At 50.5% G+C, this 70,127-nt stretch overlaps 2 protein-coding genes across 4 annotated transcripts; both read left to right on the forward strand.

The window, feature by feature from the left end:
* The first annotated feature begins 5,055 nt into the window (after positions 1–5,055).
* On the forward strand, positions 5,056–27,922 carry Nt5c1a (5'-nucleotidase, cytosolic IA). Its single transcript, XM_006992247.4, has 6 exons — positions 5,056–5,459; positions 11,837–12,004; positions 12,387–12,516; positions 16,235–16,357; positions 18,175–18,359; positions 19,699–27,922. Exons 1-6 carry the CDS (start codon positions 5,334–5,336, stop codon positions 20,071–20,073), a joined length of 1,107 nt encoding a protein of 368 aa, XP_006992309.1. The 5' UTR covers positions 5,056–5,333; the 3' UTR covers positions 20,074–27,922.
* A 16,460-nt stretch (positions 27,923–44,382) lies between these two features.
* Heyl (hes related family bHLH transcription factor with YRPW motif like) lies at positions 44,383–60,451 on the forward strand. Of its 3 annotated transcripts, none has more exons than XM_006992246.4 (5): positions 44,383–44,573; positions 50,919–50,985; positions 52,190–52,273; positions 54,076–54,157; positions 57,652–60,451. In XM_006992246.4, exons 1-5 carry the CDS (start codon positions 44,494–44,496, stop codon positions 58,323–58,325), a joined length of 987 nt encoding a protein of 328 aa, XP_006992308.3. In that variant the 5' UTR covers positions 44,383–44,493; the 3' UTR covers positions 58,326–60,451. The 3 variants fall into 3 exon arrangements, with proteins under 3 accessions (XP_006992308.3, XP_076421097.1, XP_076421096.1); XM_076564982.1 differs by lacking the exon at positions 44,383–44,573 and adding an exon at positions 44,588–45,734; XM_076564981.1 differs by lacking the exon at positions 44,383–44,573 and adding an exon at positions 45,809–48,381.
* Positions 60,452–70,127: the final 9,676 nt, after the last annotated feature.

Consider the following 70,127-nt stretch of genomic DNA (forward strand, 5'->3'; position numbering starts at 1 on the left):
ACCACCTATAATAGGATCTGATGCCCTCTTCTGTCATGCAAATATACATGCAAATAGAACACTCATATGCATAAAATATATAAATAAATAAATCTTTAAAAAAAAAAAAAGTCTTGGCCTCCAGACTAGAACTAGTAACTGTGGCAACTGTGCCTCTCTCTTTTCAACCATGAGATGGTGGGCTTTCAGTCTCTGGGTAATTACTTTGTTGTTTGTTTGTTTGTTTGTTTGTTTGAAACAGGTCCCCACTCTGCCGGCCAGCCTGGCCTTACTCTCCTAATCCTCCTTTAGCCTTCTGAGCTCTGGGATTATAGGAGTGTTCCACCATTCCTGGAAGGATGTTAACGGCAGGAGACTTTGGTAGAAGGCATACCAAGAATCCAAATGAGTGGATAGTAACTGATGACCACGCGCCAGGCTAGGGTTCATACTTTGTTTTGGGGCAAATCAAGAAGAGGCACTCTTCTAAGTGAAAGTAAGTATGCAGCTAAGCAGCAAAAGCACCTTTGAATTTGTTAGAAAAACATGGTCAGGCATGGTGATGCACAGCTTTAATTCCAGCACTCAGGAGGCAGAGGCAGGTGTATCTCTGTGAGTTTGAGGCCAGCCTGGACTACAGAGTGAGTTCCAGGGAAGCCAGGTCTACACAGGGAAACCCTGTCTCAAAAAACCAAAAAACAAAAAACAATAGAGCACAGGATGGACTTCAGTCCTCACCTGGCCTGCTGGTCAGAATCATTGCAGTATAAACCTGTTCCACCATCCACAGGAACCCAGCCTAATCCCCGAGAGTTCCTACACTGACCCAGATGTGTAGGAGCAGCGTGGGAGAAAGTGGTGAAATGTTCTTTTCAGAATCCCCCTCAACAGCCAGAGGGGTTTGGGGGCAGTGGCAGGTGGAGGGAGCGGCTTCCTTCGGAGACGCTCCATTGCTTTTACAAGGGTTTCCTCAAGGACACCTGGAGACGGCAGTTTTCTTGGCAGGAAGCAATTAGGACAGAGAAGGCGGCTGACCTACCTGCCTCAGGGTAACCATGAACCAGAGGGGGTGGCTCAGAAGCCTGACTCAGAGAAGCCCAGAACCCGCAGTTGCTGTTCCCAGTGGAAGCCACACTACAGGTCGGGAAGTCCGATCCCCTGCCTGCCTGGGGACGCAAAGGTCCTGGGCTGCCTTCTTGTCACATCCCTCAATCTCTCACCAGGCAGGGGGATGCACCTCCGACTTCCAATCTTGCTATCTGCCTCAGCTACAAGCCAGGGTGACCTCTTAAAAGCACCCTTCCGACCATGTTATCTTTTCAGGGTCCCTTCCCCTGAATTACGATCTGTTACTTAAATATCCCTCAAGGCCCTCTGTGATCTGGCACCAGCTGACCTCAGAAGTCTTGATCTTAAGTTCGTTCACATTTTCCTCCTGCACCCTGTGCTCAAGCCACCCTGGATCCCTTCCCTAGGGTCCCTTAGGCCTATGTAGTCCCATAAGCCCTTGCTCCTTTCTGGGCAACTTGTTCCCCGTAATCTTTGTGAAGCTTTGCGATCCTCCAACAACAGCCCCTCAGTTTACACAGTCCATCCCAGTCAGCAGACCTTCCTGTGTGGTTCCCAGGTAGCCAGGCCAAACACATTTAAGTCTCTCTAATGGTCTGGATATGAAGCAGGGACCTAGCTGGAGAAAGGAGGTCACTAGGGGTGGGTCCTTGTGGGTACAGTGGCCCTAGTCACCTCCCCTGCCCCTCTGGTCCATGTGAGGAGTGTCCCACTCCCAGGACACTCTGCCTCTTCGCGGAATCAGAAACAACAGGTGTTTGTTCCAGTTTTGCTAGATTGAGCCATCTAAAACTACAAACCAGAGTCAAATCTTCAGTCCTTTAACTTGTTTCCGATGGGTGATTGGTCACAGCTACACAAAAGTGACGAATGCGATCTACTCTCCCCAAAAGACAGAAATGAAGACTCAGAGAGTTGCTGTTCTACCTGGGGGCCTGGGGGATCTCGGATGTGTTGACATCCAGGCCACCGCTTAGTGAGCTTTCTCAGCTATGGGAGTAGGCCCAAACCAGAATGTGAAAGGGGCTGGCAGGCCGAGGGTCTTACCTGGTGGAGACAGCAAGAGGTAAAAGAGACAAGCGGAGCAATGGTTACATGAAGACATGGTACATGCCATGGCTCTCACTAAATACCAGCCAATGGTGCCAGGCCTGTTGGGGCAGGATGCCCAGGGGAGCTGCTCAGGTATGTGGATGTCCTGGGACCTAGAGGGTCTGTTTATCATCTGAAGAGGTGCTGGACACCAAGAGAAAGAGACAGCTGGAATGTAGGCAGGCAAAGCCAGGGAATCCCTACAGCCAGCTCTCGGGGAGGACTGTGAAAGCCAGGAGGCCAGCTAGAAATCCAGAGGATCGAAAGAACAGTTGAGGATCAGTTCTCTAACACTTCCCACAGGGTCTGGGCTAAGCTCTGAGAGGGACTGAACGTAAGTCAGGGCAGGTCCTTTGATGGCAAGGAACAGACACCTTAGTCTGTAAGGGGTAAAGAGGCTGGGAGTAGACAGGGCTTCTGTTTACAGGTGACGGAAAGTACGGAGCAGGGAGCAGGCACCTACAGTCTCCGTACTCAGGAGACTGAGGCAGGGGACTGTCTTGAGTCTGAGGCCAGCTTTGGCTACATAGTGAGTTCTAGGACAGCTTTAGCAATGATGTAAGACTCTGTCTAAAAACAAACAAGAGAAAATAAAAGGGCAAAAACACAAGCTAAAGGAGCTTAAGCAAGCGGCTTTTTGGCTCACATAATTAGAGGCTCAGGTCCCACTGGGTCTGGAAGCTGAGCATTGCACCCTTCCCCGCCGCCCGCTCTCCCTACCCTCTCCTTCGCCCTCCCCCATCTCTCTGACTTCACTGGCCCAGACAGGCTTCTCTGTATTCTTTCACTTGCTCCCATAGTTCCCCAGGTAAGACCCCCAAATGGGATAGCCTAGCATGGTGTCACATGGTTAATCCCAGCAGTCTCAAGGCAGAGGCAGGAGGATGTCTGTGAGTTTGAGGCTAGCCTGGTGTACATAGGAAGTTCCAGGACAGCCAGGACTACATAGGCAGATGCTATATCAAAAACAAAGAAACAAAACCCAACAACCACAAAAAAAAAAAAAAAAAAAAAACAAGTCTCCCAGCATCCATGTGACTGCCCAGAAGGGGCATCACAATCATTCATTCCTCGATCAGTCAGTAGGGTCAGGGAAATGGTGGAGCCAGTCTCAGAACACCCTGCTCCCTGAGTATTGGAGACACACGGCTTGTTAGAAAGGGCTGAGGAAAGTGGTCACATCAAGCAAAACCAACGGCCACCAATTTTCTTCTCCGGGACGTTTATTGAACTGCGGGAAGAACTCCATGGAAAACTGAGCTAACCCATTTTCAGGCCCCCAGCTCTGTCTGCTTCAGGGAGTTATTTATTATCCACTTCCCAACCAAACCCTGCTTATTCAACCTCTACGTGGAAATCTGGCACTAGCCACAGTAGCCGGGCCTTACGGAATGGTCATGACCAGAGGCAGCTCCCTGTCGGGGCAACAGGTTTCTCTCACGGGATCCTCTGTGTCCATCTTTGCCTGCATCCACCCGCAGAGACTTCCCTGCCCACGTGCCCTCTGTTTTAGATGGAGTATAATATAACCCTGTGTGGAGGTTCATCCAGGCCTTTTGGGAGATGGTTTCACTTCATCCTCGGTCATGCCTGAGACTGACCACACAACTCCCTATTCTAAAGAAAGAGAAATTTGACTGGCCCCGGTCATCTTTTCAAGACAAGTTACTGGGGATGGGTTACTTTTATGTAAATAAAGCACTCATCCCTGTTCATTGCAGTCTGGAAAAGGATACCTCGAACCTACTTTCCCCAATTTATTTTTATTTTTTAATCTCCCTTCTCTTCTCACCCAAATCTATGTTACTGCTTTTCCAGAGGAGATATCTCGATTCACTCCAGCTAGAAGGCAACACCCGAAGTGATCTCATCCAAGGCCAGCCTACTGAACCGGTGAGCTCACTGGGGTTACATACAGGTAGGTGTGTGGGTGACGGTTATTGCAGGAATCTGGGCAACTCGGGAAAACTGCAACGTTGGAGTTTCCAGTGCAGCATGCGGGCAGCTGCATCACCAAAGATGCTCTCTTCTCCCAATCTACTTTGCTATTTATGTCATTGGGAGGGGACCCCAAGTCTGTAAATTTCCTGGACTTCCTGAGCCTTGCAAGTTTCTCCTAACCTCCCAGGAGGGAATGTTTCACCAGGAGGAAACAGCTATGGAACAAAGTTTACTTGGTTCCTGCCAAGACAAGGTGGAGGCTGAACAAAGCTGCACTCTTTCCCAGGTCCGAAGCAAAGAACGCCCCCAGCTAGGCCAGTGTTTTATAGGCGTATCCTATCGACCTCTGAGAGGTGGCTGTGCCTTGGGACAGATAGACAGGGCTCTTCACCAGCGTAGACAGTACTCTGAAATTCTAAAATGCTAGGCTATAATTCTTTGGGTCCCAGACCCCATTCCTCTCTTCCCTTCTTCCAGTCACCTTACAACCCTAACGTCCCAGAGTTCCGCACCTGGAAATGCACGCCCTCTGCTGGCAGACAAGGTAACAGACGTGAACCGGGTCAGAATCTTTTGGAATCTCTCTTGACTGCGTTGCCCACGAGGCGAGCAATAACATCGCCTTGGCTTCAAGAGCCCCTTCGCCTGTGTGTGGAAGACCTGGGTCCCACACTTGCCCCCACCTGTAATGAGGACCCTGTTCATAAACGGAGCTGTCCATTCACCACTTCTCTGGGTCCAGGATGTCCCGGGATTTGAGAAAAGGCGGCTGTACAGAGAGTCCCAGGATGCTGGCAACAAGCGGTCTGTTAGTTTGGAGGAGTGCTTACCTATTCATTTTCTGGGAATCACCTTATTAGTGGGGAAGTTGTAAGACTTCCTCCTTTCTCGGTGCCCTTGAACTTCATCCCTACAACCCTGAATCCGCAGCACCCTACAAGCCCGGCTCCAGCCGGACTGCTCCAGAAAGCAGGCATCACCTCCCCCCCCACACACACACACACCCCGATTTGCTTCAGACTTGGGTCGGTCGGGGAACCAGAGCTCCGCCGTCCCCTAAACGCCAGCGGCCGATTGAACCTGCTTGTCCCCCACCCCCGGCGGGCGGGGCGGGCTCACTCGCACTCCCTCCCGGCTCTGCCCGCCTGCTTCTCCCGCCCGGGACGCGCCTCCCTCCCGCAACCCAGTCCTGTGAGCCCCGCGTCTCCGCTGCCTCCTGCTCCCGCCTGGCCGGATCGGATCCGAGCCCGAGCATGGAACCCGGACAGCCTCGGGAGGCCCGTGAACCCGGGCCAGGGGCAGAGACTGCCGCGACGCCGCGCTGGGAGGATGCCAAGACTTTCTATGACAATCTCTCTCCCAAGAAGAAACCCAAATCGGTAAAAAGCAGGGCTTGGGTTTGGGGGGACACTGGACGGGCCACTTCCAGGGAGGGGTCTCAAGCCCTCTGGAAAGGGACTCGTGGAGCCCCTCCCGGAGGGGACACAGCTCCTCCGCCCCAGAATGTGCCCGGCAGTTGGCTCAGGCTCCAGTTTATTTTGGGAGCTCTGCTCTGGTGGCAGTGTTGTTGGGTTTTTTTTTCCCCATCCCGGGCTCAGGTTCCACGCCAAAATCCCCCTCCCCCATGCGGTCATCAGGGGCCTATCCCCTCCCGGAGCTGGCAGCCCCGGACGCACGGACCGCACTTGTTGGCAGAGCTGGTCAGCAACCCGGGCAGCAGCGCCCCGGGCTCAGCAACTCGACCCTGGAAACCCGGCTGCTGGCTTTGCTCTCAGGTCCCCGGCGTCAGTGCGGCCAGCTCGGCTTCCCAAGTCAAACCTCGGCGCTTGGGCTCTAACTGGAGACCCAGGCCCTAGGGAACCAGAGGGGTCGCTCTCCCAGCATCTTTAAGAAACTGCTGCTTGCTCCAGGCTCAGGGCTTCGCTCCCAACGCTGGGCTTTGCACCCTAGACAATGCCTGTGACTCGCGGCGGGCATTAACATACAGGAATCATAGCGGAGGCATCAGCCCTTTGCAGCTTCACACAGAGGCAAGAATTCCTCTTCCTCTCTTGGACAAGTACCTTGGCTTTGTTCATGCCACCACCTTAGACCTAGTAGCTTGGGCCAGGGATTGAGAATAGAAGCTGGCTCAGAGGCATCGCACAAGGACCTCCATTCTGACCTGAAAGCATCCCACGTTCACTCTAGTGACTTTACCCGGGAGGTCACTCCACCCACTGTCACCTCTAGGCCTCCACTCATCCTGGTGACTGAGATATTAAGCTGCGCCCTGCCTGTCTTCGGGAGTTTGCAGCGTGCCCACGGAGGCTGTAGAGATGGTGGGATGTTCAGGTAAACGATCCCACGTGGTACTGTGGGAGCACAGAGGAGGGGGCGACTCCCGCCAGGAAGGCTTTGGGGAACCGCATTTGAACGGACTGTCTTAAAGCTGCAGTGGGTGTGGCCTCTGGGCAGAGGGAAAGAAGGGTTGAAAAGCAAGGAGCTGTCTTTGAAGCTGAGGACTTGGCTCAGAATCCATACAGAGTGGGAAATGCAAGGTTGTTGAGAGAAGGACCCGCAAAGGCGCCCAGGCCAGGGACAGCCCTGCCGAGTACCTTGTGAAGGCGCCTGGATCTTATTTAGTGGGGTCGAGGCTTTCTTGCTGGGTTCTGGGGAGCCACAACTCTCAGGCCTGATTCAGAGCCCTGAATCCAATTTATTTTTTCTTCTTAAAAATACTCTAAATAACTGAAAAAAAAAGCAGCTCTTCCCATTTTCAGGTATTTAGTGGTTCGAACCAGGACTGTACAGAAACAGAAACATAAATTGGCTGGATCCTGAAGCTTAAGTCTGTGGTAGTGAGTGTCTTAACTCTTGCTTTCAAATGTATTGTTATCCAAACTGTTGTATTCATTGGTTAGCTTTGTGCCCAATACATTCATGTAGAGAGGTTGGTAGGGAGGGAGAGATCAAATCTGAATTGTAAAATAGACTTAAAGCAATTACATAGTTGGCTAGCGTTACACATTGGGGTTCTGCCTAAGAATTCATTTGACTAAAAGGTCAACCTGCCTTTTAAAAATATGAAAATCATAATGGAACTGCTGTAGGGTCTTTTTTATTTTTTTTTAAGCAGGGATTAACTTGGTTCCACTTTGATTTTATAAAGACGACACTGGGCTGTTTATCAGGTGGACTGGAAAGGTTGGGTCTGGCCGCCGTCACGCCAGTGAGATAGCAAAGCTTGATTAATGCCCTGGCCTGGGGGGCAGGGAGGAGACAAATGCTGGAAAGCAGGGGTGAATCTTCAGTGTTCAAAAATCCATTTCCTCCCCCAGTGTCAGAGAACCAACTATGGTCAGTCACAGCTCTTTCATCAGCCCTCGATCCCTTGTCTGATTAGGTGATGCTCCCAGCTCCTGTTCCTTCCTGTCATAGCCCTCTTCCCACAGGCTATTTTGGGGGGGGGGGTTGCAAGCCTCATGGGCCCCACTGGGGCCTGGCCTGGGCTCATTTCAATTCCCAGGAGTTAGAGTAAAATATTTAACCTAGCCAAGGCCATCAGCGGCCCTCACCCAGAGCTATCCTGTCCTTCTCTCTCCCAGCATCCCTCCTATGGCCTTCCAGAAATAGCGGTTTATTTGGCTATGTTCCTATCTTGACTGCAATAGACAGATTGTTGGTCTAAGTGGGAGCTCCTCGGGCAGGCCAGTGGCACTGGGAGACCCTCTGTTAATTCTTCACCTTCACCCCAAAGCCACAGCGATCAGTCTGAGTCTCAGAGAACTGACAAGACCGTGGCCCCCTGCAGCTCAGTAGTCTCGGGCTGAGCTCCTAGGCTGTTCTGACCCAGTTCCGAGCCTGGAGTGGACGTTCTGATTTTGGTGCACATCACGGCATATGATTTGGGTGTTAAGAGACTCGGTCAGGCACAAGAGGGTCAGTCTACAAGTGCTCAGCTTCTCCAGGCTCTGGAGAGAGCCCGCCACCCGTTACTTCAGACCCACTGGGAGGCTGGACAGTCTACAGGCGTTTGGGTTCCCTCACCTCACTTGGATCAGGGTGACTTGAGTAGGAGGCAGGGGCCTGTCCTGGGGACCATCATTCTTCAGGGGAAGAGTACCCCATCATGAAGCATCTCAGGAAGAGGACACAATGCTTCTCATCATTTCTCCCAAATATGGAAAGTGAAGCTGGGTTGTGTCCAGGGAAGCTATTGAAGAAAGAAAAGGCAGCGTTTTCTGGGAGACTCATACCAGGGAGGCTGTTATATGGACAGAGCCCAAACTAGAGGCTGGAGACTTGAGAGCCCATCTTGACTTTTTTTTTGTGTGACCTAAAGTAAGAACCCTGATCCTCTCTAGCCCCATTTCCTCATCTGTGAGAGGGAAATAGATACTCCTGGGGGATTCAAGACATTTTTCTTGCAATGAGCTGGAGTAGGATCTGAGGCAGTTTGGGTAATTCAGCTAATGGAGCCCCAAGGCCCAGGAATCTGGTGGGAACTATGGGACCGAAGTGAAGAACAAGGCTTTGACTGGCTGCATGGGCTGGAGCCAGATTCAGGGACCTGCCTGAAGTGGATGGAAGGCAGTGGGGTTCTCTGTCTTTGTGTGAATGATGACTCTGTCTCTAAAGCTCCCAAGTGCTGACGAGGTTGAGAAATTCCCAATGGACATCTGGACACACAGGTGGCCAGAAACTGGCAAAATTGGTTGAATCTCAGAGGAGGGGTGCCTTTTTTGCCACTCTTGTCTTCCATGGGCCCCACTGGCCACCTACACCCTCTTGGTTAAAGTTAAAAGCTGAATACAAGCTGTGGTCAGCTAAGCAACTTTGCAGAAACCTTTGGGTTTTCCCTTCCTAATTAGAGGCTCTGAGGTTTCGCTGGCCATTATCCACAGGAAATGCTTAAATTCATTAAAATTAAAATGAATTTAGGGACCGAGGAGATGGCTCAGTTGGTAAGCCTGGCACACAAGCACAAGGAACCTGAGTTTGGGTCTCCAGCAGCAACATCAAAGCCATGTGTGATGGTGTGCATGAGTCAGTGAGTAGGGATATCTATCTGGAGCTTAGGGCTCACTGGCCAGTAAGTGTGCTCCAGGCTTAGTGAGAGGCCCTGCCACAAAAAAAAAAAAAAAAAAAAAATGCAGTGGACAGTAATAGAGGAAGACACTGCCATCCACTTCTGGGCTCCACACACGAACATCACTCATACATACACACATTTGTGGGTTTTTTTGTTTTGTTTTGTTTTGGTTTTGGTTTTTGGTTTTGGTGTTTGTTTGTTTGTTTGTTTTTTGGTTTTTCGAGACAGGGTTTCTCTATGTAGTTCTGTGCCTTTCCTGGAACTCGCTTTGTAGACCAGGCTGGCCTCAAACTCACAGAGATCCACCTGCCTCTGCCTCCTGAGTGCTGGGATTAAAGGTGTGTGTCACCACTGCCCGGCTACACATTTGTTTTTTAAAGCACATGAAGTTAGATTTCAAGTCTTGGCATCACCTGCCACATTTGAAGTTACTCTACAATCACCCGGCACAGTTTATAGAGCATTTCCATAAAGTCCCAGCTTCTAGAGCTGCCCAGGTCACAGAGAAGTGGTGTCCATACGTTCCCTGCACGCCCACATTCTGAGTTTCTCCAGCTGCTGTCCATGGTGGCATGATCCTCTCCCCATCTTCTAAAGGATGCCATGGATCTCTTGCACAGAGAATGGTCAGAAGCTCCTTGGGGACAGAGATCAAACCTATCTTGCTCCCTAACATGTCCCCAGCTTAGCATAACTCAATGCTGCCAATCAGTTGGAGTCTAGCAGTGGGTTAAATAAATCATCCACAAGATTATCATGAACAAGCCAGGGTGTCAGGTCCACTTACTTCTAAGTCTTGGCTTCAGTTTGCCCCTCTCTCTTCTCATCTGTAAAGGATCACAACCCTAGGACTGTCACAGAGAAGTGGCATCCATGACCTCCCTGAACACCCATGTTCTGATCTTTCCCAGAAATCAGTTAGGGTCCAGCTGCTGTCCATGGTTGCATATTCCTCATCCCATCCTATCGAAGTCGGATGTCTTCACCCCTTCAGGTTACTGCAGCCAAGTGCCACAGACTGATGACTTACATTGTAAACAACAGAAATTTCTTTCTTCCAGCTTGGGAGGCTGGGTGTCCAAAAATAAGGAACCAGAGGACTGGGGTCCTTTTTCTTATTTAAAGATGGCAACTTCTAGCTAAGTCCTCATGCGTTCAAGGCAAACTCAGGTGACTTTTTTTTTTTTTCCTAAGAAAAGTCCTAACCTCTCCCAAAGGCTCTATCCCTTACTATGATCACATTCAGGATTACAGTTCAACATGAGATTTGGGGGGATACATTCAGATACAACATTTGGGAAGGAGTGCCAGGACCCTCTTGTGAGGAGGCCCTTTGAAGTCCAGCTCCTACCTATCCTTCCGGTCTCATCTACACCCTCCCCTGCCCTGGCCTCTGCTCACTTTCGTGAAGGCTTTGAGCTTGTGCTCACCAATTCTTGTGGCCTCTTCCTTTCATGACTTCCCCTAAAGCCAGTCACCGAGACCTTGCTTCCACCTCCTGTCCCATCCCTTGGCCTCTTTGTTATGTTCTCTCATCTTCTCCCCATGCCCTGATGAGCTCTGAGGGCAGGAGCCCTGTCTTCCCCCCAGAACCCTTCCTCAGCAGACTCTCTAGAGAAACCAACCGTAATGGAGAGCCAGAGCGAGGACACGTGTTAACTAGACAGAGGCTGTGGGAGACAGACGGCACAGTGAGCAAAGGGAACATCACGTTCAGGGTCAGAGGAGAAGGGAAGGTGTTCAAAGACGCGAGCAAGGTGAGATTGAGCAAAGCTGGGGAAGGAAGGGGAAGCGGAGAGCAGAAGGGAAGCAGAGGTCTGTGGCAAAGGACTTCTTGTTTCTGTAGGAAAAGCTGTCTGCTTGACTCCGTACCACCGACGAGGTGGGCTGGGATCACGTCTGCACTTTAGACAGACCCTCTGACAATGTGGAGAGGGTAGCCTGGGCTATGTAATGGTGGCCTGGGCTGTGGAAGAGAAGAAAAAGTGGGTGGATTCCAAGTATGGTTGGCTTGGACACTTAATCAATGCGGAAGGGCGTGGGAAAGGGCAGGGACAGGGGAGTGAAGGTTTACTTCCTGGTTTACGCTGTCTGTTCATGAAGTGGTAATCTGGATGAGTAGATGGTGATGCTGAGCACAAATGAGGAAATGGGGGGGAGAGGTTGGGTTTTGAGGAGAGGGTGGGAAATTCAGCCTCGGACACAGTAAGTTGGAGTGTCTGTTGGTCTGTTGGTTGACTGGGGCAGTTTATATGTGAGTCTGCAGCTCAGGAAGCAGATCCAGCTACAGATTAAAAAAATCTTATATAATTACTGTGTTTCTGGGCTCTAATTTCTTCCTGAGGGCATGCAGCTCTTCTTTCATAATGGAAACCATTGGGGAGTCATTTCAATGTGGCCACACTTTGGCTATATACGTTGTACTCGTTTTTTTTCTGTGGTGTCCAGATGGCCAACAATATTGCAACTCCCTGAGGGCATGCCCCTCCTTCCCATCACACTCCTAAATAAGGAGCCAGTCTCCGGCAGGAACCAGCCTAGAGTCGCCTCTGCCCAAGGCTGACTTTCTTTGGAGCAGAGCCTTGGCCTTCTCCACATCCCCGGGTCCAGGAAGGGCTTGCCCACGTGCACCTCCCTCGAGGTGAGTCCAAGTAATGGCCTGTCCTACTGTTCTTCTTATAGCCAAAGCCTCAGAACGCGGTCACCATTGCTGTGTCCTCCAGAGCCTTGTTCCGCATGGACGAGGAGCAGAGGATTTACACGGAGCAGGGTGTGGAGGAGTATGTACGCTACCAGCTGGAGCATGAGAATGAGCCCTTCAGCCCTGGACCAGCCTTTCCCTTTGTGAAGGTGAGGGGGCAGTTCCTTAAGTAGCCCCCACGATGCCTTTGTAAGAAGCTCTGCCTGGAAGAGGCAAACCCCACAGCTAGCAGACTGAGACTTGGTGGGAAGAAGAGGCCACCATCCTCGGGACTGATGGAGCCCTAGAATGGGTAACCAGTTTGAATGAAGATCGGCCAGCCATTTATCCACATTTAATGACATGCCTCTGAGTAGTGAACAACCCACACAATGGTGGGAAATGGCATTAGAGGGTGGTGGTGTGCACAGATCTCGTTCCAAATCAAGCCTGCCCCTGGCCTCCCCTCTTCTTTCTCACTGGATCCCTGGCCACCAACTCAACTCATCAGTCCCTGGGACTCTGAACTGGAGTTTGCTCTCTCCCTTCCAGGCCCTGGAGGCTGTGAACAAGCGGCTTCGGGAGCTGTATCCCGATAGCGAGGATGTTTTTGACATTGTCCTCATGACTAACAATCATGCTCAAGTGGGAGTCCGTCTCATCAACAGTATCAACCACTATGGTAAGTAAGCGTGATGGGGATGGACGCGGGATGTGCTGACCACACACGCCCCCTGGGGGAAGGCCACACCTCTGCAGGGTCAGGCTGGGTCAGGCTCTACAGACTGCCATCTTACACCCAGTGATGTTCTACTAACCTGGCATTGTATTGCATTTTTTTTTTTTTTTTTTTTTTTTTTTTTTTTTTTTTTTTGGTTTTTCGAGACAGGGTTTCTCTGTGTAGCTTTGTGCCTTTCCTGGAACTCACTTGGTAGCCCAGGCTGGCCTATTGTATTGCATTTTTAACCTGCTCTTTTAAAACAAATAAGGCTGGGTTTGCAGTCCAACTGGTAGAGTGCTTACCTAGTAAGAAGAAAGTCCTGGACTCAATCTCCAACATTGCATAAAAGCTAGGTATGGTAATTGCATGCCATGCATCTAATACCTTCACTCAGGAGATGAGGACAGGAAGACCAGGAAGTCAACGTCTTCCTCAGCAACATAGTGAGTTCAAGGCCAGCCTGAGATACACGAGACCCTGTTTTCAAACAAACAAACAGACAGACAGACAAACAAACAAACAAGGAGCTGGAGGTGTGGCTTAATTGGTAGAGTGTTTGACCAGCATGCATGAAGCCCTTCGTTAGATCCCCAGCACCGCATTAAAAAAACAAACAATGGGCTGGGCATTTAGCTCAGTGGTAGAGCGCAAGGCCCTGGGTTCAGTCCTCAGCTCTGAAAAAAAAAAAAAAAGTCGGTTGGTGGTGATGCACGCCTTAAATCTCAGCACTTGGGAGGCAGAGGTGGGAGGATCTCAATGGGTTCGAGGCCAGCCTGGTCTACAAAGCAAGTTCCAAGACAGCCTGGACTGTTACACAGAGAAATCCTGTATCAAAAACAAAAAACAAACAAGAAGGCACGGTGGCATAGGAACCTGCAATCCCAGCAGCTGTGCCTCAGTGGATCAGTAGTACATTTTCAGAGACATAGTAAGTTGAAGCTCGGCCTAGGCTACATGCGAACCTGTCTCCAAAAAAAAAAAAAATTAAAAATAACAACAAGACTGTAATGCCGTGTATGGCGGCACATACCTTTAATCCCAGCTCTTGGGAGGCAGAGGTGGGTTGATCTCTGAGTTCAAAGCCGGCCCGCACTACAGAGTGAGTTCCAGAACAGCCAAGGGCTACACAGAGAAAAACCTTGTCTAGACAAACAAACACCAACAAAAACCTGTAAAAATAAAACAAACAAAACTGGTTTGAAATGCTGCCAGTTTACAAGTTGTTTGTCCGTGGCCTATTTCTGGCCACTCCTGGTTGATCAACATAACTGGCTCATAAAATTCCTGGATATTTAATAGCTGACTCTTGCAAGCTGGCACAAGCCAGCTGCAGCCCACGCTAGACAGGCCTCAGTGTAACAGGGAAAGGCGTTTACTTTCTCTGTGCCTCAGTTTCTCTAACTGTAGGAGACTAGCAAGCCTCATGAGGCTGATGGGAGAATCAGGGGCTGTTCAGAGTGAAAGAGTCCAATTATGATTGAAAGTTCTAAGTCTCTTGGAGCAAGCTTCCAGTGAAGGGAACCATTGTCAGTTCCAGAATGACTCAGAACCACAGAGCAGGAAGGAAAATTGGACCCAGAAAGGCCAGAATCCAAGTCTTGGCCATCTCTCTTGGGCTTGTATTCTCTCTGGGCCAAAAGGGTCCTTGTGCTTCTTTAGAAAGCCTTTTCCGCAGGGCAGTGGTGGCGCACGCCTTTAATCCCAGCACTTGGGAGCCAGAGTCAGGCGGATCTCTGTGAGTTCGAGGCCAGCCTGGGCTAACAAGTGAGCTCCAGGAAAGGCGCAAAGCTACGCAGAGAAACCCTGTCTCGAAAAAACCAAAAAAAAAAAAAAAAAAAAGAAAGAAAAAAGAAAGCCTTTTCCTTGTTTTCATCTGTAACTACAGTTCCAGGAAATCCGAACGCTTCCAGGTCCCTTCCGGCCTCCACAGGTATCAGGCATGCACATGGAGCATGGGCACACATGCAGGCACAACACCCAAACACATAATAATCCTTAAAAAGGAGAAACCAGGGACTGAGGAGATGGCTCCGTGGTTAAGAGCACTGGCTGCCCTTCTAGAGGACCCAGGTTCAATTCCCAGCACCCACATGGCAGCTCACAACTGTCTATAACTCCAGTTCCAGAGGGATCCAACACCTTCACACAGACACGCATGCAGGCAAAACACCAATGAACATAAAATAAAAATAAATAAATCATAAAAAATAAAAAAAAACCCACCAACACCAACCCACCTATCTTTCTAGCTTTACAAGATCTTGTTTCAAACAGCCAACACCCAGTTTGGTGTTTATTTTATTTTAATTTACTTAATTTTGATACAGGATCTTACTATGTAGTCCAGGCTGGCCTCAGACTTGAAAGCCTCTTACCCTAACCTTCTCAGCACTGCATTTTCAGACATTGTAGACACATGCTACCATTTACTTTTTTTTTTTTTTCCTTTTGAGACAGGGTATCTCTATTTAACTCTAGCTATCCTAGAACTCACAGAGTTCTGTCTGTCTCTGCCTCCCAAGTTCTGGGATTAAAAACATGTGCCACCACGCCTGGCTTCACTACCTTTGTTAAATTTTTTTTAAAACTTGCATGCATGTGTGTGTGTCTGTGTGTGTCTGTGAGTGAATGTCACACCACCTGTGTGAGGACGCCTTTGAAGGTGAGAAGAGGCCTCAGATTCCTTGGAACTAGAGTTGCAGACAGTTGTGAGCTGCCATGCAGGTGCTGGGAACTGAACTCGGGTCTTCTGAGAGAACAGCAAGTGTCATTGACCGCTGAGCCGTCTCTTCAGCTCCTCTTCACTACTTTAAAATGTATTTATTTAGCCGGGCGGTGGTGGTGCACGCCTTTAATCCCAGCACTCGGGAGGCAGAGCCAGGCGGATCTCTGTGAGTTCGAGGCCAGCCTGGGCTACCAAGTGAGTCCCAGGAAAGGCTCAAAGCTACACAGAGAAACACTGTCTCAAAAAAAAATGTATTTATTTATTTATTTATTTATTTATTTATTTATTTATTTATTTATTTATTCTGGGGGCTGGGGAATAAAGCAGGGCCCCTGTAGGCTGCATGTGTTCAGTCGTAGGCCCCAGTCGGCATTTTATAGCACTGATTTCAAATTCCCGAGTGGGAGGCTGATGGTAAGAGTATTTAACCACAGGTGCTGAGAGATCAGAATAGGCAGCACTCCGTGCTTGAGTACAGCCCTGGGGACCTCTGCGGGGTCAAGTCCCTTGCCTGTTGTGGATGGTGAGGAGGACAACAGTCCTGTATGCAGGGCTTGGGTAGTGGCTGAGGGTAGCAGCCACTAGTCAGCCAGCAACTATTTACATACAGCTTTTGCAGCCAGGGAAGCAAGCTACCCAGGTTGGACTCTGATTGGCTCAGCGGTGTCCAGAGTCTGCCCCTATCCAATCAGCTGTGACCAGGAAGATAGGGTCTCTCGTCCATCTTTTGAGGCCACTGACTGGGAGGGAATGTTGTGAACCAGGGGCTTTCTCCAGACATGTGATCATTTCGTGTCCTTGATGAAAGATGCAGGGAAAATGCTAGGCTGAAACAGAGGGTCACTCTGCGGCCCCACGGCTCCGATCCAAGATGGCTCGCACGGGGCACAGAGAGACTATTCTGAGGCCTGAAGTTTGACCCTGGCCTCATCTGGGGACTCTCTCCCTCCGCAGACCTGTTCATTGAGCGATTCTGCATGACAGGTGGGAACAGCCCCATCTGCTACCTCAAGGCCTATCACACTAACCTCTACCTGTCAGCTGATTCGGAGAAAGTGCGAGAAGCCATTGATGCGGGTAAGTCAGAATGAGGAAGGAGACTATGGGAACACCTCCCATACATAAGGGGTCCTGAGTGGGGAGAAGCCTGGTCCTGAAGCTCTGAACAAGTGCCGGCGTTGCCAAGGTAACTGCAAGGGGACCTGTGCACACATTCCTGTGATCTGTCTTGTAAAGTGAAAACAAAGCCCACCTGAACCTCTTTCTCATCTCCCTTTCTCGCCTCCCATGGCGTACATTCATCATCATCACCTAGCCTTCTGTTTCCATGGAAACTTTCCTTGCAGCCCAGAAGACTAATGCTTTTCTCAGATGACTCTGGGCTGATGGGAGTTCTGATTCCTGTGTGATCAGGAAGCTTCCATCCATCACCGGGCCAATGAGAAAGAAGGAACGTCCATATCTAGCCAAGCCTGAGCGGCAGGCTTTCAAAAATGATCGTCTCCCACAGCTGGGCTGGCCAGTGCTGTGGTGAGATCAGGGGACTCAGCTACAACTCTCGATAGTGAGAAATCCACTCCCTGTGCCCCTTTCAAGGGGCAGTTTGGGGCGACAGACATGGTCTCGGGCCTCCCAACAGGAGCCCACGGAGGCGGGAAGACCGACCGCCCATTTGCCTGAACACTCAGGGTCTCTCTGTCAAATGCCTCTTTCCCTTCCGTGTTGGCGAGGCTTTCTTTAGCCAGGACCCAGAAGGCATGTCCCTAGACACATCACACCCTTTGCTTGGGGTTTGCGAACTAACTAACCTGTAGGTGTGCCTCTCTACACCTGGAATTTGACTTTTAGTCCAGGGAGAGTGGTTAGATGGATGTCCTGCTCAGAGCAGGGGGTTCTGGGTCATCTTGGCACTAGGTTGACAGAGCTGAGACGGTATGGAGCCTGATACTCAGGTCCTGGTCCTACCCTGGGCATCCTTAGGCTAGTGAAGCCGCTGTAAGATCTGTCCTGCTAGCTCTCGCCAGAGCTCTGCGGAAGTCTACCTCCGAGACCCTAGATTCCCAAGGAGCAGGGTCGAGGGGGCCTTTAGGGAGATGAAGACTGCTGAGGGGCATTCATCTGATTCTAACCTGGAGCCTTGGTCCCTGGTGGGCGTTCTTGCATCCCGAAGGAACCCCGGTTGCGGAAAGTCTATATACATCATCACGTGTAGTTTATACTGCCTCCCAGGACCAGGCTCATTATCTCACACAGTCTGAACCAGTCGACTTCAGTGTACCTGGATGCTTGGTGACTGTAGATAGGGTGTCCACACCCACCCATCCCTTCTGCAGCCTGAGAGCTCAGCCTCCTACAGACTGGAAGGAGCCTTAACTTTACCTGGGCCCAGAGAAAGGATGTAACTTGGATCAATAGTGAGGGAGTGGCCCCACCTCAAGACATGCTTCCCAGGCTGCGGCAGGTCCACAGAGGGTGAGGAGCTCCAAAAAGAACAGGGATACAGGAGTCTGGTGCTCCCGGCCAAGACTTGTTTGGCTAGTTCACACCAGCGTGATCTTCAGCATTAACGTGTTCAGATTTCTTCACGCTGGCTGGTAAATAGATCTTCAGTGTCTTCCTGCCCAAGGACACCTCCAGAGCTCTTCACAAAGATGCTGTGAGGGAGGTAGACTTTAGACCTTTAATGGGGACCCTCGGAGTGACCCCTCGAAGCTGTAGCTGCGGCACATTCTCACGGCCAGTATCCATAGACCACCAATGTTAAAATGCTCCCAATAGGAGTCTTTGCTAGGCTTGCCTCTAGCCCTGGGGGCGCCGCTGGCGGAACAAGGACAGCGTGCATGTGACACCTTCTCCTGCACCCAGGCAGACAGCACTGACCTCTCTCTGTGCAGGGATTGCAGCTGCCACCATCTTCAGCCCCAGCAGGGACATAGCTGTGTCCCAGAACCAACTCCGCGTGGCCTTCGATGGGGACGCAGTACTCTTCTCTGACGAGTCCGAGCGCATTGTCAAGGCCCACGGGCTGGACAGGTTCTTCGAGCATGAGAAGGCCCACGAGAACAAACCTTTGGCACAGGTGCTCCACATCCCCAGAACCCCTGAATAACCCCCCATCCCCCAGAACCAAGCCCACATTCCCACCAGGTCCTCTTACCAAGACTCAAGGTGCCCACCCCTGTCTTTGGTTTTTGAGGCAGGGCTTCTCTGTGTAGATCTGCCTGCCTCTGCCTCCTGAGTTCTAAACCTCTCTCTCATTTGACCCCTGGCTCTTTTCAATGAGACTCCGCTCCTTCACTGGATCCCACCCCCTCACTCAAGTCCAGTCCCCCACTTCTTGGGGCCTCTAACAGCTCTCCAAGCATCTCTGAAGCCCCCCTGCTTTGTTCCTCCAAACCCCTTTCTGAGGTCTCCATCCCCTCTCAGAAACGCCCACACCCATTCCGAGTCTTCAACCCTTCTCTGAATTCCCCATCCCTTCCTAAAAATCTGAACCAGTGCCCCCCACCCCCAATCCACGGTTCTTTCCCTGTAACCCTCAGCTCCTCTCTTCAGATTCCCTTCTGAGTAAGTGCCCATCCCTCCAGAAGCCTGTTTCCTTCTCTGAGAGACAAGAATGCTCACCTGCCCTCATACTTCTCAATGGCTCTCTTGGAACAGAAATGTGTCTTGGAGCTTGTTAGAAATTCCCTATGGGTGGAGCAATGGGATTCTCCAGCCCTGTTGGGAACGCCAAATGTGTCCCAGGGCAGGACACTTTTCCCACTAAGTGGTTGATAGAGACCCAGAAGAACCCTGCTTACCCCAGGTTACCCAGCTAGGAAAGTCCCCAAGACAAGCAGCCCACTTTCCTTGTTTCCAATTGCTTTGAAAATGAGCTACCTTCTACATCGTCTCGTTCTTTATTCACATGTCTGCAGTAGCTTCATTGCTGTGGGTGCTTTCCCTGACCCCAGAGAGCCTGAGCCCAGCACCCTGAGCTACATGCATGTCTGTCCACAGGCAGGCACATATTCAGTAGTTACATACTGGCCTCTCTGGTCCCGATATTCACAGATAGAGTCCATTCTGGTTGGCAGGTGACCCTGCCATCATTACCAGCTAGTTTTAATTCTGTCTTTGCTAATGAACCCAGAAAACCACATTTATAGGACAGATCACTGCAAGAGACATGGATGGATATGCCTAGCAACAGTTGCCCTGGTTATGGTTATACTGATATAGCCCCAATCGCATTAAGACAGACCCCAGACTACAGGGACCTACAGCCCTGTATATACACAGGAGCCCAACAGGCAGAACAAAACCACCAAAAGAGTTAGGGATTTCCCACTCCAACAGCCAGTCACTGGTGCTTCAGGATGAAAGGGCAGATGTTTAGGAGAGGGGAATCTTACAATGTCTCCTTAACTCCATAGGGCCCCCTAAAAGGCTTTCTGGAAGCCCTGGGTAGACTGCAGAAGAAATTCTACTCTAAAGGTCTGCGGCTGGAGTGCCCGATTCGCACTTACTTGGTGACAGCGCGCAGTGCAGCCAGTTCTGGGGCCCGGGCCCTCAAGACCCTGCGAAGCTGGGGCCTGGAGACAGATGAGGCCTTATTCCTAGCCGGAGCACCCAAGGGCCCCCTTCTTGAGAAGATCCGCCCACACATCTTCTTTGATGACCAGATGTTCCATGTGGCTGGGGCTCAGGAGATGGGCACAGTGGCTGCCCATGTGCCTTACGGCGTGGCCCAGACACCCCGACGGGCTGCTGCTGCTGCTGTTGCTAAGCAGACTTTAAGTTCACAGTAGCTAAGTCACCTTGCTCCAGGCAACCCGTCACTCTTCCAGACCTCTTCTGGTGAACTTTCCTGGTTCCTCACTGTCCACGCTCCTGCATGCCATCCTCTTCCCTCTGCTCAGGTACTCCAAGGAACTTAGGAAGACTGGGCCAGCATTCTCGAAGTCCCTGCTAGCCAAACACTGCTGTGATCCTGGCTGGGAAAGCAGGACTCTGCAGGGTAGCCTGAATGTCATGGAGAAATTGGTGGGTAGAGAGTGGTATAGTCAGAGAAGCCAGAATGCCAAAGGGCTTGGGATGAAAACTGTCGCATGTAGTCCAGAGAACATTGTGTGAGAGAGGGCGGATTTGGCATCTAAAGCAGACAGACCTGGCGTAGACTGCGTGACTTAAGTCCCTCTTTTTCTTTTTCTTTTTGTTTGTTTTTTTTGTTTGTTTGTTTGTTTTGTTTTGTTTTTTTGAGACAGGGTTTCTCTGTGTAGCTTTGCACCTTTCCTGGATCTCGCTCTGTAGACCAGGCTGGCCTTGAACTCACAGAGATCCACCTGCCTCTGCCTCCCAAGTGCTGGGATTAAAGGTGTGCACCACCACTGCCCAGCCCAAGTCCCTCTTTTTCATAAGCCTCAGTTTACCCCTCTCCCTTTTAGGTGGTTTCCAAGCTTGGTTTTACAAGATTGTGGCCCAAATGAATCATCCTGTGCTGGGGCTGCTAGTACCTATGGCACCTATGTAGATTACAAGATGACATTCTGTCCAGGTGAATGAATTGCAAAAACGATGGTCCTTCCTCTGGCCTAAGCCGGGACACAGGCTAGATTCCAGCCCTTCGCCCCTCAGCCCATCGAATGGGAAATATGCACAGTTCTGCACAGCAGCCCTGCCTGTATCTTTCCATGTTGGGAAGCTACTGCACAGGATAGCCCGCTGTTTCCTGTGGTTTGCTAACCTGGGCCATGGACCATCAACTGCCGGGTGGAAGGTTTGGGGAAAGAAATGAGAGGAATGTAGCCCACATGCAAATTCTCCTCTAGCCCGTAGGGGGCACTGTAGGCTCTAGCTGGAGTGGACTTCAGCGGCTTGCCAACTCTGGGTTTCCTTTACCTTCAGCTTTTAGGGAAAGTTCAGTAGTTCTGCCTCCCAACCTCCTCACCTCAGTCCTGGGTCTACCAGTCACCGCTACCTGCCATGCTGTGAGGAAGCTCTCCCAGCATCGAGAGAGAGAGCTGTAGACCCAAAGTTGGAGAAATCACAGGCCCTAAAGTGAGTGGTTGTCCAGGCTGAGTCTGAGGGCAAGCTGCTGCAGGGAGACGTGGGAAGTGTCAGGTCTGATCTGATCTGAGACGCTAAGGACGTGATGGCTTAGAGAAGGACGAGTTGAACGTGCACCAGCATGAGTCTATTGTGGATAGGGGAAAGCCAGTCAGAGCTACCCTGGAGGTGATGAGCTGTCACTGGAGTGCCGTGCAAAGGATTCTGGGTTGGGCTGAGCTCCCTGAGAGGTACCATTGATGACTCCACCTTTGCATGAATCCACACAGCCCTTTCTTCTCCACATGATGAGTGATAGTCACTTCCTCCTTTGCTAAGCAGCCCTGGCGCTCAGAGGAAGGATGGAAGAGTGGATGGTTGGTCCCCTAGGAAGAAGGGGCAAGCAGACATATATTCGTACATTGAGTCCCTGGCTCCCACAGGGATGCCAGCAGTGAGGAAACCCAAAGCATCATCAGAGGGCCAAGAGAGGAGCCTGGATATTGAAGGGCAACCGGAGACTCTAACCTCTGCCCTTCTAGGAGTTTGACTTGGGATCTGAATGAGTACATGTTCTGGCCAGCGTGTCTCGGGGTAACAGGTTCAGAAAGGAGGACAAAGAAGACTCAGGAGCTCCTGGAAATGAGTTCCAGCTTGGGCTGAACAAGAAACACAGGGCTGAGCGTGCATCTGTGCTTGCAGCGTGCGGACACTGTTCCTGTCTGTGCCTGCAGCGTGAGGACACCGTTCCTGTCTGTGCCTGCAGTGTGCGGACACCGTTCCTGTCCATGCCTGCAGCGTGTGGACACCGTTCCTGTCTGTGCCTGCAGCGTGAGGACACTGTTCCTGGAAGGCAGAGATGAACGTGAGGTAGACAAAGCTGCTTTACGGAGCCGTTGGCATTATTTGCACCCGGGAGGGCAAGACACGAAGGTGATTTTGCACAGGGTCATTTTCATCATTATAGCCAGGACCCTTGTGGGTGGCGGAGGAGGCCTCGGGGTAGAACCAAGTCTGCAAGGGGCTTCCTCTACGCCTGGTTCTCCACGCCTGGTCAGAGATGTTGTGTGACCTAAGAACAGATGCAAGGAAGAGAAGAGGGGGTGAGAGAAGAAGCTTAGCCTCAGGGCACTCTCCATCTTCACTGGATCACACAAGGGTACCCGCCCAGGCTCACAGTCAGGGGTCACAAGCTTGTAAGGATATGCCAAGTACAAGCTCACAGAGTATCTTTAGGCTACCCAGTCAGAAAAGGCCTGTGTACTGTGAAAACTGCACCAGATGTTGCCAAATTTGGATGCTGGGATGCGTGAGGTCTATGCCCAGGGCCTGGTCGTGAATACTGCAAACCCTTCCAGGTCTCTCAGGAAACAGGAATGGTACCATGCCAGAAGCAAGAAGATAAGGTGCGGTAAGAAGCTGTGGGTTTCACTGGAGACACCATGAGTAGCTACAGACAGCCCTGGGCAGTGAGGAAAGGTCCAAATTCTATTACTGAAACCAAAAATGAGCATCTCAAGCCTGGACAAAAGCTTTTGGAGCTGGAATAAAAGGCCAGAAGTCCTGGGGGCAGGCTCCGGCTTCAGCCAGACAGTCCTCCTGATGGACTCAAGGGCCTGAAGAGGAGCCTGGCAGCATGAAGCATTGTTTATTCTGTTACCAGGGGATTTAAAAACCAGCTGAGCATCAGAGCTGCAGGCCCAGCCTCAGACCGCAGCACTGGGACAGAAGAATCAACCGCTCCCAGAACACTGGACCCCTTTAGCTGGAAGCATCACATCCCTAGGTCTGGCAGAACATTCCTCCCAGGAAGTGCTTGCCAACAGAGTCCCAGGCCCCATGGAACTGCCACTCAGCCAGCGGAACAGTAGCTCTGTTTGTTATTAAGCATGGAGACTGCTAAGATCATCACTACAGAACTCCCTTCGGGGGAGGGAGATGTAGCTGAGCATCTGGCTCAGTCAGTAGAGCGCTCGCCTACTGAATGCAAACGCCTGGATTCAACCCTCGGCATGGCGTCAGCTAGGTACGATGGTGCACACCTATGATACCAACCCTGGAGAGATGGAGGTGGGAGGAGTCAGAAGGTAAAGGTGATCCTCAGCTGTGGAGCCAGTCCAAGGTCAGCCTGGGCTACACGAGACCCCATCACAAAAAGAAGAAAGCACACCCTCCCCCCCCCACCCCGCATGACAGCCCAACTACATGAGTGGGAATACAGCAGAATATTTCCTAAAGAAAACGGAAGCTAGCAAGAAGTTCAAATCCAAGACAGATTCCATGTTACACCTCTGTTCAGTTGGTGTGCGTCAAAGCGATGATTAGAATAGCAAAGCCCCTCCATAGCATGCGGTAAATAGCCCTGCCCCAAGTCCCTGGGTGTCCCCTGGGCCCTCCACTGGGAATGCTGCATCTTCCTGTGATCCAGCCTGCTTGAGGATATGCCAGCGCTGTGGTCCATGTTTACCCTCTTGAGGTGTCCTGGACGTACTGATTTGGGGAGCTATCATAACTTTCTCAAAGCCACCCAGCTAGTAGGTGTCAGTGCTGGGACGGTCTGATGCTGGGACCTGGATGTCCATCATTTTCCATATAGTGGCGAGAGATGCTCCATTCAGAAGTCTTCACTGGAAGAACTCACCTGAAGCCGACTTGTTGAAAAGCTGGGACACGCTTGAGCAGGCGCATTTTGCTTAGAGCATCCTGACTACCAATGGTTTAAATTAGACCCAGACATGTGCAGTCCCACTAACCTGCTTTTGAACAACTTCAAGCTATGTGAAACTCGGGTTGCAGATCTCTGAGTTGAGCTAATTAAGGCTTTGGCCGTCTAAGGACTCTGAGGCCAAATTGGATCCATTGCCTGTTGTCGTAAAGAAATGTGTGCTGTTTTAAACACCGTGGCCATTGGTTTATAGATGCACTGCAGCAGCAGAATTTAATGGTACCAACAGAAACTCCAAAGCCAAGAGAATACCTACTATCTGACCCTCTTAAGAGAATATCTGTTGACCCTGGACCAAGGCAAACACCCTTGGCCCACGGGGACAAACAAGGTTATATCCTCCTAAGCATTTAAAGACAGAAGTTGGCTCCATAGCTAAGGGGGAGAAGAGATAGGGACTTGATGACTATCTAACCCTTTCCTAACATTCAAGGATTTAAAATGCCAAGTACTGTAATTTGCAATTTGCTTGATTCATAAATTTGCTGGTCAAACTGAATTCACCCTCTCAAGCTGATGGACCTTGGAACACGGGTGGCCTTGCTGGCTCTCCAGCACCCATCTCTACAGCTGTGGTCTCAGCTCTCCATTGGCCTCATGGGGTCTCTTGAGCCCTGGTGCGTGCTGGTAAGCGGATGGCTGTGAAACGTAGGCTTGGCATCAAGTGAAGCGTCCAGTGTTGACTCCACCAGCCCCTCAGATCTTGTGAGTCATCTTCACTCACTCTCTGAAAACAAGTTCTCAAGGGTCCCCAGAAGGCTTTGGCTCGGAAGATGCTGATGGAGTGAAAAGTCGGACTCCACTAAAAGGTGGGCGTTTCCTCCAAGCATGAGGTGCAAGCCACAAAGCCACCCTTACAATCCACCACAAACACCGCAAACTGTCTCACCTACTGCCACGGTTGACATCCCCATCCCATCACGATAGTCCCCCTTACAAAGCCCAGGCTTGGCCTCAGGTTCTTCATGTGGCATTTCAGACAGCCTGTCCCAGCTGGGATGGCATGAAGGATTGCTTTCCAGCAGGCAGGCATGATCCTTGATGTTCCTTCTCTGATGCTGTGGTGCAGCTCCAAGGATGCCAGCTTCTCACCTGTCTCCAGCCGAATCTGATGATGATGAAGAGGAGGAGGAGGACCATTGGCCCCATGGCTGGCAGCTTCACTGAGCCAGTACTGAAGACAGTGTCCCAGGTTCTGCCCTTAAGGTAAGGTGCAGAAACCTCTCTTGCCAGTAGGTGGCAGTGCAGACTGGCATTCGGCTATGCCTGTAATTTATGGTTTGCTTTTCTCTCCTTCCACGCTACCCATCACTGTGCTGGACTCTCATAAGGACTTCAGGTGCTCTGACAATGTTTGTAAAACATCTCTGTATGATGAGCCAGCCACGGCTCTCACCGAAAACCACTGTGATGGCGTGTATGGGGAAACACCTGTGACTACGTACCACTATACAGATTGAGTACGCATTTACGGGTGTTAGTGATGGCCCAGACTTCTTGGCTGGATGACTGTGTGTGTGCACACGTGTGTCTGAGTGCCTGTGTGTATCACACACACTTGCAAGCTTGGAGTGTGTACAGATGGCTGTCTCTGTTATTTGAGGATCCTGGGCCGCACAGGTGATGAGCAGCATCACTCCCGGGAACTGGTCCTAGCTACCCCATCATCTCACGGGCATGCTGCTAGCTGTTCCCATCATCTCAAGAGCATTGCACATGCCTCACCCGAGGGCCATGGAGGCCAGGTCTCTCAGTCTTTCTCTAGTTTTCTGCTTAGGTTCCACTTCTATTGCCTCTGAACTCTGTCTCCTACCCCTGTGGCTCTACAGCTTTGGGGAGGAAGTGGCAGAATAGACCCCAGCTGACTCAATCTCCACACATCTCTTCCCTCCTCTAACAGAGCCAGGGTTAACATGGTCCGATTAGGAGCTAAAGGCCACAGCAAGCCGACTTTCTTCCTGGCCTCCTGTTCTTTTTTTTTTTTTTTTTAAGACAGGATTTCTCCTGTGTAGTTTTGGTGCCTGCCCTAGATCTCGCTCTGTAGACCAGGCTGGCCTCGAACTCACAGAGATCCGCCTGGCTCTGCCTCCTGAGTGCTGGCACTAAAGGCATGTGCCACCACTGCCCAGAGGCCTCCTGTTTTTGACAGACGTGACTTACCTCTGATCTTGACTGGGAAGGGTCTCCCCCAATGAACCACACCCCCACACACCCAGGGGCCTTAGAGACTGAATCATCTTTGCAAAGTAAGAGCTTCCATAAGGCAACCCAAAACCCTGCAGGCCAGTGTCTTACACTCCTGGCCAAGGCTGAATACGCCTTCTTGGCTGTCAGCCACTAAATTAGGGCAGAAGTTCAAGGCTAGACTTGTAGCTGACACCAATCAGAAGATTGCCATGGTCATTGCAAACATACTGTGTGGGTCAGGGTCACAAACCCTGTGTCTACAGGAGCCCCACAGGAAACATAGCAGAGGGCATTGGGCTAAGTTCTGAGAGGGAAAACGGCATCTGGGGTCCCTGTTTATCCACCCCTGCCATGTAGAAATGTGGGCTGGTGGGGCCTGATGTGCCACAGTGTGTTTTTGTTTTTGTTGTTGTTGTTGTTTTTTCCTGAGAAGTTAGAAATCTGTACTTTCAAATATTGGCAACTATTTCAAGTTTAGAAAACACTGTACGGCCAAAGGAAGCCTATCTTGTCGGCTAAATCTAGCCCTCCAATCTCTAGTTTGCTCCTACTGGCCCCAGCCCAGGGAACTGGGACTTTTAGACTCAAGTAACTGAGATTAGAAGGACGTTACCTCAGAACCACAGCTTGGGGTCTTTATGAGACCTTGGAGACAGTGTAGAACATCCCCGGTGTGTTTTAAAGGCTTGGGTACAAGCTGGACGTGGGGCACACATCTGTTAGCCCAGCACTGGAAGCTGAGGTTGAAGGATGCTAAGTTCAAGGCCAGCCTGGCCTACCTATCAAGACCCTATCAAAGAGCAAAACAAAACAAGAACCTGAATGTCACTGGCTATGGTGGTGGCGCATGCCTTCAATCCCAACACTCAGGAGACAGAGGGGGGTGGATCTCTGTGAGTTCAAAGCCAGCCTGGTCTACACAGCAAGTTCCAAGACAGTCAGGGCTACGTCGTGAGATCCTGTTTCAGAACAAAAAACTGAATGAATGGGCACAAACTTCATTTTTAAATTAACACACCTATAACCTTAACTTCCAATTTCCTTTTTCAATAGTGTCGTAGTGTCCCCTGTTTAGAACAAAGTCAAGAATGAAGCCATAGCACATCAATAGTGTGCTGAACCACCTAGCAGTAGCTTTCTGCTTACCTCTATTCTCCGCTGCCCTGGGCTCCTTCCCCTGACCCCTCTGGCTTGCTGTTCTTCATCAACCCCCAAGTGCCTCCTTGGAGAGCTAGAGCATGAGCTCCTTTGTCTATGTGACCCCCTTCCCTGGGACCAGAGTGGGCACACACCTTTCTTAGTGCCTCCCCACAGCCTACTTTCAGTACATCAGTGGCTCCCGCTCTGCCCACTCGTTTCCTGGTCACATGACAACAGGTGCAACATGCTTATTACTGTGAGTCCTTCCCCCCATGCTCGTCCTATGCCTTCATTTACAAGGGCTTCTGCTTCTTAAAAGCCATCCAAATAAATAGCCATTCAAATGTATGTATATTGTCTTGTTTTCTTCTTTCATTTTTTAAAAAATTCCTTACAAATGAATCCAAAAGCTGGTGTAAGCCCTAAGAAATCTGGTTCTGTTGTCAGTTTAAGACAAGACAGGAGGTGTCGGCCTTTGATTACAGCACTTGGGAGGCAGAGGCAGAGGGATCTCTGTGAGTTCGAGGCCAGCTTCGTCTACAGAGCGAGTTCCAGGACAGTTAGAGCTGTTACACAGAGAAACCCTGTCTCAAAAAAGTGAAGAAGGAGGAGAAGAAGGAAGAGGAGGAGGAGGGGAGGGTGGAGGAAGGGAAGGAAGGAAGGGAAAAGAAAAGAAAGACAAGTCTTGCAGGTGCTTGCCAAGTTTCGGTCACAGCACTGTGGGCTTCTAGGAGTTACCCCAGTTTTCTGAGTCACTCCTGGAACTGAAGTCACAGGCAGTTGTGAGCTGCCGTGAGGGTGCTGGGAATTGAACCTGGGTTGTCTGGAAGAATGTGCTTAGCTGCTGAGCCATCTCTCTGCCCCCTTCATTTTCTTCTTTCTATTCTTTTCCCCAAAGCCTAAGCATAGGCTGGGCCACTATGCCTTTAATCCTTGCACAGACAGGTGGATCACCGTGAGTTTGAGACCAGCCTGGTCTACATTGTAGATTCAGGGTCGGTCAGGGCTACACAGTGAGACCCTGGGCACGCTTTCCTTGATGCTCTGAGCTTCCTGACTCTCACTGAAGCTCCCCCCCACCCTTCCGCCATGAGGCTGCTTATAATCGGCAGTTTTCAGTTTCCTCTCTTTCTCTTCTACCTTCTCCTAGCAACTGCCGGGATTTGCAGCTTGTTTTCTCTGCCGTTTTTCTCTTAGATCCTAATAAAATTGTCCCCAAGCTTCAGAGAGAGAGAGACAAGGCCTAGCCATTTAGCGCAGGAAAGCCTCAAACTCAAAATCCTCCTTCATCAAATCTCCCAAGTTTTGGAATTTCAGAAATGGGTCACCAAACCCGGCACAAAATCCAGAGATGCTGAGGTCTCTCTGTAGACCGTTGTTCATGGGAGAGATTCTGAGGTGGGTGGTAGACTGAGGCCCTGAAAGGCAGACTTTTTCATGTCAACTTGACTGGATCTGGAACATCTAGGAGGCAAGCCTCTAGGCACAGCCGTGAGGGTTCTTCTGGTCTCCGGGCAAACTTGTGAGGAATTGGTTATAAAGCTGAGGTGGGAAGACCCACCCTGACAGTGGGCAACACCCTTCCCTAGGCTTGGATCCTGGACTATATAAGAAGGAAGGGAGCTCAACACAAGCATGCATTGCTCTACTTTCTGTGGATTTGATGTGACCAGCTGCGTCAAGATCTCCAGCCCTGGCTTTTGCTATGGTGGACGGTACCCTTGAACTGTGAGCTAAAGTAAGTCCTTTCTCCCTTAAGTGACCTTCGTCAGGGGTTTATCACAGCAACAGAAGAAACTGGCACACCCCAGTGGAGCTCCTGATGTGGACTCTCATTTCCTCAGGAACTATCAAGGGTAAGGATGAAGTGGGAGGGAAAAGGAGATGGGAAGGATATGAGATTGACAAGTGTGGCGGCACTCAATCCGGCTGGGCTGCACCAGGCCTGGCTCCAGAGAGTAGCACCTAGTCCTAACCGGTCTTTTGTTTAGCAGACACCTTTTGTTTCTCTTGTTGCCTTATGTGAATCCTGCCTCAGAGTCTTCTGGGGACACAAAGGCCTATGCAAAACTTGGTTCAGGAAAACTGTGGTACCTGATGAATCAAGGGATTTGCACTTGGCATTGTATTTCTGGGAGTTTCTTTCAGGTTGTTTTGAACATATGGGAATCAACTGGCTACTCTGTAAATACTGAGAAAAATAAAAATGCCCTGGGCTAAGGGAAAGTGCTTCAGTCCTGAGAGACTAGATCCTCCTGCAGCCCCAAAAGGCTGGATTCATTCTTACGGTGCCCGAGTCTTCGGGCAACGGTCGGGCCCCGAGTGAACCCACACACCCGTGAACCCACACACCCACGACACTTCTTACTAGAGAAGGGAAAGGGTCACCTGACACCCAGTCCAGCCACTCATAGTCCTTCCTCTTGTACCTGAGCATCTCTCTACATCTCAACATGCTGGCAGAGCAGGAATCCAGGGAAGGTCTCTCGGAGTCCTTACCGCTCAGTCTCATCGGGCTGTGATCAACTGTCGGGTGGGGGTCACCTGAAAGTTCCACTAGGGTTGTGGAGGTCTGCTTCCAAGATGACACGTTCCCGTGGCTGTGGCAGGGAGTCACGTGTGCCCGAATGTCCTCAAGACGTGACTGTTGTCAAATGAGAAGTTGAAGACATTGTCTTTTATGACCTAGCCTCTGAAGCAACACGTTATCAGCCATTGTCTGTGGGTCACAGCCCTGATTCAGAGAGGGACACTCTTACACAAGGGTGTGACTATTGTTATGCCCAGATTGCGGGGACCCCCAAAAGACCAGAATCCCATATGTAAAAGCAAAGAGCCTTTATTTTCAAGCTCTGAGCTTGGTCTCTCTGTCTGTCCAAAGCAGCGGTGAGAGCAGAGAACCCAGAGCCCAGGCGGGTGGGGTTACTATCACAGCAGAGGTTGGGGTGAGGGGATTTCCAGGATCCAAGACCCTGATTGCCTGACATTTGTCTAGGGGTACAGGGAATGTTTGGAAAGTCAGGTATTTCCCCTTAGATGCAGGCCCCACTGGGTGGGGTCAGTTTATGGATCCAGGTGTTGCCTGCCAGAAGCTGTGTCTGGGCCTCTAAGCCTGTCATGGCAGCTGTGTGGTCAAGCTGTTTTGGGCCCCCCCCCACAACTATCAGAAATGAAGCAATCTGGGGCCATTTGGGGGGCTGGCTACCCCATGTCATACTTCCTTCCTTCAGCCTGCTATACTAGAAGCCCCCAAATTTGTCCTAGTATTTCCTCTGCCTCCTAAGACTGGACAGATGTGCCTCCTTGATTGTCCAGCCTTAAGTCCCCTCACTCTCACCCCCACATCCCTGGTCACCAGGGAGGGAGAGGCGTGTGGCCTTTCACTTCCTCCGTCATAGCTCCTGTCCAGCAGGTTCCTCCAGGAGCCCTGGAGCCTCCATCTTGGGGAATGTCATAACAATTGTGCTTTCAGTTATCCTGACGCACTATTCACAGTGGTTCACAGCCAGGGGACCACACCCAAGGCAGGGAAAACAGCTGGATGGAGGAAGGACTGCGTGACTGAGCCCTGTGCTTTCCAGCATGGTCTCAGAACTGGATTTGAGGACAGGAGCCCTATGACAGGTTTGTCATCTGGATCCTTGGAGCTGAAAATCAGGTAGAAAGCTCCTGGACCCGGTTCTTTCTCTCTGTGTGCCTTTTCCTTCCTACTTGCTGAGCTCATGGATGACCCAAGAGTTACAAATTCTCCTTTTATTTTGCTCATTGGCCACACTTTAACTCCCCAATAGGTCACTTTAAAAACAAATAGTTTTGATGACTATGGTCACAGTTCACGAGGGAACACTGTATTCATTAAAAGATATATTTAGGGCTGGACAGATGACTCCGGGGTTAGGAGCAATCACTGCTCTTGCAGAGGACCCAGGTTAAGTTCCTAGCACCCACATGGTGACTCACAACTGCCTGTAAGGTTAGATGTCGGTTTGTCATCTGGATCCTGGGTGGTGCGTTTACCCCTGCAATCCTGGCACTGGAAGGCTGCGGCAGGAACAACCAGAATTTAAAACCAGCTTAGTTTACACAGAGAAATCCCTTCTCAAAGAAAGGGAGGGCAGAAAGGAAGGAGGGAGGGGCTCCAGAACAGCTTGACCACACAGCTGCCATGACAGGCTTAGAGGCCCAGACAGAGCTTCTGGCAGGCAACACCTGGACCCAGGAAATGCCATAAGCTGACCCCACCCAGCGGGGCCTGCATCTAAGAGCAAATACCTGACTTTCCAAACATTCCCTGTACCCCTAAACAAATGTCAGCCAATCAGAGTCCTGAACTCTGGAAATCCCCTCACCCCAACCTCCGCTATGATAAAAACTCTACCCTGCCCCCAAGCTCAGGACTCTCTGCTCCAACCATCAGATAGATAGAGAGACCAAGCCCCGGAGTTTAAAAATAATAAAGGCTCTTTGCTTTACACATGTGATTTGGTCTCTGTGGTGGTCTTTTGGGGGGTCCTCGAAATCTCAGCCTAACAGGGGAAGGGAGGGAGAAAAAGGGGGGAGGCAAAAACCTCATATCAAACAAAACACACACACAAAAGCAACTTGTCAATAGACCGCAGAGTGTCTCCTGAGAGCTATCCTCTTTACGCTTCTACAAACAAAAGAAGCAAAGCAACAAAACAAAAACAAACAAACACATTTTTGTTTGTTGTAGTTTTGTTTTGTTGTTTTTCAGACAAGATCTCACTATATATCGTGGGCTGACCTGGAACTTTCTATGTAGATCACAGGTCAAGCTGGCCTCAAACTCATAGAAACCCACCTGTGGAGATATACTGTGTACCCTAACAAAATTTACCTTAAGATCAGAGAACAGAACAAGCCATTTGATTAAATAGAGACCAGGCAATGGTGGCACACACCTTTAATCCTAGCACTCGAAAGGCAGAGATCCCTCTGCATCTCTGTGAGTTCAAAGCCACCCTGTACTGCATGAGATGACTCAGCCTAGGAGAGAAAAACAGAGCCAAGCAGTGGTGGCACACACCTTTAATCCCAGTACTGGGAAGCACACAGGCCTTTAATCCCAGGAAGTGAGGGCTGGGCAGAGAAAGGTAAATAAGGCGTGAGGAGACAGGAACTAAAGGCTTTTCAGCAGAAGCGTCCCTTTCAGCTAGAGGCTTTTTTGGCTGAACTCTTTCGGGTGAGGACTCAGAGACAGGCAGTCAGAGGATTCGTGAAGTTGGCGAGGTGAGACATGGCAGTGGCTTGTTCCTTTGTCTCTCTGATCTTCAGGCAAATTTTATTAGGGAACACAATATATCACACACCCACCTCTGCTTCCTGGACTGCACTGCCACACCTGGGTCATAAGTGCATTTGTTTGTTTGTTTACATTTCACATGTATGGGTGTTTTGTCTACACGTGTGTTTCTGCACCACCTGTATACAGTGCCCAAAGGATCCAAAAGAGGGCACTGAAACCCCTGGGACTGGAGTTATAGTTGTGAGCCACCCTGTGGGTGCTGGGAATTGAACCAGGGTCCTCTAAAAAAGCAGTCAGTGCTCTTAATCCCTGAGCCACCTCTCCAGTCCCTCATTTACATGTTAAAAGATAAAACTCAAGAATTGCAGGTGTGATGGACACCTTCACTCCCTGAACTGGAGAGGCTGAGGCAGGGAGTTTCAAAGTTTGACACCAGCCTGGGGTACATCTAGAGACTCTCCCAAAAATAAACAAACAACAAGCTCCTTCCTCCCTCCCTCCTTCCTTCCCTCCCTCCCTCCCTCCCTCCCTCCCTCCCTCCCTCCCTCTGTACCTCCGTACCTCCCCGGGTTGCTTTCTTTCAAGACAGGTTCTTATGACATTTAGCCCTGGCAGGCCTGAAACTACCTACACAGAGCAGGCTGGTCTTGTCTGCCTGTCCCTGCCTCCTGAGGGCTGGAATTAAAAGTGTGGGTCACTACATCCGGCTTTACAAATAACTTTTAAAACCTACAGAAATGTTGAGCTGTCATTAAGTTAGTTTGGACTATGTGTCTCAGGATTGGACTAGCCTCTTCATTTGAGTGAGTCTGGGCAGAAGTATGTGGAGTGGTTTCCTGTGAGCACTTTGGAGAGAAGTAGGTCCCTCTGTATAGAGACAAAAATATTAGTTGCCTTAGAGAAAAGGAAAACACTTGTCTGATAAAGAAAGGAAATTGAGCTGGGTGGCGGTGGTGCATGCCTTTAATCCCAGCACTGAGAGGCAGAGGCAGGCAGATCTCTGTGAGTTTGAGGCCAGCCTGGGCTACAGAGTGAGATCCAGGACAGGCACCAAAACTACACGGAGAAACCCCGTCTCGGGAGGGGAAAAAAAAAAAAAAAGGAAGAGGAAGAAGAAGAAAAAGAAAGGAAATTGAACACCACACTGTCTGTCACTCTGAACTCAGAGCCATCCCCCCCTGAAAGGCATGTGCTGGTCTGTTTAAACTGCCATACCAAACTCCCATGAACTTAGATCTTGGAGACTATAGAAATTTATTTCTCACACCAGACGTGGTTGCACGTGCCTTTAATCCCAGCACTTGGGAGGTGGAGGCAGGAGGATCTCTGTGAGTTTAAGGCCAGCATGCCCTACACAGCAAGTTCCAAGATGGCCAGGACTGTATAAAGAGACCCCCATCTCAAAAACAAACGAACTATTGAACAAACAGCAACAAAAAGAAAACTTCATTTCTCAATGTCCTGGAGGCTGTGGCCAACTGAATGTCTGGTGAGTGCCCTTTTCTGTCTCATAGATGGCCACCTCACTGTGTGGTAGAAGGGGCAAAGAGGCTGTCTGGGTCTCTCTTCCAAAGACACTGACCGCATTCATGAGGGCAGACCCTCATGAGCTAATTTCCTCTCACAGGCCGCACATTCTAATATTATCCACTGCTGACTGTCACCACAGAAATCAGGGGTTGGGAGAGACCAACGTCCAGACTACAGCAGTCTGAATCTTCACTCTTTTCTCTGCTCAGCAAAATGTTCCACGTGGGATAAAGCTCCTCCCACTGTGAGAATGATGCAGCCATAGCTCAGGGGTGTGAATGTATCACCTGCTTTCTGGGTGACCTTGTAAAGCACACCTCCACAGTTGCCAGGAGGGCACATCCCTGGGATCTCCCTTTCAGAGAACACTGCCCACAGGCTGCAGGGGTCACACCTTCAGACCAGCAGCTTTCAGGAGCAGCCAGATACTTTGATATTGCCAGGAGTGATTGGGCATGCTGGGGACACAAATACCAGACATTTATTTATTTATTCATTTATTTATTTATTTATTTATTTCAATCTCTCTCTCTCTCTCTCTCTCTCTCTCTCTCTCTGTCTCTCTCTGTGTGTGTGTGTGTGTGTGTGTGTGTGTGTGTGTGTGTGTGTGTGTGTGTAAGCAGGTACAGAGGCCAGAGGAAGACACTGGGTGTCCTTCTCTACGACACTGTTATAAACTGGGAATCAGAAAGCCCCAGTTCTAGGGTTACAGGTATATGTGACTCTGTCCAGCTTTCATATTGGGTGCTGGGTGTTGAAACTCGGAGCCTCATATACACACCACAAGAATGCTTATCCACTGAGCCATCTCCCCAGGCACAATGTCTGGCTCTTTCTATACTAAGAAGACTCTTCTATCTACTCCGGACCTGATCGTGGTTCCGTCGGAACTGAAAGATTGCCATCGGCTCTTACTATGTAAGCCTCCTTTGTTATGGAATAATCTTTTTGTGCAGTGAAGATGTGTCACTCTGGTTTAATAAAAAGCTGAATGGCTAATAGCTAGGCAGGATTTGGGGGGCAGAGAAGATGTTGGGAAGAAGGGAGATGCCAGGAGACAAAGAGAAAGCAGGATGGGCAATACGGAGATGAGGTAATAAAGCCATGAGGCAAAAAAGTAAATTAATAAAAACGGGCTAAGTTATAAGAACTAGTTAGAAACAAGCCTAAGCTATCAGCGGAGCTTTCATAATTAATAATAAGTCTCTGTGTCATGATTTGGGAGCTGGCTGGAGGGACAGACTCAAAGCGTTCCTTCCTCCTTCCTCCCCCCTTTCTTTCATAGGTCGGAGCCCCAGCTCATGTCACCCAATTCCCGGGGAGATGGGAACAAACATCTGCTCTCCTCAGACTGGGGACCAATGACAGGCCGAAAAGGGCAGGTACTAGCCAGAGTTCAACTTGGTGAACCAGTGAATTCCATTGGTGGTTACTTACAGGAGTATGGGTGAGGGCTTACAGGCGCAGAAATGTCTCAAGACAGCTGCATCACCAAAACCCACCCCAGCATGGGTGATGGCTCACAAAAGCTGGAAACTTGGAGCTCACTGTACAAGTTGCAGGCCACTCAGTAAGAGGGAATTGTCTTTTTCAGGCAGCTGGTCTGGTCTAGGCAGCTGGGCTGGACTCTCCCTCCTCCAGACAGCTCGGGTGGTGTCTGTTGCTTCCAGGTGGCTCTTCACCTTTTCTGGGCAGCTCAGCTTGGCTGAGGACTTCCCTTTGGAATATCCTGTGTCTTAACAAGCTCCCCTTCTTCAAGATGGAAGGTTTTAATCTCAAGGGAACTGCTCCACGGTACCCCACCACAGTCACAGGGTCCTCTCTGCTCCCTGCCATCTATTCTTCCAAGCTGGTTCTCCAGGAAATCTCTTGTCCCTCTAACTGGACTCAGCCTGTCTCCATGAAGAGCTAAGGTGGCAGAGCCTTCCTGGGCCATTGGCCCATGGCTGTCCACACTCAGGAGAGCACAGGACTGGCATTATAGTCTTAAAAGCCTCCATCATCGCTAAGAAGTGAAGCAGAAGTGTGGTTTCCCTGACAACACAGAGGACCTGGTGGGCTCCAATTTCAGCCACATCAGCTACTTCCCAAGACCTTGGCTCTCACAACCATTGGGCCTCCACATGAAAGCATCAGAGAGGGAGTTTGGAGGCCGAGAAAAGAGCCTTTGGGTTCTAACCTAGTCTGCTACTGACGTTCCTGCTCTGGACTGTCCTCACTCCATTTGCACCGTGGGACTTTGCTTAACCTTGGTGGGAAAAGGCAGAAATGGCTGTTTGGGGCTTTAAGGAATGACTTAATTTGGGGCCAGCAAGATGGCACATCAGGTAAAGGTACCTGCTGCCACGTCTGGTGATCTGGGTGCCATCCCCCAAAGTTGTATGGTGAAAAGAATCAACTGCAAGTTGTTCTTTGACCTCCAAACTGTGCGCACTTGTACACACACACACACACACACACACACACACACACACACACACACACCATACAATGGAAGGCAGGGGATGCAGCTCAGTTTGTAGAGTACCTAACTGGCATGCATAGAGCCCCTGGTTTGATCACCCACATAAAACAGTGGTACACACCTGTGGGCTCACTACTTGAGAGGTAAAGGCAGGATGATCATAAATTCAAGGTCATTTTCAGCTACTCAGTGAGTTAAAGACTAGCCTGGTTACATGAGACCCTGCTCCTCCTACCACCACCTCCACCACTACCACCACCTCCACCATCACCTCCACCACCACCATCACCACCTCCACCTCCACCACCTCCACCTCCACCACCACCTCCACCACCACCACTTCTACCACCTCCACCTCCACCACCACCTCCACCACTACCACCTCCACCACCACCACCTCCACCACCACCACCTCCACCACCACCTCCACCACCACCACTTCTACCACCTCCACCTCCACCACCACCTCTACCACCTCCACCACCATCACCACCTCCTCCACCACCACTACCACCACCACCACCTCTACCACCTCCACCACCATCACCACCTCCACCACCACCATCACCACCTCCACCACCTCCTCCACCACCATCATCACCACCACCACCACCTCCACCACCATCCAAAAAAGAAAGAGAAGCATTAATTACAGTGGTAGGGCTTAATTACTGTGGTGATACACACCCATAATCCCAGGTCTCAGGGATGCTGAGGAGGAAGGATCACGAGTTTGAAGCCAGTCTGAGCTACATAGCAAAATTCTATCTGAAACACAAAGAAACAAAAATGGACCAGACCAGATAGTCCATAGGCAGGAAGCTACTGTCCTCCCATGCTACAGATAAGGCCCAGTTCTAAGGGGAGCTGGGCAGCTTCCTGGGATCCAGGAAGGTCCAAGAACCAGAGAATGAGCATCCTGTCCTCATGTGTGAGCATAACAAGGACCAGGTTCTTTCTCTATCCCTGCCTCACCCCCACTTGAGGAAGCTCAGCTCTTCCCTGCCTCCCACAGTGTCCTGGTCCTGCTGACATCATGCACACATGGAAGAGAAATCTGTGAGATTCCAGAGGGGCCAGAGTGTGGGAACCAGGATACATGTTGCTGGCACCGCCCCAGGCTGAGACTTCTCCAGAGCCCCTGGGTGCTGCCAAGGGGGCTCTGGAATGTGTCTGGAGCCTCTGGCTTCCTCCACAGCAGGCTGTCCCTTAGGGCCTGGGAAAGTTGGGAGGTTCTGAAGGTCATTCCAGCTCAGCCATTTCAGGACTTGGGCTACTGCAACATGGGAGTGTGGAATGGGTGAGCATCCAGCCCCAGGGCTGCCCGTTACTCTCAGGAATCCCCTTTTTCTCTGGACAACATGACCATCATGACCTCTATAGTCCATGGCTAAGAAAAAGGAATCAAGCCAATATTGTCACCCACATTACGCAGAAAAGGAATAGGGAGCATGTGTATGTGTTAAGACAGACAAATAGACAAAGACAGATGGTCTCACTCTCATCTCCACCCGCCCCAGGGGAAGCTACGCATTGCCTGTTCCACACATGTGGCTCCCAGCAGCTGCACATTCCGTCAATGACCAGCTGTGGTGGCAGCTGTGGAGGTGGGGAGTGAGCACTGATGGGTCCCAGGAGGGAGGGGGAGGACAGGAAGGGCCTGAGATGAGCAAGGGTCAGGGAGTGAGCCGAGGAAGCCCACAGTGTTCCCAGGCTGGAACACAGAGTGGAAAAGCAGCCACTAGGAAACTGACATCTGGGCCTTGGCATAGAAGATCTGGGGAGGTCAGGGCAGCCCCAGAATGCCCTAACGATTGCTTGGCGTGTGAAGAGAAAGGCTATGTAGTGAGATACATGGGCCTGGATCTCAGGCAGGCCTCACAAGAGACACAGGTTTGGGAATGACTGTAGGAGGTGAAGCTATGTATGAGTGTGAAGGAATCACCTAGGGAGAGGATGGGTAGAGACAAAGACTGACTGTAAGATGCGGCCTCCACACACCAGGCACTGTACTGTGTCTCATTCATTTCGTCCCTACAAGTCTACAGCAGGAAGATTTTTCAGCATAGCCCACTTTATAAATGAGGAAAGGAAAGCCTCACTGTGCGCACCGGGAAGTATTGCTGGCCCTCTGTGGATCCCAAGGCCTCAGACACAGAGGAAGCAGCAAGACACTGCAAAGAGGCCATATGGCCCCAAGGTGCTACAGGCAAAGGGACAGTCCTGGTAGTGACTGTGCATTCTTCCCAGTGATCACAGCACTGCCTCCTCCACAGAGAAGGTAGAGACCTTCAGGGTCCCTCCCACTCTGTCTTATCTCCTGACATTCAACCATCCTGTGCCAAATGCCTACTATGTGCCAGACTCTGGCGGACAATAGGAGTTGACAGTAACCAAGCCTGGCAGAGTTGCCGCTTTTACGGGGTTTCAAAGCAGTCTCCAAGACAGACATAAATTGTTGCACAATTCTTAATTTACCAGCTGCTGCCAGAGCATCTCTGACCCCCCACCCCCCTGCTTTCCCACAGTATGAGAGGCCCCGTGGCCAGCCCAGCACAGGGCTCTGGAAACTTGGTTCCACATCTGGCACACATGGTGACTAACCGTTTGTAGCCTGGGCCACATCTGTTTGGTGATCTGAGAGACGATGGGACCGACCTAGCGTGACCTCGGGGAGCGAGAAAGTGCCATCAGAGCTGAAACCTGTCCCTGAATATCTCCAGCTTGACAAGGGAAGTGGGAGAATCGCAGCCTTTTCCTGTCCCCTCCTCTCAGACTGGGGCTGCCTGCAGGACACTCCAAGGGCCCCCAGATTTACCCCTCTGCCTGCAGCTGAACCCTTCACCATCAGCCAACAGATGGCTCCTGCTGGCCCCCGGACGGCTTGTGTTCTCTCCCCCACTGACCCATTCCCTAGATACACCCCCTTCTGCATCCTCAGAACTTCAGACAGATCAACAAGCCTGAGGGATCCTCAGTACCGGGCGTACAAGCATGCACCACCACACTCAACTTTTTTCTTGTTGTGTTTATGTTTTTGTTTTTTAGACAGGGTCTCACTATGTGACCCTGGCTGGCCTGGAACCCAACTCATAGAGAGACACCATGCCCAGCTTCAAAGCCTTTTTGTAATGCCTACCCATGTTGAAACAAAGTAAAAGCAAACAGACCCTAGCTAGACTCTACGCTTCTCTCGCCCTGGCTTAGTGTCCCGCCCCAGAGAAGCTTCTCAAACAAGGGTTCTGGCAGCACATTGTCATTGCACACCTATCACCTGCTGTCCTTAGTTGGGGTTTCTATTGCTGTGAAGAGACACCATGATCACAGCAACTCTTACAAAAGATAACATTTAATTGAGGTGGCTCACTTACAGTTTCAGAGGTTTCGTCCATTATCATCATGGTGGGGAGCGTGGCAGCTGGGAGCGTGGCAGCATACAGGCAGACAAAGTGCTGGCTACATCTTGATCAGAAGGCAACAGGAAGATGAAGCACAACTCTTAAAAGGTCTTATTAATAAAATCAAACCTGATGCCAGTTATCGGAGTGAACACTGAAAGATCAGAGAAGCAGAACAAGCCACAGCCACCTCGCCTCGCCAGTTCCTCACCTGATCCTGTTTCCTCAGATTGAAAGCCTCTGTGTCCTCATGTCCTAATGGATCTCAGCTGAACTGCTGCTCTAAAGCCTAAAAGCTTAACTGACCTCTAGTTGCTGGTTTTCATGCCTTATATACCTTTCTGCTTTCTGCCATCACTTCCTAGGATTAAAGGCACGAGTCACCATGTCGGCCTATTTCCACTGTAGTTTTGAACTCACAGACATCCGGATGGATCTCTGCCTTCAGAATGCTAGGATTAAAGGTGTGTGTGCCACCATTTTCTGGCCTCTGTATCTAGTGGTTGTTCTGTTCTCTGACCCCAGATAAGTTTATTAGGATGCACAATATTTTGGGGAACACAATACCACCACAGGAAGTGGATTGTGACACTGAGTGAAGCTTAAGCAAAAGAGACCTCAAAGCCCGCCCCCACCATGACACACTTCCTTCAAAAGGCCACATCTCTCAATAGCATCACTCTCTATGAGCTTATAGGGACCAATTACATTCAAACGACCACACCTGCCAAACATGTTCCAGGTGCTGGATACTTCAGCAGTAAACACCAGACACACATTTCTGCTGCCAATCAGCTTATCTTCTTATGGGACCAGCTTATCTTCTTATGGGACCTGGACAGTAAGTAACTAGACATATCTAACATTATGTAAATTATGTTGACGGATGCTGTGGGAAAGAAAGGATATGGTGAGGTGGAAGGCATAGACTGATTGGAGGCTGCTGGCTACAGGGCAGTGAGGAGAGTCCTCTCTGGGGATGTGACATTTAAGCAAAGACCTGAATGGAGTGAGAGCTGCTAAGTTCGGACACAAGCAAGAAAAGTCAGCACATTCAAGGCTCGGAGTCAGGGAACCGGCATGGAGCTTGGGGGAGGAAAGGCAGGAAGGCTGAAGTTGGAGCAGGAGAGAGGCAGAAGCAGGCGGGATGAAGCTAAAGAGATAGTCAGGGGCAAGAACTAGCCGGGTGACCATACCTCTGGTGTCCCCAGACCACTCTGGAATAAATACTAGTACTGCATCCCTTCAATCTTAAAGATGCTGAGGGCTAGATGATAAATTATACACACACCCCAAGCAGACGCACGGAAAGCAGCTAGCATTTGGTTTAAGATGTGATGAGAAGCCTGTGGGTGGTACGGAGTGGGAGGTGACATGCTCTGATGACATTTTAAAAGATCACAACCAGCGGGTGGTGGTGGCGCACTCCTTTAATCCCAGCACTTGGGAGGCAGAGGCAGGTGAACTCTGTGAGTTCGAGGTCAGCCTGATCTACAGAGCGAGTTCCAGGACAGCCAAATCTGTTACACAGAGAGACCCTATCTCGAACCCCTGCCCCTGAAAAAGGGAAAAAAAAAAAAAAGGATCACAGCCAAGTCCTGGCAGCTCTTTTTGGGTTCCCACGGTGCCTTCTTAGTTCTCCTAGCCTTCCGAGTACCCTCCTCCTCCTGGGCTACTGGCTTGCAACCTGCTCTGGTGTCTCTTCTCCAGAACCTTTCATGTGTTCAGCCTTTTATATTGCTGCATGACACTGTCAACTACAAAGTTCATACTCAAGAGCTGTGCAATAGAAGTTCTTTCTTTCTCTCTCTCTCTCTTTCTTTCTCTCTCTCTCTCTCTCTCTCTCTCTCTCTCTCTCTCTCTCTCTCTCTCTCTTTCTTCTTTAACATGCAAAAAAGTCCACTGTTTTAACTTTTGATTTTGTGTCAGGTGCAAGTGATCCATGATCTACAGGTTGGACACACCTGTATGGAGTCCCTTCGATCAGTACTTCTCAGCTGGGAGTGATTTCTGTCATCTGGTATTTTCTGCATTTTTTCCTGGAAAATGCTGCTTGCATCTCATGGGAAGTGGCTAGTGTTTAACCTGCTCTGGGCCACAGAGGAGCCCCGGGCAGCAGTTAGCCAGCCTTGAATGTTAGCAGTAGGAAGGTTTGAGAAGGCCTGTGCTGAGTTAGGCATCAGAGGAGGTGCTCATACAATTAAAGATGTGCTAGAAGCCACAGCGGAGGTAGAAAAAAGCCAGGTATAACGGCTCACACCTGTCATCTTGGCTCTCAGGAGGCTCAGGCAAGAGGCTCTTAAGTTAATATCAGCCTGGATTATTTACTGATGTCAGAAAGAGGACAAAAGAATAGGGAGATGAGGAGGGAAGGAGAAAGTGAAAGAGCATTAGGATTTAAAAAACATATAAGGTCCCGGGCGGTGGTGGTGCACGCCTTTAATCCCAATACTAGGGAGACAGAGGCAGGCGGATCTCTGTGAGTTTGAGGCCAGCCTGGGCTACAGAGCGAGATCCAGGACAGGCTCCAAAACTACACAGAGAAACCCTGTCTCAAAAAACTGGAGTCAAATTGTCGTGTGAAATCCCAGCTCCTCCTCCTCCTCTGCCTGTTGGCCATAGGTTGGGTTATTCTTCCTCTCTTCTCTCGTTTGTAAAGGTGAGGAAATGATTAATAGCACTACCTGGTCAGCTGGGGGTTAAATGAATTAAAACTTACAGAACACTTAGGACCTTTCCTCACTTAGGACAAGTACTCACCAAACAGTGAATAATAGGCTCCATCTCTCCATCCATTTGTCCACTCCCATAGCTTTAAAAGCCATCTATTACCTAATAACTTCCAAACTTAGATCTTTTGTTCCAAACCCCATACTCCCTATTTAACTGTGCAGTGTATTTTGAGGACTTGGGACATCTCTTGTGAACATGCCCACCACAGAGTCCTTACCTTCCCCCCAAATCCACCAACCCTTGCTATCTCAGCCAATTACACGGAGCGAGTACCTGCCTTTCTAGGAAATGCATAGTGCACAGATTGTGCAACCTCTATACTGGGTGAGGTTTCCACTACCTTGGCATGTGCCCACAGAGATTATGTGAGAGCATTTGGAACAGTAGAGCGTGACCTCCTGATCCTGGCTGTTCATGCCAGGTGGTGTCTGTACTTCTGTCTGTATGTGTGAGTTTCTGTACTTGGCCAAGTGGTTATGTGTGGGTCTGTATGGCAAGAGGCCTATTGTTTCCCATCAGCAAGTGGCTGGGAGCAGATGTTACTATGGAGTGAAAGTGCAGACGGCTTCAGATGACCAGCCCCACTTTCCTACACCGAAAGCCCGCTTTCTTCTGTGCCTATCCCAGTGAGCAGGACAAAGGGAAGGGACTTCCCTGATGTACCAACCTCTACAATCTCCCTGTGCCCTGAGAGAAGTTCACCTTGGAGGATTCACCTCTGCACACAGGGCTTCTCTGAGACAGTGGCCTAAAAGGATGACAGCTGAATCTCCTCTCCAGGGACAGGGACAGGAACTCTCACTGACTAAATAGTTTTGTCTGTTGTCAGACAGGCTCCCCTAGAAAGAGAAGCCCAAGGCTCTTTTCCTCTCTCCTTGAGGCCTGCCAGGACAGCTCTGTCATTAAGTGAACTGGGAACTGACTCCCAGGGACATGCCACCAACCATCACACCATACCTACCTTCTCCCTTCCTGAGCTCCCTCCTACAAGTCAGTACCTCAAAGATAACGCACTCGGGATGTGGAGGCAGAAGATCGGTATTTCACGATCATCCTCTGCTACTCAAGTTCAAGGCCAGTTTGGGCTCTATGAGACCCTGTCTTCCCTCCTCTCAAAACAGCCTTTGCCTGAGACCAGCCTTCACAGCTGGAGGGCAGTGGCCATCTCTTTTGGGGTTCACTACAGGTCTTCGAAGTTCTGAACATCCCACAGTGCGTGTCCCCCTCTTCCCCTTTATTTTGGTCCTCTATAGAAGAATGGCCGAGGAATTATTATCCAAGAGGTCACAGGCACCCCCAGTAATCTTTCCAAACCTATCTGCCCGCCTTGGACCCCATGGGGCAGGAAGGTGCAGGTCTGTCCCTCCTAAAGCCGAGGCACTGCAGAGCTAAGCCTGTCGCACGCACATAACTAGGGACAGATCCGGAGTCTGGGCTTCCCCCGTGGGGCCTCCCAGGGCACCTGCCCAAGGCCACCCAGCGCGCCAGTCCAGGCAGCGCCGGTGGAGCGGAGCCGGACCTCCCAGCGGCCGATGGGGGCGGTGACCGCCCGGGGCCTTCCCACGGTTCGGTGGCGCGTCACCGCGGGGGCGAGGGGGCGCCGGGGCGCCCCGGGCTGCGGTGCAGGAAAGGGCCCTGGGAAAGGGCTGCGTCGGCTCCCGGGCCGGGGCGGGGCCGGGGCGGGGCCCAACGACCAACTCCACGGATCGCAGGGCTGAGACCCCGCAGCCAGCTCTCGTCATGAAGCGGCCCAGGGCGCCCAGTGGCTCCGATGGCGAGTCTGACGGACCCATTGACGTGGGTCAGGAGAGCGACCTCAGGTAAGACAGAGTGGGGCTGAGGCTGTCGAGGGTGAGAGAGAGTCCAGCACACTCAGGTGTGCACAGCAGCGCGCAGGTGTCAGCCAGGATGCAGGGGTGTGTGCAGCGTCTCCAGTGTGTCCACAGCACCAGTATGGCGAATTCCTGGGTACCCCGGGCCAGTTAGGATTCTGGACGCTGGGATGGAAGGAGAATTCTGCTAGGCGGTATATTATGCCATTTGGCTGCACCCAGGGACGCCCCTGGAAAGTTTTACTGCAGACCTTAGGAAACTTTCATAGACGTAGGTTCCACATTCCGTTGCCCCTAATCTATTCACTATGAAGACATCTGTACTTCCCAATTTTACCCTTCTTTGGGAGCAGTTTTCACATGGTACAGAAAAGGATGGGGGGATGTGGGGGTTCCCTTTGAGCACACTGAACGCTGGAATTGGGTTTAGGTACTGAAAAAAATTCCTAGCCAGTTTGGAAGAACCTGGACTCCAATCTCAGAGCCCCTTCCACAAAACCTCCCAAATTGCCAGTGTTCTTCCACCTTTGTTAAATAGTCTGACTTTTAACCTGTGGAACAAACTGATCTTGTATGGTCCTTGCTACTTCCCAGCTCTGTGACTCCATAAGCTTCAGTTTTCTGATCTGTAAAATGGGAATAAATAACAAAGCCAGCACCATAGTGTTAGTAAAAACCCAGTGGAAGAAAGGATGTCAAGGGCTTAGCAGCAGCTCATGGTGAATGCTCAGCGTCAGGCTCGCACGTGAAAGAGCCTTCAAGCCCTTGCCACCCAGCCCACATCTGCCACCAAGTCACCATACAGCCTGCCTTTCTCTCTCTTTCTTCTTTCCTCTCCTCCTCCTTTTCCTTTCTTCAGTGCTGGATTGGATCCAGAGCCTGGTGCATGCTAGCCAAGTACCCTATCGACATGCAGTTTTGAGCCTTTGGTTTCCCTGCCTGGGACGATTTCCACACTGGGAAAAGGATGAGAGTGGAAAGGAAAGAAAGAGCTGCTGGAGTAGATAACCTCTCTTGATCTTCGGAACCTTGTCTCTGACCTCCATGTTCATGCCCTGGCACACGGAGCACACTCACATAGCTACATCCAGGCATGAGGACACACGCCTTCAATCCTAGCACTTAGGAGGCAGAGGCAGGCAGATCTCTGTGAGTAGTGAGACCCTATCTCAAAAGACCAAAGGAAGGGAGCTAATGGCAATAGATCTCTCTCTCTCTCTCTCTCTCTCTCTCTCTCTCTCTCTCTCTCTCTCCCTCTCTCTCATCTTGCATGTTAGTTATGGGGATGTATAATGTAGTTCCTTATGTAAACCCTTTAAAAATCACTTAGCAGAAACTGCTATTTATAGAAATAATTTTCGAAGCCAGTGCCTGCTGATAGGGAAGGAACCAGCACCACGTGGTGATGGAGAACAGAAGATCTCAAATTCAGTGCCACTGGGTCTTCAAGGACCAGTGTACAGAGTCGATGCCAGCTGAGATGGATGGGAGCTGGCTTCTATCCTTCATGAGCCTGGGCAGTAACTGCCAAGGGCTATGGAGAGTCTGGATTACATGGAAGAAGAGTCATAGTGTGGGCTTTGAGCCCCGCCCCCGTCCCTCACCCCTCCAGTGAGGAGAGGCCACTCACAGCCAGGGATGATGATGATGGCTTCCCGATGGCGGCGGCGGCACTGGGACTAAGGTGTAAAAGGTCACTGCAGGTTTTCCCCTCTATATCTTTTTGTCACTTTAACCAGAGCTCATTGTTAGAGACCGCTCCAGAAGACCAGACTCCTCCAAGGAGGGAAGGCAGCTGGACATCTGGCAGACTGGCTTATAAGATGCCTCTTTGTAGCACTCCCCAAAAGGGCCCTCCCCCCAGTAGACATAAATGCTTCGATTCAGAGACCACTGAACGATGCCTGCTGTGGCCTAGACCCTGGGCTGGGCATCAGAGCCCAGATGTATCCTGCTCAGCCTCTGCCCTCGGGGAACTCTCAGGGAAGAAGAGCTTCATGTACAAAGAAAGCCGGATAGACGGTGGCAGGGGCCACAGGGCTGGGGCAGCCAGACTCTGGGGTCAGAGGCAGTGCACAAATCCCTCCCATTCAGAGATGTGAGACCCAAGGGGCAGAGTGTGTTCTGATGTCACCAAGGACATCTGCCTGGTGGTAGCAACCTGCTCCATCCGTGGGAATCACCCACAGGGCTCTTGTGTGAAGTTGGCCCCCTGAAACAGTCTGCATCCACACACAATACAGCCCTTACCCATCTTCAAATATTTCATGAGCACCTCCCACATGTGAGACTTGAAGTCAGGGTCTACAGGCTGTTCCTTTATGATTTAAGGCACATGGTAGTCTCTGAAGTCAGAGAGACCTCACCACCATTTCCATGTGTAAGTGACTTTACTCTTTCCTGAATTGACGTTTTCTTTCTTTTCTCTCTTTCTCTCTCTCTCTCTTTCTTTCTTCTTCCTCTTTTTTTTTTTTTAGCAAAATGAGTGTGTAAATATCTACCTCTGAGAGTAAAGCTAGAATGAGGTTGAATATACATATATAGCACATAGCTTCTTGCTTTGGCGCAGGTAATTTCTAATAAATGTCACATTGTGGAGAGAGTGCCACATTCATGAGGCAGCAAAGTTTAATAGAAAAAACTAGAAATCTACAGACTGCCTTACAGGGCATTCTCAGCTCTGAATCTGTCACATCCCTCCCCCTAAAACAATTGTTTTCCTAAGGTCTATTATGCAATGTATGAGACAAATGGCTACATACTGCTGTCTAGAACGGAGAGTGCAGGCTACAAGACAGACATGGTGGGATGATGCATATTTGGAAGACATTGGCAAGAGTACTGAATTAAAATCCAGGAGATGTGGGGCTGGAGAGGTGGCTCAGTGGGTTAAGAACATACGCTGTTCTTCCAGGTTTGACTCTCTGCATGTCTTGGCGGCCCACAACTGCCTGTAATCCAAGTTCCAGGGTATCTGGTGCGTTCTTCTTGCACAGACATACATGCAGGCAGAACACCCATACACATAAAGTAATGTTATAGTGTGTGTGTGTGTGTGTGTGTGTGTGTGTGTGTGTGTGTGTGTGTGTGTTACATGTTTTAAAGGCAGTAGATGTAACTCGGATTCTGGATTTTCCTCTTATTTGCTGTATGGTCAAAGGTCCTTTCTCTCTCTGAGTGTTCTCATTTTACAAACGGTCTTAGTTCTGTGTGACTGTCCATCATTCAGAGCCTTGATTGGAATGTTGCCTTTGCTTGATACAAAGTGGGTGGAGTCATCACCAAAGGCCCCCACACACAGGGGACTTCCCAGGTGGAGTTGGGACTGGGGGTGTTCAGGACTGGCAGGCAGACCACTTTGAAAGCTACACCACCTGAAGAGACTGCCCTGGGATCCTGTCTAGGGGCTGCAGGAGGCCTGTGGAGATACTGGCACTCATCATGTCTTCTCTGGGTCCATGAAGATCTGCCTAGACGCTCAGAGGAGAGGTTCCCAGAACCCCTACCACTGTCAGGGCCAGATCCCAGGCTGTGGTGAGCTCTGGCTGGGAGCCTTAAGGATAAGGGGATTGGAGGACTAGTCAGACAGACAGGAAGTCAGGCTTAAGAAGGAAAACAATGCTGAGCTGGGAGCCAGAAGATAGCTTCCCATGCTGCTTTGCTCCTGAGCAGCTGGGTGGGCTGGCCAAGCTACTTTGGCACCCTGAGTGAGGCTCAGCATCCTCATCTGGAAAATGGACTTTTATAAAACCCAGAGGAGAGAGAACCTTGGCAGTGGTGCCAAGCAAACTGTAAGGTGAGATTTGCCTGGGAGATTTGGAGGAAGGGGCAGATCAGGTGGCAGGGGTGTTTGACCACGAGCCTGGGGAAAGGTGGAACAGCGCCCTTGGCCCTGAAGCTGGGTGTTGCTGTGTCAACCTCTGACAGACGGTCCCTGAGGAGGGATCGGTCTGCGAGGCAGTGACGTGCACAAGGCTAACCCAATACCCAGAGAGACGCTTTCTCCAGCCAGGGAGACAAAGGCTGTATTTCTTATGTACCTTGGCTCTCAGAGCTTGTCCCCAGTGAACCAGGGAAGGTTTTGTAAACAAGCTGCCCACAGATCTCAGGCCCTGGCTCACAGGGCCCTGCCTCCCGGGAGCTTTCACAGGCCTTTCAGCAGCTCTGCTTGTCCAGATGTGAGGGTGAGAGATACGTTTTTTTCCAGATGTGGCTGGAACAAGCCCGAGGCAGTGTGCTATCTGGTCTCTCCTGAAGCTGCCTTTCTGTGAGGTATTGAGAATGATCCAACTTCAGATGCCACAAAGAGAGTCACATGGGCTGAGACCCTCCTGGTGAGCTGTGTATGGCCCCGGTCCACGAAGGCCCAGAAGGCAGATTTCTATGTTGTTCATATTTACATTCTCTGTGGCACTGAAGATAAGTAAGAAATCCCACTGTGAGATCTGCGGGGTCCCAAGATGATTGAGGACCTGAGCTGTAACAGTGAGTGAAATGGATGAGCCTCATAACCTCATGGATGGACGTGTCTGTTGGATAGATGGACGTTAATCAAATCATCATGCCAGAGTAAAACAATTAGAATAAATGCTGTGGATGCAGGAGTCTGGGAAAGTAACCAGCAGGGGCCATGCCGCAGACTAGGAATTTTAAAGGGGCTCGGGACTCCTAAAGGAGGTGACATCTGAATGGCGATCTGAAGGCTGGTTGAGGTCGTTAGGCCATGGTGAGGAGGTGAGGAGATGGCCTGGACCAGAGATGTCTAGACTACAGAACACATATGCAGATGTGGGAGTTCCTGCATTCGGATTGGAGCATGCAGAGCAAGAGACAACTGGATATCAGAGGTGACAGGAAGCCTGGCTGTGGTGGCACTTGCCTTTAGTCCCAGCACTCGGGAGGCAGAGCCTGGTGGATCTCTGTGAGTTCAAGGCCAGCTTGGTCTACAGAGTGAGTTCCAGGACAGACTCCAAAGCTACACAGAGAAATCCTGTCTCAGGGTGGGGTGTGTGTGACAGGAACTAGTTGGGCCAACCAAAGGATAATGCTTAAGGGATAATGCTTTTGGGTCTTAAAAGCATTAAGAAGCCACAAAGGAAATTTAAGAGAGACAAGATCAAGCCTTCTGGTAGTAGCAGGAAAAAAAAAAAAAAGTTCAGTGGGACCCAAGGGAAGGCTCTTTTTGTAAGCCTGCAGGTGAGAGACATAGAGGGCCATGGAGACCAAGAAAACAGACATCAAACTATCGACACACGGTATAGGCAGGTTTTGACCACATAAAGTGAAGACCAAGGCGGAATCAAAGAAAGTGCCAGAGAAGTAGAAGGTGGGGGTGGCCTTTGCTGAGACGGGGAACCTAGGGTAGACAAGAAGCAGGTGCTGGGCAAGCTCATGGGCTCCTGTTGAGATGTTTGTTGGCATCCCCAAATGTCAGGGGAGGCACTTTGCCCAAAGCTGTGGAGTTAGCATCGGTAGGGTTGGGTCCTTGGTCCTCTCCAGTGAAACTCTGCCTTCTGAGGTGATAGATGGAGCAAAAGGCCATCCAGACGGAAAGCGGTTGAGGTGGTTACTGTGGTCAAATTCCGGGCAGAAAACCCCTCGGCTGAGTCTTTGTAATAGAACTATTGGGGTTGGAGCAAACATCCGTCATCCAGCCTGGGTCTCAGAAGAAGGCACAGGCATGGGAGGCAGAGCGAGGATTCCGGGACCCGTGCCTTCTGGGAGGCCAGAGCAATGTCCCCGAGCGTGCGAGAGGAGCCTGTGACCCAGATGCCGCCTCCGCCTCGCCCCCGGCCGCGCCGCGTGGGAGGAGGCGGCAGCTGCGGGCCGGGCGGAGGGCGGGCGGCGGCGCTCGGCCCGTGGGAAGCGGCGGCATCTGCGCTTTCCACGCTCCTTCCCAGCGGCTAGCTCTGAAATCCAACCCTCCCGGCCCGGCCTGGCCGCCGCTGGCCCGCGCCCTCAATCAGCCCGCCCCCGGGATCGGGTTGCAGGACCCGAGAGGGAGCATCCTGGTTCGCGGTTCCCCGACGGTCGGCCGCCCGCAGGAGCAGGAGCTAGGCTACCCGCGTCCGCCAGAGGCTGACAGGCAGGAAGCCAGGAGAGCACAGAGGACTTGGCCCCAGAGAAATGGGTCTCCGGGGAGAAAGGAGAGCAGGCAACCCTTTTGCATGCCCTGTGCCCCTTCCTGGTCTGGGAGGCTATGGCCACCTGGGAGCCCCACCCCACCCCATGCACCCCGGTCCTGGCCTGCTGCCAGCCGGGCCTCCCAGGTCAATCTAGGTCAGGGAGATGATCCCTCGGCTCTGAGAAACTAGCCTTTCTCTTCCCCTGCAGCCAGATGGCCAGACCGCTGACCACCCCCAGCCCTTCGCAGATGCAAGCCCGGAAGAAACGCAGAGGGGTGAGTGAGCCGCAGCCTTTGAGGAGCCCAATCAGGGTTTGCACTGAATCCAAGGAGGCCTGGCCCATCATCCCGGCTGACTGGACAGGTTCAAACCCAAGCTCTGCCTATTGCAGTCCTGGTGGCTGGGCATGCATGCCACCTCCCCTCCACTGCCTTGCTTCTACCTCTGAGTGACAGGGAGCATCTACCTCAAAAGACTGATTGATCGTTTGTTTTTCAAATTCACTATGCAGTTGAGGATGCCCTTGATCTCCTGATCCTCCTGCCTCCACCTCCCAAATGCTGGTGTTACAGGCATGCACCACCACACCTGGTTTTTGCAGTACTGAGGATTTAGTGCAGACCTCATACACGCTAGAGGCAAGCACGCCACCAACTGAGCTACAGGCCCAGCGTCAACGAGCTGTTCTGAAGACTGAGTGGGTTCCCATAAACTCTGATCGATCAGCACCTGACCATAGCCCATCAATACTTCGTTGTAGTCTCTGCTCTTCCTTGTTTTCTCTGAACCCAGAACTTTTTCTTCTTTGTGTTGAGCAAGGAGGGCGCTCCCTGCTAGCAGCCCTCCATCTTATCCTATCCCACCTTTTCCTGGGGATCCAGAGGCCTGGGATCCAGCAGGAGGCCACTCACTCACTCATTCACTCACTCACTCACTCACTCACCCACTCACCAGAAGCCTTAGGCAAATCGTTCTTCCCTACCTCGTATTTGCTAAAAAGTAATGGATTATAATTTCTACCCAGCTATGAGGATTCTGTTGCCAGAACTGTGGGGAAGAGAGTGTGGATGAAGGCCTCTGCAGCTAGAGAGAGCAAGACCCAGAATTCTTCAGGTGTTCTCATGATCCAGAAACTGGAGGGCTAACTCTGGCCCGGCAGGGTCCCCCAGGTCTGCACCAGTGCTGAGGCTGGTGTCCTCATTCTGATAGGCAGTGCCCTGCTTTACATATGGTGAACATCATCCCTACAGACCAGGACAAGAGGCTTGAATGCTAGTCCCAGCTCTACGCTTTTGCTGTGTGGCATGAAACAGATTATTGTCAGTCTGAACTCTCGTTCTCGTCCTCCGTAAATAACGAATAGATTTACCGCCCAGAAAAAAAAAATAACTTGAGGGAAAATATGAGTCAGTGTCCATCAGGGCACACTGGAAAGTGTGATGAAATGCCCACAGGGAACTTCTTGTCATTATTTTTCAGATCATAGAGAAACGGCGCCGGGACCGTATCAACAGCAGCCTTTCTGAACTGCGACGCTTGGTGCCCACTGCTTTTGAGAAGCAGGTGTGTGATGGTGCTGATCCGGTAGAAGGCAGGGTGTGGTTCCTATGGTGTCTCTGACTGCCGGCAGAGCTGCGGTCGTTTATGAATAGCTGTCACTGGGGTCTGGGAAGATGGCACAGAGGGTATGAGCACTTGTTGAAGATCTGAGTTCAAATCCACAGCAGCCATGTAAAACTGGACACTGCTGTGCACACCTGTAGCACCAGCATTGGGAGGCAGAGATGGGCAGATTCTAGGAGCCTGGACAGCGAGACTTGAGTTCAGTCCAGGTCTCACATTGTGGAAAGAGAGAAATGACTCCAGCAGGCTGGCCTCTGACTTCACACACACACACACACACACACACACACACACACACACACACAAATAATTTTTAAAATGTAAGGCTGGAGAGGCGATCCGCAGTTAAAAGCACGCGCTGCTCTCCAGAGGACTAAAGTTTAATTCCCAGCCAGCAGCTCACAACTGCATATAACCCCAACTACAGGAGCTCTGATGATGTCTTCTGGCCTTTGCTGGCACCTGTACACACATGAGCATACATTCACATAGATACACATACTACAAAGAAACAATAAAAATCTAAGAAAAAATAAGATGGAGAGTAATAAAGGATGATACTTTATGTTATCTCCTGGCCTCCACATGTGTACACATGGGCACCCCACACACATACACATACACAAGATGTGCATATGCCACACACATGTGCGTACACACACAAGTATGCATAGTTGTCACTGGCCACGGGACAAAACGAATAGACAAATATACTTAGCAAGGTGTCTTGGGTATGGTGGCTTTATACCTGATGTGTTCCTTTGGATTAAATCCTAAAATTGATCCTGAGAGGCAGGGATTATTCTGCACATCGTACAGGTAAGGAAGTAAGGGACAGAGATGTCATGTAATATCTACCTACTACATTACACGGCTAATAAATTTCTGAGCAGAAAGAGCACGTAACTGTATCGCATGTCCCCCGACATTTCTAGAGCTCTTTGATAGTAAAAAGTGCATTCAGAGAGTGAGCACCTGTTGTGGAACATGGAGTGGGAGGAGGTGGTGAGGACCACAGTGGAGAGACATATGGGTGAATCAGGCTGCCTCAAAGACCCTTACCCTCTGCTCAAGGCTTAGGTCACATGTCATCTGCCTTCCCTTAGGCCAGTAAGTACAAGTCAGCCATTCCAAGATGCTCATTAAAGCCTTCTCAGAGCCAGCAATGAACTAGACTTGGTGTCTGTATTTAAGGGACGGGCACGGAGAGTCTGACCCTCAGGTTTCCCATGGGAGCCAAAGTTCCCTGGAACCATTTCCCAAGAGAGAACAGAGAAGGACAAGTTTGTTGGGCTCAGATGATGTGCTAGGACTTGGGGATACTGAAGATGGAGTTGGGTTCCCAGGACAGCAGGTCTATGGAGTAGGTGATGGTGGATGGTAGCAGGAGTCTGGTGATGGTGACGAGGCCATGGCAGTAGATGAGTCTTTCTGGGAGAGAAGTGGGCTGACATTCACTGGGAGTGTTTTAGGAGAGAGACGCCCAAGAGACAAGGTGGAAGGAGACTAAGGAGGATTCAGCCAGGGCGGTTGAGTCGGGGAGGCGTTTTAGGATGGAAGCCCCGAAATGATGTGGACAGTGAAGCACCTAGCAGTCCTGGACAGGTTGGACAAAGTAGTAGCCCAAGTGGTCAGGGGGTGGGAGGGAAGGGAGGAAACCCAGGCAGTGAATGCTGATGGGGACGGGAGGGCAGTTCACCCCAGCCTTCACCTGCTGCAGCCTCTGCCTTCCATTCCCACAGGGCTCCTCCAAGCTGGAGAAAGCCGAGGTCTTGCAGATGACCGTGGATCACTTGAAGATGCTCCATGCCTCTGGTGGCACAGGTACCAATGCTCTACTCTCTTGGGAATTAATCACACTACAAGTACTTTGATACAGGGCCCTGGGGATCAAGGGGTGAGCTCAAACTGATGGCCAAATAGATTGTCGTTGCCCTCCCGTGGAAGAACTGAAGTGGGTTCCAGCCACCTTTTGCCAAGCTCCTCTCTTTAGTTTTATGCTACTTTGATGTTTGTTTTGAGAAAAGAATCTCTCCCTGTAGCCCAAGCTGACCTCAAATTCACAAATCCTCCTGCCTCAGCCTCTAGAGTTGAGATTACAGGCAGGGGCCACTACACCAAATTGTCTCTCTTCTTTGTCTCCCTCATGACTTCCTGCGTCTCCATTTGTCCTAAGCCTTGCCTCAGTGCCACTCCTCCCAGTCTTAGAGGGTTGCTCTGTGGCACCGGCTTCCAGAAGACTCACCAGCAAGACCTGGCTAACCGGTAGCTTGGATAAGCAAATTCTCAATAGAATCCCAGTCTTCAACTAACCTGAACCCAGGGAGGAAAGTGTCTGAGATTTTTAGCCATAGACATTTTGCTGGTGTCTCTACCCGTTGGCCTAGGCTTCTGGACTGCTGTTGGACCCTCGGCAGCACTGGAAAGTGAGTCATGCTCACAGCAGGTGTCAGATGATGGGAACTGGCAAGTCATTCCATCGTTTTGTTAACGCTTTCCATTAAAATCATGGAGCAGCGATGACTTTCGTTTCGTTTTGTTTTTCAAGGCAGGGTTTTTCTATGTAACAGTCCTGGCTGTCCTGGAACTCATGCTGTAGACCAGGCTGGCCTCGAACTCACAGAGATCCACCTGCCTCTGCCTCCCGAGTGCTGGGACTAAAGTCATGCGCCACCACCTCTCGGTAGCGAAGAGTTTAAAAAGACTCCCAGGTGAATGACAATCCTGTCTAGCATCTTCTAGGTGTGATTGGGAAGCCTCCACACTCCACAGACCTTAGCTACAGAGATGTAAAGCTGGGGAACAACTTTCAGCTCTGGAAGAGAACAGTGGTCCAAATCGGTGTGGCACCTGGGGGCAGGCAGTATTCAGGATCTCCCTGAAAGAGTCAGTCTAGATTAGACTGTAGGAATTGGCAAGTTTAGCCGACCTACCCAGTAATTCTAATGCGGTGGCCCCTTTGGAAAAGTCTGCCAAAGGAACGCATTCCTGACAGTCGCAGCCAATGGGGAGAGGCTTCAAATTATATTCATGGTGATCCTATTAAAGGGAAAGTGGTGATTAGCATGTGGGCAGCACTTTAAAATGTTTTCACTTATCTCACTCCATTCTCACAAGGACCAGGAAGGAGGGGGTGGGGGTGTCCTCACCACTGTGTCTCAGGCTAATGGAAAGGGCAGAGAGCTATGGTTGGGAGTGTTCAGGCTTTTGATTTAATTCTGGTGTTGCTGCTCCTTCAGTCTTGACTTAAGACAAATGGTTTATCCTTTCTATCCCCGAGGTTCTTCAGCTTTAAAGTGGATATGGTAAAAGAGTGTTTATCAGGATTAAATTAGATACTGCTGTGAAGTGTGTAATAAGAACTCGGCAGACATTTGTTTAAAAGGAACCATGTAGCCAGGCATGGTGGTGTGCACATGTAACCACAGCTCTCTAGAAGTGGAGGCAGGAGGATCAGGAGTTCCAGATCATTGTAGGCAACACAGTGAGTTCCAGACCAGTCTAGACTACATGAATGAATATCTAAAAATTAACTAACTAATTAATTAAAAGAGGCTGAGGATGTAGCTCAGTTGGTAGAGTACTTGCCTGCTGTCCGCAAAGCCTTGGGTTCAATCCCTAGCCCTGTAGTAGCCAGGAGTGGTGGCTGTTCCTGTAATCTCAGCACTTGGAATGTGGACCCAAAAAGATCAAAGTTCAGAGTTCAACTACATAGTGAGTTGAAGATCAACCTGGACTACATTAGACCAGGTCTCAAAGAAATAAATATATATAAAGAAATCATGTTTAAGCTGGCCAGTGGTGGTACATGCCTTTAGTCTCAGCACTCTAAGTTTTAGGTCCACAAAATGAGTTCCAAGACAGCCAGGGATACACAGAGAAACCTTGTCTTGAAAAACAAGCAAACTGTGTGTGTGTGTTTGTGGTGTGTGTGTGTGTGTGTGTGTGTGTGTGTGTGTGTGGTGTATGATGTGTGTGTGTGGTGTGATGTGTGTGAGTGTGGTGTGTGATGTGTGTGTGTTTGTGGTGTGTGTGTGTGTGTGTGTGTGTGGTGTATGATGTGTGTGTGTGGTGTGATGTATGTGAGTGTGGTGTGTGATGTGTGTGTGTGTGTGGTGTATGATGTGTGTGTGGTGTGATTGTGTGTGTGTGTGTGGTGTGTGATGTGTGTGTGGTGTGTGATGTGTGTGTGTGTGTGTGTGGTGTGTGATGTGTGTGTGTGTGTGTGTGTGTGGTGTGTGATGTGTGATGTGTGTGATGTGTGGTGTGTGTGTGTGTTTATTAAATGAAAAGTTATGAAATGAAAGAGTCCAGCAAACACAGAGGTGAGGGACACATGCATCATCAGCATCATCACACAGCACAGCCAAGTCTCACCCTAAACTGCCAGACCCTGCAGTCTCCTACTGAGCTGTCCTGTCCCTTCGAGGGTCCCCAGCCATGAACCAGAGATGAGAGATTTGCTGCCACAGTCAGGAGCCAGTACTGGCTGCTGCTTTTTCCCCCCCTGCCCAGAAGGTATTTGAGAGAAGAGCAGGTATTGTGGAGGCAGTAGAGATGTGGACGCCTGTGTGGACAGTCCACCTGGCCTGCCCATCAGTGACATCAGGCCAAGAGAGAGCCCTTGCCTGGTAGCAGCTGCATGGGGCCAGTACATTCCAAACTGTGTTCTGAGCTGGAGGATGAACTCAGACGCAGCAGCAGCTGGGCCACTGGCGTGAGTGACAGCTCCCTCCATTTATGGAGGGGGTCCCAGGACCATCTCGTTTCACCCTCTCTCTTCGCCGCAGCGGCAAACATTGCAGCAGTGACAGCTACTTCTATCGCCTCCCATTTTCAGGCTGAGGAAACTGAGGCCTGGGGATGCTCATCCGTGGCCAGGTGGCCAGTTTAAGTGGCAGGTCCATGATTCGAACCCAGCCCTGGTGGCTTCTAAAGGCTTCACCACTACACAGTGGTGCCTTCTCCTGGCGACCTTCTGCTCCGCTAGCTGCGGTCATTCCCTCCTCTCCCCAAACCTGCCTCTTTTCAGAAAGTGGGGTTATAATACATCTTCTATGTCCGCTATCTTTTCACGGGTGTCAGCTTAAAGAAATTGTGTGGGCCACAAGATTTTCTTCGCATCAATCATGAAGTGTGAAGAAAACACATTTTGTGATGCAGCGTGGTTTCTAGTGCTGAGGCAGGGGCTCCAGGAGGTGAAGGGACATGTCCAAGGTCACTGGGTCACTGTAGGCTATCCACAGGTCACACGTGGTATCTTCCCCCAGGTTCTGTGCTTCATCCCCGGCATGCCCTCATGGTGCTTTACTTTACAGGGTTCTTTGACCCCCGAGCCCTGGCTGTTGACTTCCGGAGCATTGGTTTTCGGGAATGCCTCACGGAGGTCATCAGGTACCTGGGGGTCCTGGAAGGACCCAGCAGCCATGCAGACCCTGTCCGGATTCGCCTTCTCTCCCACCTCAACAGCTACGCGGCTGAGATGGAGCCTTCGCCCACACCCACTGGTGCCCTGGCCTTCCCTGTGTGGCCCTGGTCTTTCCTCCATAGCTGCTCGGGGTTACCTTCCCTGAGCGGCCAGCTCGCCATTCTGGGAAGAGTGCCTGGCCCTGTCCTCCCCAGTGTCTCTTCTCCCACTTTCCCCATCTCTGCCCTCCGGTCCACTCCAGTGCACAGAGTGGCTGGCACCATCCTGCCGGCCCGGAGGAATCTGTTGCCCAGTCGAGGGGCAGCTTCCGCCCAGAGAGCCCATCCTCCCGAGAGGCCAGCTGCCCCTCCGCCCACAGCCCCTGGTAGCAGGGTTGCCAGGAGCAACCACGTGGTCCCCGTCCTGCCGTCTTCTTCTCCGACAGCCCCTGGAGCTGGGAAATCTGATGACAGTGTGTCTGGTCCCATCTCCAGTCCACCTCCTCTGGGGCCAACTGGGAGGCCATCAGGAGCAGTGCTCTACCACTCGTGGGTCTCTGAAATCACTGAAATTGGGGCTTTCTGAGCTGACCCCACACACACACAACCATCCCCAAGGAATGGGAAATGTTCCTGTTCCCCCCGCCCCAGGAGCTCTGAAAATGGTGCCACCTTTTCTGATTTATTTTCTAGAACGGCTTCCATACAAAGGCATCTCTCCTCACCCATCAGAGCCCCGCCCCCGGCCCCGCCCCCACCACCGACCCTGCTGCCCACCAGGCTCCCCTGTAGTCCTTTCAGAGCTCAGAGCCTTAGTCTCATTCTCCACAGGCACAGATGAGTCACATGGTGCCTTGTGACCCCCCTAGGCACTGTGGACCCAGAACGCATGGACCTTGGGTCTGGAGCCGAAGCTTTAATCTAAAGGATTCCATGGCCGGGGCAGGCTGCTCACACGAAGAGGTGGGACTCCTAGTCCTGAGGACTGGTGAGATTCAGCCACTCCAGGCCAGCAGGATGGACTGTGCTGTCTGCTTCACTTCCTGAAGACAGAAATGAAGCAGGGGCTATTGAGCCATCTCTACAGCCCACCCTGTAACAGTGAAGCACAGGACAGATCTGTTCAATACAGCTACAGCCTGCAGCCACCGTCGTCCCCACTTCAGATGCCCGCATGACTATCCACTAAGGCTTGACAAGCCGGGGCCAGGAAGATTCTCCACAGCAGCAAAGCTCTGAGGCAGGAGATCCCTACCACCAGGTCTCCACAGCGCTTCAGACAGAAGCCAGGGCCGAGAGAGCATCGGGAGAGCCCAGCTCCCTTTCTCTTGGGTACTGTCCTCCAGGACTATGGCCCTTCCCATGGGGTCCCCAGTGTGGAGGACCTGTGGCCATGATGGTGGCACCCCAAGAGTCATTCTCTTGGGATTCAGCACCAGACATGTGAGCGGCCTGGTTTGCCTCCGGCTCCCAGAGCCCAGACTGCTGGCACAGCCGAGGGCCCGTCAGGCTGGATAAAAATAACTTGGAGGAGGGGGAGAACAGGCAGAGGCGGCTGGGCTCTTCAAGGTCATGCAGCGGGTCCAGGGCCTGAGAGCCTGCTCACCCAGATTTCACACAGCTGGCTCCGCTCAGAGGCCAGCTCACTCCCCAGCTCCGCCTCAGGCCGCCGCTTGCCTCTCTAGTGGGAATAAATGGCCGGTGGAACGGCAGAGGCTGAACTGACATTTAGGGTTGCCCTATCAGCAAACAAAGTGTGGAAACATTTCTGTCCTCTTTGGTGAGCACCTGCTCCCCACAGTGCCCCCCGGGGGCCACCCAACGTGCCATCTGGGGACACCCTGGTCAATGCCTGGCAAAACCAAGATTGTGGGGATCTGGAACTGGTTGTTCACTGACGCTGGGGCCGTGGTGATTGTGAAATACGAGGTCATCCTGGAAAGCCTCCATCCCCCGTCCCCATCCCAGCCTTGGATGGAACCATAGTCCCCAGAGCTGTGGTAAGGAGCCTGTGGGCACAAAAGTGGAGTTTACAAAACCCTGGGAGCAAAGGGGTCATTTCAGAACATCAGGACAGAGGGCAGAGGTCACCTGAGTGACCCAGAAAGTGCTTGCGACTAGGTCAAGAAGAGATAAAGACTTCCTTCATTTCTTAGTGGAAGCAATTTCTTTAATCTTGCTGCCATATTGGACCCATCTGAGGGCATCCCTGTGGAGTGCATGGTCAGCCCACCGAGAAACACAGGTGCAGGGAGGCTAGAAGAGGCATGCAGTCTCCTGGGGTGGGGAGAGGTGATAGAAGTCCCTGGATATTAGGGTCTTACTGCAGGCCTGCAGGTCGGCAGCCTCCTAGCCAGAGATTCGGTGTTCACTCACGGCTGCGCTATGGGAAACACATTTCCCAGTTGCGGGTACCCGAACCGCGAAGCAGTCTGTTGGCACCATGGAAACACGGCAAAAATGGCTGAGCCCTTTGAGCATCCATCCTGGGTGGTGTTGGCTTCCTTCTCCCAGGAGACTGGGCAGGTCACACACACACACACACACACACACACACACACACACACACACACACACACACACACAGCCGAGTACTCACGCCTCCTGTTTCTAGTCCCAACCCTTTCTGGTGGCCCCAACACTCTCATCCCACTGCAGGGTGTTGCAGGCAAGCAATAAAGATGTTTAGTTCTGGAAACTTCCACCACCACACCTCCACTTGTACTTCCTGAATGTTTCTGGACTCCCTGAACCCAGGGCTCCAGGCCTGGCAATGTCCCCTCTCCCCCTAGTCTATTGCCCCGGCTTCCTGGCTTGGTCCTGGCTGTGGCAGTCAGTTCTCAGCAGGCACTGGCGAGAATGTGGCATGTGCAGGGCACATCATATCAACCCAGCCTGAACCCCAGACACGCCCCCACCACACACCCTGTTATTCTAATGATAAAAATCAGAGCTCCTTTTAAATCCCATCCTGACTTCCAGCCTTGTTTCGTGCTGACCCCAAACTTGCTCAGTGTTTATGCTACACAGGCCTGCTCTCATATCCCCAGCATTCCATCCTTAGAGCTTCTCTCATGAGGTTTCTAGAATGCTCCTCCCTTTGCCTTGCATGGCCTACTTCAGTTCCTCAGGCCTTGCCTTCCATGTCACCTCCTCCTGGAGGCCTTCTGGGACTAATGTGCTTGAGTAGCTCATTCTTCTCGAAAGTCCCAATTGGTTCCCTTCATGGAGAGTTTGCTAATGCATACCTGCTTGTGTGCTTATTGGTTAGGTGTATCCCCCACTGGTGTGTCAGTTCAGTGAGGCCAGGGATCACACCTGGCCTGTGCTCCCATCTACACCCAGCACTGAGCACAATGCCTGCTCATCATCACTGTCCTATGAACTTCTGCTGACTCCATAGATCAAGGAGGTGAGAAGGCTTCTGGCTTCCTGTGTGGCTGGCACAGACCCCGATGGGGGTGGATTCCACCCTTACTCCCACTGGCTGGCATTTAGAGGAGACGGGAGAGCCAAGGCCGAGGGACTGGGCGTTCTGGCAGAATGGTCAGAAGTCCCTGGCCAGAGGAGAGGCAAGCGTCTTGGCCCTGGAGTGCATGCTGACAGCTGAGCCTGCCAGCGGGTTTGTGCTTTGCTCTTGGCCTAGCTCCATAGTGCATCCAGCCCCCAACAAATCCAACATTCATGGAGAGCCAGCCTGTGCCAGCCAGGCCTGGCAGAGCCAAAGGTAACAAACACACAGTCACTCAGAGGGCACCATACCCTCTGCCTAGATGAGATGGGCATGGAAAGATCTCTGGAGAAGGCTAAGGACTGCAGCGTGGGTATGCTTTTCTGGCTTCTCTGGGAGGGGCCCTGGAAGGAAGCCCTCCTGGAGGAGGACCAAGGGACTCCCTTGCAGAGATCTGGAGGTTCACCCAGGAAGCTACCGAAGCAGGCTTGGAGCTGAGCGCAATCCCTCAGTACAGGTGAAAGATGGGCTAGCCTGAGCTCTGAGACTCATCTTCCTCATTACACACTTGTTAACGGGAAGTGATTTTCTTCAAGTTCTTTGCCCTTCTCGAACTTAACATTTTCGTTTGTAAAATGGCCATGATGCAATAATGGCCGCCCACATATGTGCACGTGCACACACACAAAGATTTAATAAAGTTAATTTAAAGAAAAAGAAATTGGTGCTGCTGAGCACGGTGATGCGTCTATAACCTCAGCATTCAGTGAAGCAAGAGGATCAGGAGTTCAAAGCTAACCTTGGAAACATGAGGCTGTCTCAAATAAACAACAAGGGGGTGGGGTGGGTGCCGGAGAGATAGCTCAGTGGTACAGAGCACTTGTGGCTCTTGCAGAGGACCCAGGTTCGGTTCCCAGCATGGTGCCTAACACACACCTGTTACTCCAGTTCCAGAGGCTTGGATTGGAGGCTTGCTTCTTGCCTCCCTGGCACTGCTTGCGTATGGTGCAGACACGCAGGCAGAACACCCATAAAAACAAACAAATAACAGCAACAACAACAAATGATGACAAAGAAGGCGGGGAGGAGGAGGGGAAGGAGGAAGAAGAGGAGGAGGAGATCCAACCTCACCTCAGAACACCTAGATGCTTTTGAAACTTAGTACCCAGGCCAGGTGACTGGTTTAACCTAGCTGGGCAGGGCTCAGCCTCTCATTAGGAGATACAAAGAGAAGAATTGGGATCCTTCCCAGTTTGGACATTTCTATTCCATAGCTGGACTAGAGTCTAACTTGAAGAAGACTGACATTTGCCTGACTGCTTACTTTTAGGTGTTTTTTGTTTGTTTGTTTGTTTTTATCTTGTTGGGTTTTTTTTTTTTAATCTTGTTGGTGAGTGGTTTTGTTTTATTTACAGGGTATCAAAAAATAGTACAGACTGGCTTTGAACTGTATAGCTGAGGATGACCTTGAACTTCTGATCCTACCTCTACCTTTTTTTTTTGGTTTTTTGAGACGGTGTTTCTCTGTAGCTTTGGAGTCTGTCCTGGACTAGCTCTGTAGGCCAGACTGGCCTCGAACTCACAGAGATCTGCCTCCCTCTGCCTCCCGAGTGCTGGGATTAAAGGCGTGTGCCACCACCGCCCGGCTACCTCTACCTCTCAAAGGCTGGATTACAGGTGTGCCCCATCAGACCTGGCTTATGTCATTAATGCAGCGGACCAAGCCCGGGACTTTATGTGTGCCAAGCAAGCACTCTACAGATTGAGCTACACCCCCAGCTCAAAGCTGATGGCTTTCTGAAAAGCAGGGTAGAATTAACGTCCAAGGGGACATTTCTGTCCCCTGGGCCCTCTCCCAGTTCCCAGCTCATAGCAGAAGATTAAGGAATGTTTCATCTGTGTGTCTGTGATTTGAATGTGGTTTGACCAACTCACAGTGCACAGTACCGCAAGAGACCCTTTGAAGCAAAGGTCCAAAGTACAACAGGTAAATGAGAAAAACCAAGTATCTGGTGTAATAGCAGACGCTCCCTGATCTTGCTCTCATGGCAGACATTACTAATCGATTTTACGTCCTGCCCCTTTCTTATTTTTTCTTAAGATTTATTTTTTATTTTATTTGGGGGTGTCTGAGTCAGTATTCTATTGCTGTGAAGAGACACCATGATCACAACAACTCTTACAAAGGAAAACACTTAGCTGGGGTTGGCTTACACTTTCAGAAGTTTGTTCCGTTATTATCATGGTGGAATGAGGGTAGATATGGAGCTGGAAAGGTAGCTGAGAGTTCTACATCCAGACAGACAGGCAGCAGCAAGAGAGAGCGACACTGGGCCTGGCTTGAGCATTTGAAACCCCAAAGCTCACCCCCTGTGACACACTTCCTCCAACAAGGCCACACTCCTAATTCCTGCCATGTAACGCCACTACCTAGTGACCAAGCATACAAATCTATGAGCCAATGGGAGTCATTGCTATTTGAACCACTGTGTGTGTGTGTGTGTGTGTGTCTGTGTGTGTGTGTCTGTGTATGTGTGTGTGTGTATCTGTGTGTGTGTGTGTGTGTGTGTGTGTGTGTGTGTGTGTGTGTGTGTCTGTGTGTGCACTATGGTGCTCATGTGGAGGCCAGGAATCAGTTCTCTCCTTCTACCATGTCTTTCAGGCAGGATCTCTCTCATTTCTGCTGTCACTCAGCATATGCTGGCCTCCAACCTCGCCATAGGCATGCTGACATCATAGGCCTGCTGACATCATAGGCCTGCTGACATCATAGGCCTGCTGACATCATAGGCCTGCTGACATCATAGGCCTGTTGACATCATAGGCGGGCGCCTCCACATCCAGCTTTTACATGGGTTCCTAGGGTCGAGCTCACATCCCCGGGATTGACTGCAATTACCCACGGTACCATCTCGCCAGCCCACCCTTGTCCCTTCTAAAGACAGCTGAAATCCAGAACCAAATTTGATTAGTCATTGTTGGCACGGGAGATTAAAAACCCATTTGCCTTCTCTAGACTCTGACTAGCTCTGCTTGGCCCTCACTCAAGACTGAGTTCACGGATAACCAGGTTTGGGGATTTCCAGCGTTGTTCCTGTAGCGTGTGAATGACTAGCCCGAAGCACCCGGCCCCATGCCGTGACCAGCAGGGACTATGTGTGGGTGTCATCCATGCTGCCTCAGTCCCTGAGGACAGGGACTCCACGTGGGGTGGTGTCCGGTGGCTGGGAGAGGGGCTGCAGCAGCCTTCTGATATCGCCCAGCACTTGAGGTGCTGCAGGGGAAACAGAGGCCTGGGCAGAGCTCTAACAGCTTCCCTGCATGGCCAAAGATGAGGCTAGGGTGGGTGCCTCCCACTCAGGTCCCCAAAGCCCAGACTTGGATTCCTATAGCCAGTGTCTCAGAGGTGTCTCAGACTACCGTGTCCAAAGCCGCATGCCAGATCCCTTCAGATCTGATTCCTCTCTCTGACGAACTCTTCAGATCTTCGGTGTTTCTGGAAACAGCAGTTCGGTCCTTCTGGTTGCTCAAGCATAAAAGTTCTGGAGTTAGCTGGGTGGTAGTGGTGCACGCCTTTAGTCCCAGCACTCGGGAGGCAGAGGCAGGTGGATCTGTGAATTTGAGGCCAGCCTGGTCTACAGAGTGAGTTCCAGGACAGCCAGGGCTATAGAGAGAAACTCTGTCTTGAAAAACAAAAAGCAAACCAAAAAGAAAAAGAAGGAAGGAAAGGAGGGAACTAGGGAGAGAAAAAGAGAGAGAGAGAGAGAGAGAGAGAGAGAGAGAGAGAGAGAGAGAGAGAGGGGAGGGAGGAAAGGAGGGAGCTAGGAAGGGGGGGGGGAGAGAGAGAAGTTCTGGAGTTGTCCCTCAAACACATATGTCTGTCTGTCTGTCTTTGTCTCTGATATCACTCTGCACCCCAGATTGCCCTTGAAGTTATTGTGTAGCCTAGGTTTGTCTGTCCTCATGCCTCAGCCTCCCAACACCTGGGATTGCCATGAGTCAAACTCAAGTCTTCAAGACTTAGTAGTGAGTCCCTTAACTGACAGGAGCTTGCCTCACAGTCCACGTGCCTGTTCTTTATCCATTACTGCCCCCTAGTGGTCTATCAAAATAACACAATTGCTATCCAATTTACAGGCACCTTTATCCTGGTCAATGCATGGAAAGTGCATGAGGTACTTCCTTCCTATGCTAGGACACACTGCAGCACACCTGTTCATCCTCACAGCTGAATGGATGACTAGGAGCGGCAGCTCTCTGCTCTCATCCAACACCCCAAGTACCAGCCTGCACACAGCTAGCTCATAAAGAGATCAAAACTTCAAGTATGGCTTTAACTGAGTTCATATCGCCTTTGCATTATAGTGAAGTACTTAGATGTTTGTTCTGGAACTATTCTGGCTGTATCTGAGAATGTTTTATTTGTTGGTTGGTTGGTTGGTTAGTTTTTTGAGACAGTATCTCTCTAGCCCTGGCTGTCTTAGAACTCGCTATATAAACCAGGCTGGCCTAGAACCTAGAGAGCTGTGCTCACCTCTGGCCTCCAGACACCCATATGCATATGGCATATATTCACACAAACATATACACGTATACATAAACAAGAATAAAATCTATATAAAGGAACAAGTAGGGTAGTGATGGTGTATGCCTGCTTTTAATCCCAGCACTCAGGAGGCAGAGCAGGCAGATCTCTATGAGTTCGAGGCCAGTCTGGGCTACAGAGTGAGTTCCAGGACAGCCAGAGCTACACAGAGAAACCCTGTCTTCAAAACTAAAATAAGTAAATAAAATGAAATGAGGAACAGGTAAGGCGGATCAGCAGGTAAAGGGTCTGCCGTCAAGCCTGTCAGCCTGAGTTCGAGTTCCGTCTGCAGGACTCACATAGTGGAAGAGAGCCAACTTCCTCAAACTGTCCTCTGACTTCCACATGTGTGCAACGGCGTGCACATATCACCCTAAAAAACAGTAAATAAAGGAAATTTAAAAATAAGGTTTTGTTTTCTGGTTTTGTTTTCCTGGCTTGTTTGTTTTGTTTTTTGGTTTTCTTTGGGGCGGGGTTGGCTTTTCAGGGCAGGGTTTGTGTAACAGCCCTGGCTGTCCTGGAACTCACCTTGTAGACCAGGCTGACCTCGAACCCACAGAGATCTGCCTGACTCTGCGTCCTGAGTGCTGGAATTAAAGGCGTGCACCAACATGCCATGCATGAGATTTTTTTTTTTTTAATTAATGGCTGTTTGAGTTGCTGAGTGTTGTTTCTTTCTTTGTTTTTTGTTTTTTTTTTTTTTCTTTTTAAATGTCCAGTGAACTTTGGTCTGGGGTTAGGATATAATTTCCAATGATTTCTGAAATAGCTGTAGACATATTTCTGTTTTTGTTACTTAGAGACTATTTTATTAGTTTCTATAGTCAAACTCGTGTAGATGACATCTTATATATTTAATACACTGCTTTGCTTGTAGAAATGGAAAAAAATTAAGTTTAATATTTTTAGGCCAATATGGGTGTTAATTTTTGCAAAGTCAACTCAACATGATAAACTGGGAGATTTTTTTCCAAAGTTGAGAGTGATGTTGAAATTTCAAACTTCCAAATTTTAAAATTGTGTGTATAAAAGACCAATTATAGCAGTTTGTCATGCATCAGTGGCAGGCACAGCTTTCAAGGCTTGCAGTCACCTGAACACAGAGACATCCAGCATGCTCCATTAAAAAACAGTAGCTCGGCTGGTTGGTGGTGGTGCATGCCTTTAATCCCAGCACTCTGGAGACAGAGGTAAAGGCAGGTAAGTCTCTGGTTCGAAGCCAGCCTGGTCTACAGAGTGAGTTCCAGGACAACCAGGGAGACAGAGAAAACCTGTCTCTTTCAAAAAACAAACAAACAAACAGCCAGGTGGGCTAGTCTTAGCTATATAACATAACACTATCTCAAAATAACTACTCAAAGGTGGTATGTTTATACAGGGGAATATTATTAAACCAATAAAAAGAAGTTATTAAGAGCTAGAGGTGGTTCAGTGGCTAGGCGCTTGCTGTGCAGGTGTGAAGACCTGCAGTCAGACCCCTAGCACCTACCTGAAAGCCAGGTGCACACCTGAAACCCAGCACTGAGGAACAGAGACAGACTGAAGGGGTGAGGTAGGGTGGCAGGTTCAGTGAGAGACCCTACCTTTAAAAAAAAAAAGATGTGGGGTGGGGAGTCGGCAAGAAGGCTCAGTGGGTAAAGGGACTTTCTAACCCTAGGGACTTGAGTTTGATCCCAGGGACTCACGTGGTGACAAAATAAAATTAAAATGTATGTAAGCCAGGTATTGTGGGTTATGCCTATAATCCCAACACTTGGGAAGCTGAGGCAGGAGGATTGACAAGACCCTGTTTTCAAATTGAAACAATAACTTGGAAGGTAGAGGAGGGGACTGAAGCAAGATCTAGACCTGTCTGGTGGTCCACATAGCAAGTTCTAGGCCAGCCAGAGCTCCAGAGTGAGACCCTATTTCAAAAAGAACAAACAGGATCTGTGAGATGTCAGCAAATAAGGATGCTCATTGTCGCTGGACAGTAGTGGCGCACACCTGTAATCCCAGCACTGGGGAGGCAGAGGCAGGTGGATCTCTGTGAGTTGGAGACCAGCCTAGTCTACAGAGCGAGATCCAGGACAGGCTCCAAAGCTACACAGAAAAACCCTGTCTCGAAAAAACAAAAAAAAATAAATAAATAAAAATTAAAATTAAAAAAAAGATGCTCACTGTCAAACCTGATGACCTGAGTTCAGTCCCTCTGACCTAGGTGACTCCTACAAGTTGTTCTCTAACCAGCATTCACATATAATCAAACAAGTTAAATAAAATATAATTTTTACTTTAAAAAAAAAAAAAGCTAGGTGTGGTGGTGTATATCTATAATCCCAGTACTTAGGAAGAGGATAATCAGGAGTCCAAGGTCTTTCTTGGCTCCATAGAAAACTTGAGGCCAGCTTGGAAAGCATGAAACCTTTGCCATAAAACAAAAGAAAGGAAGCAACCAACAAAATGCAAAAAAAAAAAAATAGACACATATGTAAATATATAATACAATAAGCAGCTAATAGCATGTTTTCTCCATATGTATTTATATATGGATTTGCTTCATATAAGCATATATAGAGACATATATGCATAGATGATACAAAAGTGCTAATAGTTGATTATTGTATTCTGGACAATCAGCACATATAGTAGTCTCAGGGTTTTCTGATTTTAAATCATAATGAAAATGACATGTTTCTGGACCTACTTTTCTGTAGCAAAGTCTGGCACCAGGGGCTGTAATGTCTGGGTTAAATCATCGTGGACGCATGTGGTAGTCCAAGAGGAAGAAGCCAATTCCAAGACCAGGGAAGAAAAATGGAGTGTCTTAAAACCTGAGGCCTCACCGGGCAGTGGTGGCACATGCCTTTAATCCCAGCACTTGGGAGGCAGAGGCAGGTGGAGCTCTGTGAGTTCAAGGTCAGCCTGGTCTACAGAGTGAGTTCCAGGACAGGCAGGGCTGTTACACAGAGAAACCCTGTTTCAAATAACAAACAAACAAAAAAACCCTTAGGCCTCAATGGTAGTTGAATGGTTCTCCTGGGTGCCTAGGAAGAGGACCCAGATCTGGTCTCCTTGAACCCTGGGGCAGAGCCGAAGCAGGTCCAGAAGCATTTCTTAGACCCCACATCTCCTTCCATCTCTGCATGCCACGAGGGGAACCATCATCTCCCCTGAGCTCACTGACACTGACCTCCGTCCAGGTCCAGGATCACACGCGTAATTTGTGAGACCTCATCTAAATGGACAGCTGGAGCATCTTGCTGGAAGCTGGTGATTCCAGGAGGCGTCAAAAGACACACACACACACACACACACACACACACACACACACACACACACACGCTGGACACTGATGCAGGCAGGATCACTGGTTTGTCCCTTCATGAATTCATTTGTTCAACTGATTGCTTAGTATGTGCCTGGCACTGTAGCAGATGCTGGACATACAGCGGTGAACAAGACACAATCAAACTTCAGGAAGCTTACATTCCGGGGTGGGTACCCATGTCATCACAAGCACAACTAACAGACTCAGTAGGAGAAAGTAAGAGAGGCCTGTGAGAGAGGAACAAAACACCAGAGGCCCCTGACCAGAGAGACTCCTCAAGCGTGACTCCGGAACAGACATCTCAGAGCACTGAGCTAATGAGAAGATGGGGGAAGCAGTCTGGGTGTGAGGGCGGGAGAACATTCTAGCACTGGAACATGCAGCATCTTTAACATCTTGCAAGGCCAGTGCAGAGAGAGAGAGAGAGAGAGAGAGAGAGAGAGAGAGAGAGAGAGAGAAGCATAGAGTACAGATGAGATTGAAGTTGAAGAGGGGCCCCGTGTCCTGAGTCTTGTTTGAGTAATCCCTACATGGGGTCCCCTTGTACTATCATTTCAGTAATTTTTTTCTTTCTTTTTTTGACAGGGTCTCAGTTTACAGCTATGGATGGCCTGTAACGGCTATGTAGACCAAGCTGGCCTTGAACTCACAGAGATCTTCCCTCACCCCTGACTCTAGAGTGCTGGGTTTGAAGGCATGCGCCACAACACCTAGCTTCCTCCCGCCCTCCCTCCCTTCCCTTCTCCCTTCCTCCTTCCCTTCCTTCCTTCTGTTCTTAAGGGATTGTATTTTTTTTGTGTGTGTGTACCTGTATGAGTTATACACATATACATGATGGAGTCCCCAGAGGCCGGAAGAGGGAGCTAGATCCCCTGGAGCCCGAGTTAAAAGGGGGTTGTGAGCCATGACATGGGTGCTGGGAACCAAACCTGGGTCCTCTGCAAGAGCAGTAAGCGCTCTCAACCACTGAGCCATCTCTTCGGCCTCAGTTTTCATACTTTTCTTTTGTGTTTGACTCTGGTCCTCTTCTAAGCAAGAAAAT

The sequence above is a fragment of the Peromyscus maniculatus genome, chromosome 2 (genome assembly GCF_049852395.1).
Source record: "Peromyscus maniculatus bairdii isolate BWxNUB_F1_BW_parent chromosome 2, HU_Pman_BW_mat_3.1, whole genome shotgun sequence".
Lineage (NCBI taxonomy): Eukaryota > Metazoa > Chordata > Mammalia > Rodentia > Cricetidae > Peromyscus > Peromyscus maniculatus.

What these genes read in the sequence shown, in the direction of transcription:
- Nt5c1a (XM_006992247.4), top strand. Translation starts at nt 5,334, where the DNA reads ATGGAACCCGGACAGCCTCGGGAGGCCCGTGAACCCGGGCCAGGGGCA. An exon ending in CAACAGTATCAACCACTATG is followed by an intron (nt 12,517 to 16,234) that starts GTAAGTAAGCGT and finishes CTCCCTCCGCAG; the next exon opens with ACCTGTTCATTGAGCGATTC. An exon ending in GCGAGAAGCCATTGATGCGG is followed by an intron (nt 16,358 to 18,174) that starts GTAAGTCAGAAT and finishes CTCTCTGTGCAG; the next exon opens with GGATTGCAGCTGCCACCATC.
- Heyl (XM_006992246.4), top strand. Translation starts at nt 44,494, where the DNA reads ATGAAGCGGCCCAGGGCGCCCAGTGGCTCCGATGGCGAGTCTGACGGA. An exon ending in GGTCAGGAGAGCGACCTCAG is followed by an intron (nt 44,574 to 50,918) that starts GTAAGACAGAGT and finishes CTTCCCCTGCAG; the next exon opens with CCAGATGGCCAGACCGCTGA. An exon ending in CCCGGAAGAAACGCAGAGGG is followed by an intron (nt 50,986 to 52,189) that starts GTGAGTGAGCCG and finishes ATTATTTTTCAG; the next exon opens with ATCATAGAGAAACGGCGCCG.